Below are 67,654 nucleotides of genomic sequence, written 5' to 3' on the forward strand. Positions count from 1 at the left end.
AACGGCTGTGTAAGTTAATAGGCATGACAATGTTGGGGGTTTTGGTGAGTTTCGTTCTCATGATTGGTCATAGTGCTTAGAATATTGTGCTGAAAACATGACATACCTTTATTTGCTTGTCTGAGTTACAGCTAACACAGAGCTCTTGCTTTTCCTTTTAAATTGTGCATTAATTTTGTAGCATGTGTCCAGTCAGAGTCTGGTATCAGGCTGTGAATGACTAGGGGGTATCACTTGTGGTGTTGAGACTTACTGTGGCACCTGATCCATGGTGAGGCTGTGAGAGCTTACCTAGTGTCTGATAGAAGCAGCTGTCAAGAAGGATCTTAAATTCTGTGTGTGTTTTGAAACTGATTTGTATTTAAGTAGGAAACGGTGTGAAGGAACTATTTCTGCTCCAAGTTTACTTGCTAGCACCATGCTCAGTACTGCCCTACAGAATGCTTTCAGGTCCCTCGTAGACTTGATCTATGTGTGTTTCAGTTTGTTTCTTGTGGCACAGTTTAGGAAAACCCTTTGTGGTATTAAAATCTGCAGTTTCTGCTAATCACCTTCTCAGATGGTTCTCTGGACAAAATACTGTTTGTTTGTTGTGTGGTGGGGGTTTTTTGTTTGTTTTTGGAATTATTTTTAAAAGGCATTAACGGGTTTGTGCAGAGTTAAAGTAAAGCTGAGTACCAAAAGAATGCCTTTAAATAATACAAGCTCCAAAAAGAGACTGTTTAACAGAAAAGTATAATTGCAAATAAAGCTTGTAAAATTGTGTGGCATGTCTTGTGCATGGTATATTTGGCTTGCTTTGAAGTTGCATATTGGGCTGAAAAGCTTTTAAACAAAAAATCAAAACCTTTATGTGACTGATCAAAATGAATATGGGGATGGGTTGTGATATATAATTTTAAATCTTGTGTTTGGACTTAGGCATTCCAGCACATCCTTTATTGTCTGTTAATATAGCTTTTACTTTATGTTTAGTAAGTCTACCTGTCTTTGTCTAAAACTTTCCTATGACTTACGCTTTTTTCCTTAGGGAGTGTATTAGACTGCTTTGCACCAGTGCAACAGCAAGCTATGACAGATGTATACATACATGTATGTGTTCATACAACATAGTCTACAAGTGAATTCAACTTGTAAAGTAGTCCTAAGGTGGCATATATACCTTTAAGTACTATGTATCAATTGACATTGAAAAGTAATTCCTCGGATTCTCTGTCCCACCTCACTTTGAAATTCTTTGTCAGCATTGGTACATTGAGGAGAATTTAGATTAAAAAAGATCATCAGATGAGGAGAGGACTCTTAGGGCAGTTAGAGATTTTGTTAGTTCCTGCATTCAGATGATATGACTGTTCAAGGTAGCTAGTTTGGATCCTGGTGAAGGAGATGCTGCAGTGTTAAGGCTTCCCTTGGGCTGTGAAACTTACAGCTTGAATTGATCTGTTACTGGTTCTTTAGAATCACGGTCTAGTAGTTCTGGTGTTGATAGAATGAACAAGTAAAACACATGCTTACAACAGGAGCAGATGCTACTTGTGCTAACTTGATTATCAAAGGTGTGGTTGGCTGTTTCATTGTGTATTTTTAAAAGCAATATGTCACCTGGAGAACAAGTTTACAAGAGCTTTGATTTTACTTGCAGGCTTCACCAAAATGTTAGAACTGAGGAGTTACTGTAGGACAGAAACTAGTCTACAGTTGCTTGATTGTATGGTGCTTGGGGTGGGGGAGGGTGGGGAGATGAAGGGGGGGGCGTGGTGGGTGTTAGTAACAGAAGGATAGATGTAACTAGGAAAACTTTGGAGTTGCCAAACTGTCATTTTCCTAAACTCCACAAATTTTAAAAGTAAACTTTTCTTTTTTCTTTAATCAAAGATGAATTTTATTTACAATAGCTCTTTTTATTGTGAGTCTGACAGGTGGACACCAAAAGGTAACATCTTTCAAGTCTTCATCTATTACTACTTTTGATATGTGTCAGAAATCAGATTAATCTAGATGGTTTGAATTGCATGCTATTGCTATTTTATTCTTTCACAGATGGGAAAAGTTGAAGAGACTTTCTATGTAAAATGACATGCATTCAGCAGAAACACATTATCCCTGTTTTTTCACAGGGTTATGTTAGACTGCTGTTTAATATTACTTGTTAATAGTATGCTGTTAGAAGTTAATTGGCAGCTAAACCTAAAGAAACTGATTGTTCCACAGACTATCAAGTGTCAGTACTAGTTGTGCATAAAAATTGCCGTTAGATGTATATATAGTCACATGTTCATCCTTCATAATTGGAACAGAGGTTTTCTGTATGTTCTGCAGGAATTTCAATCATTTATATGTAATTTGGTTTGTAAAGTTTGGCTTTTAGAAAACATTGCTACCAACAGTTGTTTAAATGCAGGTGAGTAGAGAAGAACAGTAGCAAAATGAACAATTCTGGCCTGTCTTCATTGCTGCCAGTGGCAGGGAAGTGAACAGCACTTCAGGCTCTCAGCTGGTTGCTAAATGAAAGTAAAGAATCAAGTTTCAGCTGATCTTTTCCTACTTGGCAGCTGGAGACAAGTTTACTCAAGCGGGACTTAACCAACCTAGACTTTTGTGACAGTGCTAGGAAGCATGTGTCATTTTTGCCTGTGTATGACTGCCTGAATCAATTCTTGGCAATTAGAGCCAAGTCCTCAGGTTGCTCTAGGTGGTCTTCCTCCAGGGAAGTTTGGTTCAGTAGGAGCTGCTGAGTTGCCAAAGGGGTGTTCCTGCAAGTGTGCTGTCAGTATGGCGCTCTGTGTGCCTCCTGCTGTGCTGTCTGCTGCACTTGTGTTGTTACAGAGCCCTGTAGTGGAAGGGGGGTATGACAGAGATAGTGAAAACTTGGGAGTTCTTATCTCTTAAGTAACCAGACAGCTGAACTGTGCCACACTAGTTTGGACCGTGTAATTCCACTAAAATGAGTGAAATCACACTGTTAGAGAATGTGTAGTTTAAGGTAGTTAAGGCCAAGCATGGGTGTTCTGTTAAGTAACATTCCACTTGCAACAAAACAGTAACTCACAATTCCTCTGGCAGCAGCTGTAGCTGTTGTAGCACAGGCCCCTGGCAAGCTGCCTTGCAAGCTTGCCATTGGAAGGAGAAATGCAGCTGTAGAAGCTGTTTGGTGGCCTCCCTCCTGCCTGTGCTGGATCTGGCATGGTGCTGCCTCAGGGGCCCCGCCAGAGGCGGGGTGAGGCTGCTGTTGAGGGTGTTGCTTCTTGCAGCTTTACCAGGAACTGTCACTAGCTGTGAGTAAACAGAACTGGAATCTGGGGCGATAGTGAGGAATTCTTTAAACTCATCTTAAAACCTGGGTGTGATTCAGTCGCCTGCAGTGTGAACCAAGGCGAGCTTGCCAGTGCCAGGAGCAGGCTGCGGGCACACGCGCAAGGCGGAGCAGGAGTGTGGGAGTGCCCCCGGTTTGACATTGCCCCTGGCTGTAGCGCAGCTGCCCGGAGGCTAGGGGGAAGCGCGCGGGCTGGGTGGCAAGCGCCTAGGTACGGGGCAGTACGAAGGAAGGCTCGGAAGTTCAGGCACAGGGTTTAACCTCCCGCCTGAGCTACTCACCAGCTCGCAGCCTTCCTCAGGCCTGTCGCAGCTGCGGTGCCTGCCTGACCTAGACAAGGGCAGGGGGCAGCCGAGCGGCAGCTGTGGGGCGCACTCAGCGCCCCGTCCCCGGCGGCTCCTCGGGGCGCGGCCCAGCAGCCCCGGGCACGGGGTGACCCGACCCCTCCCCCGGCGCGGGGCGCAGGCGTGAGGGGGAATGGGGGGGCCGAAGGGCGTTGGTCGCGGCTGCGCGTGCGCGGTACTGCCGGTTGACAGCGCGCCTCCGCCAATCGCTCTGCAGCTTCTTGAGCTGTGACTCCGCCCCTTGCGCCGGCGAAGGACAAAGTGACGGAGCCGGGCCCGCGGTGAGCCTCTGCGCGAGCTGCCGCCATCTTAGGAGGTGAGTTAGGACGGCGCGGGGCTGCGCGCTCGCTGGGACCCGCTGTTCGCCCTGGGGCGACGGGCTGCATCGCGGGTGCGGGGCCAGCCGGCCGGGCCCGTGGCGGGGCCCGCAGACCCACGCCGCTCTGCTCTTTTCGCCCGCCTCAGGTCGCCATGTTCTCCTCCATCGCGCCGCTCGCCCGGCTCAACCCCTTCTACGCGCCGCACTTCCAGCCGGTCCAGGATGGGGTGAGGAAGCGCGCGGAGCCCACCGAGGCGCCCACCACGCGGCGGAGGTTGGCGGCCGCATCCGCTAGTGAAGGTGAGAGCGGGTGGAGGCCGAGGTGAGGTCCGCGGGCGGTGCAGGCGCCGGTGCCAGCCCGACCTTCGCTCGCGCGGGCTTTCGCCGGCTGGGGTGGCGGAAGAAGGGTCAGCGGTTACGGGACTCGGCCGGGCCAGGGAGGAGCGGCTCTGTAGCGGGCGCTGGGCCTACGCGCCCGCTTGGAGGACGAGAAAGGGCACGGGCGGGGGAGGCGCTGGCACCTTCTTCCGCTCCCCTTGGGGTGTGTGCTGAGCGGTAGCGAGGATCTGGCGTCACCGGGGAAGGGCACGGGAAGGTGCTAGTTTGGAATAATTAGTGAGACCGCTGATGGAGCCTGTTTCGGGGGCAAGAGTGCGTTTTCTGTCTCCTGTGGGCCTGCAGCCTCGAGGACTGGGGCTGTAGGCCTGCACTTCTTTATTCCGTGGAGAAGAGCAGCATGTGAATCTGGATGGATTTGAAAGACGCTCATTCTTTCTTGCTTTTCCTGTTATTTTTTCCCCTTGTTTATTCAAAGCTGGACATCTGAACATCTAGACACATTAGAGGTGCCCTTTGTAGTTGTGAATCATGCAGCACATGGCTCTGCTGTCTAAGATAGAGCAATGCATTTTAGATTTTAAGCGCGAGTGTTTCCTTACTGCTTTTGTGACTTCCAGAAGTCAAACCTTGATGATACTGCTAATAGTGGAGGTAGATATTAAAGTTCTAATTATTTTAAGCTGTCGGGAACATAAAAGCATTCCTCTGCTCTTAATTAAAAAAAGAAAAAAAAAAAAACAAACGAAAAAATAGTACTTTCGGTAAGATACTCTTATGGTTACTGATGTATGTTAATGCTCTTGCATTATATTTTATATATCACATTCATGTGATATATGAAAGAGAGACAGAACTTGTTGGATTTTATTAAATTTTCAAGAAAGTACTTCTGGCTTTTAGTGTAGTAATCTTGTTGCTTGCTAACTAAAGCACTAAATTGCTCTTTGGTATGCTAAATATATTCAGTGGGTGCACTTATTTCTTAAAAGCATTAAGCTTAATCTTCATCCTGTTTGAAAGCATATGTGGTCAAAGGTGACCAGAGTTTCTTATTCTTTATAGTCTTTTCTGCTGTGTTCATTCTTTCACATACCTGTTGGTTCTCTGGCCTTTGTGTTGGAGGTTAACATGTTTCGGAAGATATCCGAGCTTACACAAGGTCATACAAAGTCAGTACAAACCACAAGGCCTTTTGGGTTCAGGTCAGGGCATTAAGTATAACACAGTTCAGAGACAAAGTGTTTTATGATCAGCTCTTGGAATTTGCCCTTGTTAATGTGTCAGATCAGAAGCAGAGAAATGAAATAGTTATGATGTAGCTATCTTAACAGCTAGACATGTTTTCATGCTGTAGGTTTATATTTGAGTAGCATCAGGGTGTTTGTCTTAAGTCAGCATCTAGGTATGTTGGAATAATTTTCTTGCCCTCTGTACTACATGTTTAGCCAGTTCTCTTTTCACGTAACAGTCTTCAGGAAATTTGATTCTTCGAAGATAGTCTGGTATCTAGTATGGCTTTTTTTCCCTAATACTGCTATACCGCTACAAACTTAGGTACCTGTAAAGAGATGAAGTCTAATCAATACTGTCTTGCTTTTCCTAATTGCCTGTTTTTGAACACCAAGCCAACAGGTCAGTCTGAATAGCATTGTGATAAAGCAGATACGTAAAGCTCTAGTTTTCTGTGGCTTCTGCAGTTGTCTGTCAGTTGAGGAGTGTGACTTGTAACAGTAAATTGTTGTGAAAACGGGAATGCGAACAAACGCTTCTGGTATCTGGGCAGGATGGTAACTGCTGCAGTACTGTTGTGCTGCAGGCCAAAGATTCACCTAGACAGAGCTGCTCTGAAATACAGACGCAAGAGTCTGTTCTCTGATTACACTTGCATAGAAAACCATGTTTGTGTTTAATGTTATTCTAGCAAGTTGTAAGCGGAATATTACTGCTGTCTGCAAATCTGCTAGCATAACCAAGCTATTTTAGAGGTACATGTGGTTCCTGGACCAACATATTTACAGTCTTGAGCAGTATCTCAATTAAAAAATTCTCATAGGTTATGCATTTTTCTGATTGTTAACTAGTTTCATCCTTCAAGTATAGGCTTAATATGGTGTCTGTGTTTCAGTATTTGTTATTCTAAAGTCGAGGAAAAGTGGTGTTTTTATTGCCTTGGTGATTATGAAGAGTAACGTGAGAAATATGAATGTAAAAGGCAGTATAAAACCTGGAATAGTTGGGAGAAGCAGCTCCCTTATAATAGCAAAGTTAAAAGCTGGATAAGCCTGCTAGTGTTAACTGGTGTTCTGTTGATGCTGTTGAATGTAGTTGTAAATTTTTGTTGATGTTTATAAAGGAATTTATTGCAGAAGCAAAAAAAGCCCAAAGAAGTTCTGAGAAACTCTGAATAAGATGGGGTTTTGCTGTCTTTTTATTTTCATTAGTGTTTTTGTGAAGATCTTAATAAGTTGCTGTAACACTAATGTCTGTTCCATTATATTGAAGTAACACCACTAGATCTAACAGCAAAAGAACCTAGATTGTCTGTTTCTACTCTGGGGATTATTTTCTACATGATGTATTTTTTATATGCTTATTCAGTATATTAATTTTGGTTTTGCTTATATATTTAAAATGCTAAGTATAATAGCAGAATGGTGTTGCTACCTTGTACTTATTTCATACTGTTAGTTGTAAAACTTGCCAAAAAAATTGTGAAGTTCCTGGTTGCACCTAATCATACCCTTCTGTAACTTCTTTGAAAATGGAAGAGGGAAACTGATTCTTTTTTTCTAGCTCAAGTAACTTCGTTTTATTGGAATTTATGAAAATTCATAACCTATTATTTTAAGACTGGATGGTTTCATGCATAGTACTGTATGGAACAATGCAAATGAAGTATCCCTGATTAAACATGATGGGGAAGATTCTTTCATGAACCTTGTTTATAGGCATTGAATGTGATAATTAATAATCTGCACTTTCACCAAACAAAAGCTGTATAAATCTGAGATTCTGTTTTAGAATGAAAATAAATAAAATCTGTATAAAGAATCTGAGAAATACTTGAAAATGTATCTGCATAAGGAAAAAATCCAGTGCTGATCTTGTAGATCTGTATGGTTTCTACTTAAATACAGAAGTTGCACTATCGTGGAATATTTAACCAAAGAAGCTATAATACCAGAGAAATACTATTCTTGCTTGATTCCTTGATGTAAGAAAATTTTGGACATTGCAGCTATGAGTCATAATTTCTGTTAGCAGCTTCTGGGATTCATTTCTATGGTTTAAGTGTGCTGAGCGCTAAAACTTGACTGTTTCTTCCATTGCGCTTTTTTTTTTTTTTTTTTTTTTAAGGAACAAACTCAATTTCAAAGACTTAGAATCAAATCTTGTCAGTCCAAGAGGTGCTAATTTAAAGCAAGGGAATTATTTTTTGAGTGTAACACTACAGTTGAATAATACAGCATGGGAGATTATTTCAGCATAATACTTTTAAGAAGGTTGCACTCAGTTAATTTTATTTCATTTTTGAGCTTTGTTACCATTTATGATTGATCCTATATATGTAATTTCTTTTTTTAATTAACTAGAATACAGCTGTGCATATGGCTCAAACAGATTCTTTTTGCTTTGTGGCCTTGGTGGGATTATTAGCTGTGGAACAACACATACAGCACTCGTTCCTCTAGACCTGGTTAAATGCAGAATGCAGGTTTGTGCTGCATGTCAGTATGTGGTAGCATTGACAAAGTGTGTTTAGTGTGATATATTTAATCTACTAATGAACTGGAGGCATAAGCTATCCCCTGGACATCATCGTCTAACAGTGCATGGAGTTTATATAAAAGCATGGTGTGTCTTTATTTTTTGCTGCAGAATACAGTTGTGAATATGGCTCGCTCAAGTTTTATGCTCTCTGTGGTGTTGGTGGGGTCCTAAGTTGTGGCCTGACGCACACTGCTGTTGTACCTCTGGATTTAGTGAAATGTCGTATGCAGGTTTGTATTAACTTAAACATTTCTTAAACTTTATGTAGCCAGCACATTAAGAGTTTACAGACACTGTAAATTTCTCTGGAGAATAGGAAGTGAGTAAACTTGAATGGTGCTTTATTAACTCTGCTGCTGTGATTCTAACAAAGTACCACTTTCAAGAGAAGCAGAAGCATTTAAGATAATCTGGGTGAGTTACTTTTGACTGCACTGAAGGCACGTTTGACTGACTTTGTTGAAGGGCACCTACCATGATGTTACTCTTTGCTGGCTAGTAGGCTGTCTAGCACTGTCTGTGCTACTGGAGAAAGAAAATAGTATCTTTGATGTTCTGAAGATCTGTGGGTTTTTAGCTTGGCATGACATGTATGTATAATTTGATCCATTAACATTGTGGATATCAATGCATGGCTTACGGATTGGATACTTTATGATGATGCCACTTTGAATAGAATGGGCAAAACTTGATATGGTATTGTGAAGGCCATCAGTGCTTGTGGCTACTCTTGAAGTGGTTCTTGATAGAATTGAAAGGAGTATCATCACATCACACTTAATTTACAATACCACTTTCCACATTAAAATCATCTAGTGAACAGGCGTGGAGAGAAACATATAACTGGATTTATTCAGGCAAATATGTGCCTTGCAAATGAAACAAAGCAAACTTCTGAATTTCTGGAAATAGAGTAGTCGATGGCTTCCTTTTTGCATAGGCTGACGCTGATTATTAAAGTGGCAATTTTGTAATGATAAAACTCCTGAAATAAGGAGGGAACTGTGAATTTAGTGAGACCTACTAGTGACATTAGAAATACTGCATATTGTGTTCTTTAAAATTGTGTTATTCTGGAAGGCCTTTACTTAGCATTCTTTACAAGAGAGGCATTTTCACGTACTTGGGAGCACGTGAAGTTCTGGTCTCAAACTAGTAATTCTGTAAAACAGGGTACTTCAGTTGAGGGCAGTGTGCTGCTTTCTACAAAATTTGCATCGAGACCAGGCTAACTGTAGGAATTCCCCATTTCTGCTAGTGGGGAATAGCTGTAGTTTAGCTTGGTGTGCGTTTTATTATTGAAAATTTAGCTTAATTGCAGTCTTATTGTTATGGACTTCAAAATCCAAGATTGGTACCTTGACCTACCCATGCCTAAGGATGAGTTTCCTGAGGAGACTGATCATGTGTAAAGAGGATGTAGCATCTCAAACAGTTGTTAATCTGACTCCAAATTGGGTTAACAGGCAGAAGACTTGAGAGATATGCAGTGCTGTATATACAACTGGAAGCAAGGCCTCATGGTTTCCAGGCTTCAGCTGCATGGTGGTGTGTTCAGTTTGGGCTGCTAGTCCTGGGCTCCTCTATGTGGCAAGGGTAGTGACACTTCCCCTTTCTTCTCCATCACTTAGAGGAAGGTGCAAGAGGAGATTTCCATGTGGATTCCAGGTGTTACTTTGTAAAATCTGTCAGCATGTATCTCTATACAGATCCAGTACAGAGCACATTACTAATCCTTCCTAGGTGCTCCAGGCAGAAACCCGTTGCCTGCCCTCTCGTGTTTTTTTTTTTTTTGTTTTTTTTTTTTTTTTTTTTTTTTTAAGAAGAGGTCACCTTTTGCATAGACAATAATTAAGCGTGGTTATGACACAAACATAGTCTCATTTTACAGTGCCCAGTTAAATACCTAATATTATCAAATCCCAGATGTTTAGGTGAACGAGTTCTCAAGTAGGTTGTTGCCAGACTGCAAGACAAAATAACAGTCCTTACAGGTTGGCTTTGACTTCTTATTTGATACCTTCCTTATTCTCTGAGGAAATGTTAGATGATGTCAAATACGAAAATTAACATTGTGATGGGACTTAAAATTTGTCAGAATGACATCTTATTCAAATTGGTCCTCTTTTAAAATTTCTAATGAGTTATTAATGAAATCTCACTCAAAAATTTTGTGTGCAGAAAATAATTTGTATGTAGCCTTTACTACGAATTTGAACTGCAAGTATAGAAGAAGTTCTTGAGTACTCTTTGATCTGCTTTGCTCCACCTGTCTTGTCTTAGTCCGACTATGTGGAGGGATCAAACTAACCTTTTCTGATTAAGAATCAGGTGAATTGTCAGGCTTGGTTTGTGGCAACACCTGGGTGTTTACAGCTGTGATGTGTAGAGTGGATGAGGTTGATGACAGAAGCTATCAAATTTTGAAAAAATCTGATCTAAACAGAATTATATCACTATACTACTGAAAGGGGTTAGAACAGTGATTTCAGTAAATCTCTTTTGTTACAGAAAGTCATATTGTTGGTTTGGAGAATAAATGTAAAGCAAAATTCAGATGGTTTGGTTGCTCCCAAGTATTGACGAACATATTGGCTGTTAAAGTAAGGGTTTGAGGCTAGCAAATAACCATTACAGTTACATTAGTGTAACGTTGTGGTGAGTACGTCATTTGTCCAGGGACCTTAGGAAGCCAGCTGTATGAGGATTTTAAGAATTTTGTGTTTCAAATGCTGGGGGTCTGAGAGGGAAATGGTAAGCTATATCAAGCAGTTAACTGCGTATTCTGTTTAGGTTGATCCACAAAAATACAAGAGCATCTTCAATGGATTTTCAGTGACAGTCAAGGAAGATGGTGTTCGTGGCTTGGCTAAAGGATGGGCTCCAACCTTTATTGGATATTCCATGCAGGGGCTTTGTAAATTTGGTTTTTATGAAGTTTTCAAAATTCTGTATGGCAACATTCTGGGAGAGGTAAGCCTTAAGTGGTTTACATGAGAGTATGTATACTGTAGTATTATTAACGCAGAGTAATCACAAAAGCATGATTCATTGATGAAACTGTGTGTTTAACTTCACTTCAGGAGAATGCATACTTGTGGCGTACTTCGCTATATTTAGCTGCATCTGCCAGTGCGGAGTTTTTTGCTGACATTGCTCTGGCTCCAATGGAAGCTGCTAAAGTTCGAATTCAGACACAGCCTGGATATGCTAACACTCTGCGGGAGGCTGTACCTAAAATGTTTGGAGAAGAAGGCATCTGGGCGTAAGTATCTCTTGAGTGTAATTTTTATTTTTATTCAGGATCATGAGTATTTTTTTCCTAATGAAGAACTGTTACTAAAACTAACTGTGGCTTTAGCATGTAATACTTTTTGTTCTTTGTATTTCAAGAAAATAACAGGGAATCTGTGCTGAACTGGCTGTTAATTCCACATGCTCCTTAGATCCATCTTTGTGAGTATCTTTGTGCTGAGTTCTGCTGGATAACTTCAGTTTCTAGCAGTTCCAGTCAGAGATACTCAGCAACTTTTTGGTTGTATAGTCGAAGATGCTTGAGTCATTGGCATGTAAGAGTAATATAACTGCATGTTAGCTTTCTGTTCTGATAGAAGTGGCTGTGAATATACAAGTCATTTATTGCTATCGGGACTTGGCTGGCATGCAGACATAAGCCTTACTGCACTTGTAGTATCAGTACTGCATTAGTGCAGTGCTTTGGGGTCTCAGGTGACTACAAAAACAGCCATGCAGCATAGGGATCAGGTAAATCCTAATTCATGTTGCTGTTGTAAGTCAGTACTCGGGAACTAATAAAACTTAAATTTCTGTTCTGTATGTATTGAGACACTTAAGCCTTACAGTGTCAATATTTAGAAGTTATATTTTTGAGCAACAGTAAGCTAACACACACACATGCCCAAGTTAGAAATATACCTCAAATGCTGGAGAAAATCAAACTGAGTTTCTCTCTTCTCTGGTGAAGTTTCTATAAAGGTGTTGCTCCACTATGGATGAGACAGATTCCATACACAATGATGAAATTCGCCTGCTTTGAACGTACTGTTGAAGCTCTCTACAAGTATGTCGTTCCCAAGCCACGAAGCGAATGTACAAAAGGAGAACAACTGGTAGTCACATTTGTGGCAGGCTATATTGGTAAGGAATCTTTAAGTCCTACACTTCATTAATGGACTACTGCAATTCTGGAAGCCTGTCTCTTTTCAGAATATTGAATAGGTGTGACTAGAATGAGAGAATTCACATGTAACTTTACAATGTGCAGGGGAAAAAACTAATCTGTAAGAGGAAAATGGATCTGTACTAGGACAATACTCTTAATTGTTCCTATATATTACTAATATTAATGTCCAAATTTAGAAACTGCTGTTTTAGGATACTGGGAGGCTTGACATAACTTCTGTGCAATTTATTAGCAATTTATTAGAGGGTATTTCAGCTAGTTGTACTTTGCGTACGCAGTAATGGTACAGGTAAAACACCACAGAACTAATGTCAAATTATTCTTTCAGCTGGTGTGTTCTGTGCAATTGTTTCCCATCCTGCTGACTCTGTAGTGTCTGTGTTGAACAAAGAAAAGGGCAGTTCTGCTTCACAGGTTCTTCAGAGGCTTGGATTCAAAGGTACATCCTTCCTTTCATGTATTTTGGATCAAGTGTTTGTAGTATCTTGTGTTTTGGGGAGGATTTCTTTTTTCCTGTCGTCTTAACACCTCTCATGCTTTCTGTTTTGCTCTGCAGGTGTATGGAAAGGTCTGTTTGCCCGTATCATTATGATTGGTACCCTGACTGCACTACAGTGGTTCATCTACGATTCTGTGAAGGTTTATTTCAGACTTCCTCGTCCACCTCCACCCGAAATGCCAGAATCTCTGAAGAAGAAGCTTGGTCTAGCTGAATAGACAACTCATGGACTGACTGTGCTGGCTGTCCCAGTGATGAGTTTCATGAAACTTTTATATATTTGACTATGTAGAAAACAAACTCTATATGATATTATTATTGGCTGTGCCCTCATCCCACATGAGGGCTTAAATTCTACCACTGTCATTGCCTGAAATAAATGAGAAAGAGAGTGCTTAGTGTCTCTTTACTACTGCATCTGTAAGCTTCATTTCATAGTAGCAAATACCTCAAATACTCCTTCCCACCCCAACCCCCCAAATAATAATAAAAAAAAAAAAAATCTACACTTCAGGAACTAGAGAATCATGAAACAATTGTAACAGAAATAGGCTTTCACTGTTTCTAGAGAAGTGCCAAGAACCTCTCCTTGCAGAACTGCAGAAACTAACTGCAGTTCTGTGCACTTGAGTCTGACGTTGGATTTGCCTGTTACAAGCTGCTGCTGTAGAAAAGCTGAATGGTTGAGATGCGACTGAGTCTGACATGGCCTCCTGGTCATGGTACAGGCGTTCTCCATAGAGATAAAAGGAACCTTGTACATAATGGAGCTGTTTCTGCTGTGGGGTGGTCATCCCAATATAACTAACCTAGGCTAACTTTAATTTCTGCTTCTGTTGGCTTTGAACCACACCAAAGAACTCAGTGCTTTTGGTTGTACTGTGGTATTAAACTGTAGCTGCTACCTTAATAAAAGCTGATGTTAATAAAGATTCTCAAAGATATGTGACCACTAAAAGCTTACTACAGCTTTACAGGAAAATAAAAATGACTTGCCTCTTAGTGTAGAGTTTGACAAACTTGCCAGCTTTTCCCTACACTTGGTACTCCTATAGTTTGATACTTTTTTTTTTAATATTTTTTCCCCTCAGTTTAATGTGAAGTTGTGTTTGAACCATGCCCTAATGCAGTGCAAGAAGCCATAACAATTTTTTTTAACCCTAACGAGGAAATCTAGGGTCCAGGGCATGAAGAGGAAACACTCATGCAGTGTTATGTTAAGGCAGTGAATTTTTTTCCAGTATTTTACAAAAAGGTGAGCATGCTGCCTTGTGACTGACTATTCAAGAACACACAGTTGATAATCACATTGAGAAAAATCCAGGAAATGCCTAATAGTGTGTAAAGGGTTCACCATATCCAGTACTACTATGTTCGCTTAAGTAGAGCTGGAGCTTAAGTGTCTTTTTTGCAGAACTGTTTGGATATGCTGCTTTTCAGCATGTGAGCTGACAATACTGAACTTGGCTTGGCGTTCACGTATGTTGCACTGCTGCTGCTTGTGTCCTTCAGAATCAAAAGAGTGATTAAAGCAGGTGATGCTGCAGTAGCATAACTACTGACCACTGCATCTAGCTGGAGTCTGGTGTTCCTGCTACTGTTTACATAGCGCTGAGCTGCTGGGAAGACCCTCCAACTTCCAAGATTTTGGGTGGTTAATGCTAAACAAGCAAGTTGAGCTTTATTTTGAATTGCTACCTTTCAAAATGTGGAATAAAGCCTAAAACTGCTCTATTTCCTTGTCACCGTAACACTAGACACATTATTAGAGTGGTTGGTATCTAACTGCATTAAACAGCGAAGTCAAATACTGTAAGTCTAGATTAACCGTTTGTACAAGAACTTTGGTGCTGAATTAAATGTGTTTCAGGATGCAAGTGCGCACATCTTGTAGCCCTGGTGAGAGTGGGAAGCTTTGAAGTTAGGAGCATTTAATAATTGGTTACATAAAAGCTTCCTTGGAGAAAAGTGTTAACTATGACTTGACCTTGTCTCAATCAAGCCCGTTGATATTAAAATAGCTTTTGAGGTTAACTTTTGTATGTGATTCAACTTGGTAGAAAAAACAGTATTGCTTTCGTGTGCCGAATATCACAGTTTCTTTAGAGGCGTGTTTTTAAAGCCAGGAGGCTTTTCTTTGCTGGAAAACATCTCAAGTTTCTTCTAATCCTGGGAAAGTGAAGTACTTTTGTCAAATTTTAAGGCTGGCAGAGGAGTGAGATTAACTTGGCTTGTGCAGTGAGGTAGTTTGATCGTCAGGTAATTCAGCGATAATCTACATTTCTCAAGACTTGTCATTCTGGAGAAAAATTGCACAATTTTGCTCCAGAATGGGGTGTCTTTTGTGCAGCCATTTTAAATTTTTGCAGTAATGGGAGAATCTTAAATCTATTTTCTCATTGCTTAAGGGTAGGCCTGAGATTGTATCTTCAAAGATGCTCTGATAATTTTATCAAGGTAAATCTGAGATAAGAGTACAAGGGGCAGCTGGCTGTTCCCCTTTTCTTCTGTAACTGAGAAAGGGAAAATAGTGCTACTTCTAATGTTGGGTTTCATGGAAACCCCAAGAGGGAGAGAGAATTTCCTTGCACCTGCTGCCTTCATTGATGATGTTCAGCCATGGGCTTGTTTGGATGCTTGAGATGAAGGGGTTTAACATACAAATTGTTACCACCTAGAAGGTCACCCACCGGTATTTTAAATAAGCTTCAGTGGGAAAACTGCAGTATTAAAATGCATTTAAAAGGTCAACTTTATAACTGCTTTATACAAAATGTGTGATGTGTCTTCTGAAAGTTGAGCAGGTGGGGTGGGGGAGCGGTGGTGCTTTTGATGGATGTTGCAGGGGAAGTTCTGTATTTAGAAGGAGCACTTCATTTTGAGCTTGGGAAACTCCAGCCCAGTCACTACACCCCAAAGTGCTTTGTAAAACATGGGTTATGTATATGCTGCTTGTGTATATTGTTTTATGAAGGAGAAAACATCAAAACATCCTTTCTTGCTATTACTGGAGCTGAGATCAGCTTTCTGGTGTAAAGCACACTGTCTATATAAATTTGGAATAACAACTCCCCTCCCGTGTCTGTATCAGGTTGTATTACAGATCAAATGTGCTGATACCTGCTGAAATGTTTGTTGCATATCATTTTAAAACAGGCTGTAATAATACAAATGGTTGTAATTCATTTACATTTCTACACAAAAATGATGTAGTTCACAGTGAAAACAATAAACATCCTGCTTTTTTATAGCAAATATGAGTACCTTGAGTAGCTGAGTTTAGTAGCTACATAGCCTTGTTACAGAGTATGATTTCTGTAACTGTGAGTAATGTGGGAGGACAATGTTCCTAGCAGAAACTTCTTGGCTAAGCTGATGTTCTGGTGTTTAAAAGTAGATTTGAATGTGTTTGGATTACTTTGCTCATGTCCTTTTTCAGCACTGATCACCTAATTGCTGTTGCTGGGGTGGTTGGTTGGTTTGTTCCCCTTGTGAGTTGCTGGCCAGGCTATTATTGGCCAGTTCTCTACCTGCATACCAAGTTAAAAGCAAAGACATCCTGAGCATCACAACAAGTTGGGCTGCATGGGATGATACATTTTAAGTGTCATAGCTGATAATTTTCATTATTGCCTGAATCTCTTAATCATTTAATAAAAGTTTATTAATCACTTAATAATATTGTGCCCCAGAAGTGAACTAAGGGGTTGCAGCTTTACTGACCTGATAGTCTCCCCACTGCTGACAATACTAAACCAAGGAGGCAAGGTGAGCAGCTTGCTTTAAATATAAAATACGTCACACTCTGCCTCATCTTTTCTGCTGTAGAAAGAGCTTTGCCTTTGTCCTTAGACCAATATAATTACGAAGCTATTCTGAAACTTTTCTTTTTTAGTACAGTGTGCTTGAAGGGCAAGTGGAGTTTTGTAATACCTGTGCAGATTATGGGAAATTACTAATCACATGTATTACTTCTGAGAATAGTAGTGAGGGAGAGGAATGATTGTAGCTTCCGTATAATTAGGAGTCTATTAGCTGCGAGATGTTCAGGTATGACCAACTAGTGAGAAGTTACAAAGGCTGTACTGTATTCTTGTACTTAATATAATTTCATCGATAGGGATTTTCTGAATTGCTGTACCTCTCCTAATTGGTTTTTATAATTACTTTTATTCCTGTTTAACGCACGTTCTCCCTTTTCTCTGCCCAATCCATTCCCATTCTCTTGTTACTTCAGTCTACAGCCTACCACATTTTCAAATGTCTCAGATCTCTTAACTTCTTGCTCTTTGCCGCAAGAACACTGCCCGTGGCTCAGATTGGTCTAACCTTTTGGGACTTAAGTAGCCTCTCTTTGCTAATTCTGCTGCTCGCTATAGTATTTCTCAGGCTAAGAAACAATGAATCATTAACGCTATTAGGCTTCCTGAACAGAATCTGTAACAGTGAGGAAAAAGCCATTAGTGGGTTTCAAAGCATCCTCCCCATAGAGTTGCATTTTAAAGGTGTAACAGTGCTGCACAGTAATTACGATTTACAATTATAAAAAAGCCTCACAAACCCTTATACAAATTACTCTAAATGTGTGACAAACTTTTTGCAAGGCATCAGCAATACTTTTGGGCATTGCTTGCTTTCACTGCATTTACCTCTTTAAATATTGGAAGCACTAGGGTTCACAAAAATCATAGTGTGAATATATTGAGACAATATTAAATTGCTACTGCAGTTTGACTAGTTTAACTCCATCTGGAAACCACAATTTTATTCCTTCCTTTGGAGCAGGAAAGAAAAGCTGAAGATTTGTTAGTCTTGCGTCCTGCTTGCTTCATGAAAGCAAACTCTTAAGAACAAGATTTTTTGCTTTTACACTTTTATTGTACAAAACAAGCATTTTATTAAATATAGCACCTGACGCCCTTCCAAAAGACAAATACATGTACAGAGACATGTGGTTTTGCTCACATTATATTTTATCCCTTGAAATCAGTATGACTGTCCTTTTCAAAGGAAGAGGACAAATCTCTAGTTCAGTTTTGGTGTGCTCCTAAATGAAGCCTTTAAACATTGCCTTCCTTCTGAGTACTACACATGATGGAGCTAACACTCCTCAAACACTACTATTCTTTAGGCAGCGGCATTTCAGAGTGATCAATTCATGTCTGAAATCTTGGTTATTTCATCTTTTATATCTTTGATCTCTGTTTGAACTCCTGTTAGATTGACCAATCTCTCATTCAGTAACACAATTTCCTTCTCCCGTTGTAATACATCCTCCACTAACCTTCCTATTCTCAGGGTTAGGTCACTTATGAACTGCTCCAAGATGGGAAAATCCTTTGTAAGTTTGTGCATCTTGGGTTTTAAATCATTTGCAAATGTAACAGTCTTCAGAACTTTTGCTCTGTCACCTTCAAGATTCAGAAGTCTATTCGAATGCTTGTTAAAATCACTTCTTAACTCAGACAACGCTGTCTGAATTTGCTCAATTTTTCGTGCATTACTGGATGCCAAGCTTTGTAGTTTTGTACTTCGGTCGATGCTACTGCTAAGCAGGTCACCTATATTTTTTACTGTCTTCTTTTCACCTTTTTCTACTTTATCTTCTAGTGTTTGTAAAGAATCTGTCAGTGCAGTCGTATCAGAGACTAGGCCTGAAATGCGCCTTATGTCAGTTTTTACTGTCGCAATGGTCAAAGTTAGGTTTTTTGCTACAGAAGCTGCATTCTGTTCAACACTCGAAATGGCATGAAAAAGGGCTGTTAAATTCTTCTGCAGTTCTTCTTGTTTTTTAATTATGCTGCTAGACCATGTTTTCATTGTATAAATATCTTCCTGCAGACGTTTGATGTGAGAAATTACTTGACGATCTTCCAGGTGTTCCATTAGGTTCCAAGTCTTTTCACACTAAAGGGATACAAACAAAAATATTTTACAAGATTTATAGCTTAACAACTCACATCAAAATTAAAGCTGTATCTAATGAAATATCTTACTATTCTGATATTGAAACTGAATGCAAATCCTCTCTGTGGGAAAGAAACTTCTGTTGCAACACAAAAAAAGTTGTTTTCACTATACATATATTCAAATGTTATTACTTTTTCTATTACAACAAACATTACAGGAAGGTTCTGTATGACTTTCCAGCATGACCACCGAAAACACAAATCATGAAATGCAATCTTCTGATTTTGTATTCTTTATATCTTTTGTATTAAGCCTGTGACATCTGTGATCTAAAAAGACACAGATAAAAAGATAGTTCAGAAACATATTAGAAAGATGACTACTTTAAAATCCTCTTATCCAAAAATCATGGACCATAATTAACTGATGTGTTTTTATTTTGCTAATCATTATATGTATTTTGAACCTGGTGTTCACAGAAGTAAAAGCTGAAGAAATTAGGCATAGTTCCTTTTTGTCTAAAATAGACAAAAAAATACTTCATAGAAAAACCCTCTGTAAAAGCTGTGATGACAAGGGGATACTCATGCTACAGTTAGTTTTAGCTACAGTTTGTTTTAGATGCATTTGCTATTTCACTTATTTGTGATTTTTTAACAGTTGGTGCTTGGGCTTCAAGTTTGAGAGGAAGAAAGGAAAATATCCAAGTGATGCTATCCTGTTCACTCCCCAGTAAGTCAGTGTAGAACTTGGAAAAGGAAAAAAACCAGTTTATTTTGAATTAGATTACGCAGAAGGACGGGGTGATCCACTACAACATATTTTAATTGAATATGACTGTAAACACATACAAATCTGTACAAAAGTAATAAATATGTGAAATTGATAGCCTTTCTAACATTGAGAAGTGCTGGCTTCATAGTCTCTTGAGTGGGCAACATTAACTGTAGTGAAGATTTCAGTAGAGTTCTAGATAAATGAATGTACAAAGCCAGAATAATTTGAATGTACAAAGCCAGAATAATTTAACTTTAGCCTGATTAAGTCACGAATGTTGTAGGTTCATACTGTCTACTAAGCAATCTACTTTCCTGAGTTCAGAAATAGGAAATTATCAAGACAGAAGTCTGCAGACACAAGTTTAGGGTGGTCCTGAGATCCAAATTTCAGTAGAACAACTATGAGGCACATTAGGTAGTACTACATCCTGTGTAAGCAGATCTATTAGATCTATGGATAAATTAGATATTCCGTGCCCCCAAATACATAACTCCACGGCTTTCATTAACTGCTTCTGCAGCTCTTGGTTCACCAAACTTTGGGAACCAATGTCAGCGACACTGTTCAGGTTTTTTTTCCCCTTTGAAATGCAAAGCAATACCAGACATGTCACGTAATGTCTAACAGAGAACATTCTGCAAAAGTTAAAACTTATTTCTAACAGCACCAGAAAAACCAAACTAACTCACAAAACCCAACCAAACAGAAAAACCCCCAACAAACTAATAGTGACTGATCACACCAAAATTGCAAATTAAATGTAGGAAGAACCACCTAACAGGAATATCTGTAAATAAGAACTTCAGTCTACGTGTAGTCCAATGGCAGAACAAAAAACTATGCCAGTGATTTCAGGAAGTCTGAAAATGCTGGAATGAGGCCTGAGGAGGGCACTTGCACAGGGTGAAAGAAATGAATGATAACACCAGCTGCTATGTAACCCCCTGCTTATAAATACCAGTACAAGACAAGTTTCTCCATAAGGGGTACTTTACTAATGTTTTCTGTCATGCTGCTGTATCTAAGCTGCAGGTGGTAGAAACGTACTTAGTGTGTTTCTCCACATAATAAAAATATGTGGATCCCAGTAAAAACTCTGACATTGAGAAGTCTGTATTGTAAGCACAAAAACATTATGGCATATAATACGTTAAAAGCAAAGTACGTGTATATCTGACTAGAAATAAGAACTTAATTGTTCATGGTAATATAATTGTCCATGGAATATAATACAAAAAGTAACAATATAAAAAAAAGTAGTGAAAACTAAATGTAAATTGTAATCTGATGTCTTCAGTTTTGACTTCTTTTCCCCTTTTATCTCTAAATACTTTGCTTCAAATTCCTAATAAAAATGAACTTTTAATAAATAAGCTAAAATAATCCTTAAGATGATACTCCTTCCTCCTTCAACACAGTATTTCTTGCTCTCTAGCCTCTTTATAATAAGTTTGCCTTTCGATCTAATCTAATGCCTATTTAAATTAATGACAATATTTCAGCTACCCTTAACATATGTTGGAGTCACATTATTTATTATAAAGTGCTCTTTCAACAATGAAGGCCTTAAGTCCCAATTCACTTATCCCCATTCTGGTCATTTTCTAAGTTACAGCTTTCCAAAGTTATTTCTTTTGAAGATACTTTCATGTCATGCATGACTTCTTCTAAAACCACTATTTCACCCTGCACTTTCAATATGCTGCCATTGTACTGTATGCCTTCAAGAACCTTTTGCATGGCCATTGTATCAGAAACAGATTTCAACATATCCTTTTCCACAGTATATATCTGTGTTGTCAAGTCCTCTATCTTTTTCTCCATACTTAGTAATTCACTTGATAATCTAAGAATAGAGTGAATAGTATTTTCAATTGTTGGCAAATGGGTCTTGCAGTCCTCAATTTTAGGTTCATAGTTCACAAGTTTCTGATGCAGGTCTGTGTCCTTAGCTGCCAGATTATTCTGTTGTTCTTCTAGCTTTTCAACTGCCTTTGCATGCAAGTCCAACTTCTGCTCAACTCTAGAGAATTCATCATCTTCTTGCCTTTTTAGTGTTTTAATATTTCTGGCTGTACTGTCTTCCAAATCTCTTACTCTTTCGGAAAGGGATTTAATTCTTTGGTCAACTTCATTAATTTGGGAAGTAACTCCTGTATGTATGGATTTCACTTCTGATTTTAAGCCATTGGTGTTTGCTTTCATTTCATCCAAGCTGCTTCTCCAGGAATTTGTAACATTGTGGAACTTCTCCTTAATGTTCTGCAGCTTTAGAGAGAGAGTCTGCTCATTGTTTTGAATATCATTTATGATGTTATGAAGAGAAGATATTTCCTGCTCAAACTCAGTCACCACAGAGACAGGCGAGGCAGCTGCTTGTAGGATACTTTCAGAAGACTCAAGCTGCATTTATAACATAAAACAATGTCCATGTCTACTTCATGAAAGTAAGACAGAAAACCATTTGCATTTATTTAACAGAGAATAAACACCCTTAGGAGCCACTTTACTTGTTACAAAGCTCCTATGTGATTCGTTTTCATGCTTCATCTTTAAAATATTGTTGATTAACCTGGCATCAAAAAGTCACAGAAAAGGGTATGTTTGTTGTTGAATTTCTACAGAATACATGCCATTTTCTTTGTTGTCAATCCCTTATTTTCCATGGTGGGTTTTTTTTTTGTTATTATGGTCTACTACATAAAAATGCCCGTACATTTTCTTCAAAACTATGTATATTAGAATGATACACAGAAGAGTACTGTCAGAATGAAGTATATGCATAAATGAAGTTTTTAAAAATAGTTTAGCGTTTAAAAAATAATACTGAGATACCACCACTATATATACATACTTGAACAATTGTATGGATTGACACATTTAGTCACATGAAATACTCTCCAAAGGTCTATTCACAGGTAAGTAGAATACATTATGAAAATTTATGTAAAGACAGTTAAATTTACCTAAATGACAAAAAAGTAAAACAATGGCAAATGATCTCCAGCGATTATCCAATTAAGATGTTAATGCTTACCTTTTCAGAAATAAAGTTGACTTTATTTTCCACATCCAAGAATTTTTCAGATTCTTGCTGTAAGAAATTGAACTTTTTTTCCATATCAGCAAATTGACCTGACTGCTGAAATAGGAACCTGCAAAGTGCAAGTAAATAAATAGTAAACAGAATTACACAAGTAGCATATATTAAGTGTTCTAGGACCTGATCCACAGCAATCTGTTACTGCATGGATTTGTGTTCACAGAATTTGCTAGACCAATACATTAGAGAAAAAAAACAAACATAAAAATTAGGATTTAATGAAGTTGATCTGTCTTCATACTGAAGTTATCTTCCAGTAGAGGTAGAAAAACAAGGCAACATGCATAGATGTGCTTTGTTCTTACATTGTACGCCATTCAAACGGGAAAAATGTCCAGTAAGACCGTTGACATAGGGAGGCCATTACATGCTCATAATGCATCACCTCACAATACATGTTATTGATAAAGTATTATTTAACTGGTGGAAATAAATAATAATAATAATGTTAATTTGGACTTTCTTGCAAAGCATCATAAAATCAGGCACAGAAGCCTTTGGATTTAGAAAGGCTGGTTAACTCTAATGTTGTTTAGCTACAACCATCCAAGACTATAAGGTGCATTGCAGCAAAGCTTGTATAGCTACTGTTACGATGATGCTAGCTTTGAAGACAGCAAAGATCTCAATCCTGTACTTTATATACATTCTAGATACAGCTTAGAAAGCTCCCAAGTTCACAGTAAATGAAAGCACCTCGTCCAGTTAAAAAAAATAGTGAGACAAACAAGCAAAAACCCCTGAATTTTGCTGGATGGTTGTTACTCCCAAAACAAGGTTTATTGTAGACTACAGAGGGGTCCTCTCAGTAGTAAGAACAATTTTATCTAGAACAATAGAGTTTATTTAAAATACTTGTGCTTTCATAAATTGATATTTATTAGTATATTGAATAGCAATTAGAAGTTTCAACAGATGTACAATATTCTATACAGATTTAGTTAGGCAGTAAAAGCTAAAATGCTACAGAGAGAGAGATGCATGCAAACCAGGCGTAAACAGATATACATAAAACAGTAAGCAGAAGCATCACTAATAATTTTATTCTACTATGTAATTCTGTTTCTCAAAGATTTAGATAATGAAATCTGGGAGATGTTAAAATAAGAGCAAATTTTATCTTAATTTTCAGATAGACATCTAAAGTGTAATAATCTGGACTAATTTCTTGCACTAGAGTTCTGAGAATTTCATCATTTCTGCATGAAGCTCAGTTTCTAATGGAACTAAGGTACTGATGCTGCTAAGATCTTCTAAAACATCCTTTACAAAGATGTTGGACCTTTATTTGAAGACTCCCACCTGATGAACAATTTACCACACTGCTGAGCAAATTTTTTACATAAAACCCTACTTCACTTCTACTGTTGAATTATTTCCTACCTGCCAAGTGAGCCTTGTTGTACTTATTGTCAGATGAAGTTGCTCTTCACAGTCACAGGTAGTCTCCAAAGCAGGTATTTACAATTCATGAGCAAGGCACGTTTTAAACTTTCAACATGATGGAACAGATCGAGCTTCTGTAACGTCCCCACTGTACACTGATGTTTCCACACTTGGCAATACTGCCATTCCTTCCTTGATCTGTCTAACTTTAAGAAATTTAACTAATCATACTGCCAGTGACTTAACAGTATGGAATACAAAAGAAAACATTAAAATCCAGTTTAGAGGGTTACCTACCAGGTCAGCACCAGGCAGACAGCAAAGAAAATTATGCTCAAGCTTGTCCGTGAGTCCATCCGAAAGGAACTCTGATTATTGCTGGTCCTGGGACTTACCAGCTTCCCACAGTTACTTTGTGTCTCAACCTTTTGTGACCCTTCATTTGTCTTGGATGAAGAAATACTTTTTTTCCTCTGCTTAACTTCAGACATTTTGTGTTTTTAAACAAGCAGAAGCAAAAGAGAGATCTAGGGAAAAAATAAAACCAAGGAGGACTACTTACTTCTAAATATCCTCAAATATAACCTTTTGCCCTTTAGTTACAGAAATATGCCCCAAAAAATGTTTCCTGCAGTGTTTACTATGTTTTCTAGTTATGTGAACTTTTGTGAAGTGTCATAATACTTTCACAAGACACTGTGGAAATTTGTTTTCTATACTACAGAGCACCACTTTCACATTTTCTCAAACTGAGCTGACTTCTCAAACTTCAGCTCTTTTCACCCTTCCAGAAATATTTCATCTGTTGTACAGTAAGCCATTTTCAAGATATATTTAAAATCACAAGGACCGAAAGCATGATATTTCTTTTTATAGTTGATTACTGTCACAATTTCATCACTATTTCATCAGCAATTTCACCATCCTGTTTTACTTATAGATTTTTTTTTGAATTATTACCTACTCCACTTTAAATGGGAAAATGAACTTTCTCATTTAAAAAAATGGGATTGCAAATCAAGCTTTAACTCAGAAAAAGTTCTGTTGTAATGATTTCATGTCATCCATAAACCCCCAGACATCAGTTAACAGAAAAATACAGAAGATTAATTAAACACTGCATCTAGGTAAAAGAAAAGCTATAATTTCATCTCTGTTAAAATTAAGGTCTGAATAGATTCAAGCAATATGAATCCCCAGTTTCAAAGAGTACAAAATCTCATATTCTAATCAACCAAGTGGAAGTAGAGAGTGGAATTTTTAAGTCTAAATCTTCTACCATGCTGCTCAAAATAGACCAGAGCCTTGGTGGATCCGGTTTAGCACAATTTGAGACAAAAATGTGGTTCTTTGTCACTTGTCAAAATACGAATATTTGAACATTAGAGATACTTACATAGTCACACACACGCGTAAAAGGCATTGTTTAAAACCCAATCTGTGCGAGGAGCACGAAGCTTAGAGCTGTTTGTAAGTCACAGTGCTAGGAAGCGTGCTCCGAGTTTGAAGCGTGTAGAAAAAAAACCACCTCTGGCTTCCCCCCCCCCCACAAAAAAAAGACAAACCAAAAATGTTGTTTTATAACTTTTAAAACACCTTCGATTGAGAGCACGTATTATGAAAGTAAGATTAAAAAAAGGGATCTGAATAGTAGGTAGGGAAATAGTTTAAAAGAGCGCAGCCCCGCGCAGTGGAGAGGGACAAGCTCCCCAGAGACCCCACCCCGAGCCTCCCATACCCTTCCTGCCCTGCCTGCGCCCGGCCCAGGGCACCGAGCGGGACCGACTGCCGCCTCCTCTCCACCCCCAGGGCTCCCAGGAAACTCCCGCAGCCCAGGAGCCGGCCTGCAAGACACCACCCAGCCCCGGTGACACCCTTCTTCCCGCGGCGCCACCGCCTCCCAGCGCTTCGGGCCGCCGTTCTCCCTCTCTCAGCAGCCGGGCACCCCGGCCGACCGCGGCCACTCTCCGTACCCTCGACGCTTCCTCTGGCCTCAGCTGCGGGGCGAGCAGGCCGTCCTGCCCCGCCGTGACCACGTTTGCACTCCCCGGAGCTACACCTTTGGTCTGGGCCAGCGCCTGGCGCTTCGCCCGTCGCAGCCGCTCCCGCCACGTCAGGCACGCTCCCGCTGCCGGCCGAGGCAGACGAACCTCCGCGGCTCTGCGCCGGCGCGCCGGGCTTTGTTCCGCGCGGGGCCGGGGCCGCGCTGCTGGCGACCGCCGCGGAGGGCAGCGAGCCAGACCCGCCCTTCTCCCACCCCCGGGCCCGGAAGGAGGAAGTACTCGGGGCGCGCCGCTTCCCCGCTGCGGGGCAGCGGGTTGGTCTCAGGGCGAGGCGAGAACTTGTTGGCGGCGGCTCCCGACGGCCGCGCTGCCCACCAGGTGAGGCGGGCGGGCGGGTTTCGCCCCGAGGCTGACTCCGTCCCGCGGTGCTGAGCTGCGTGCCTTAGAGGCGGCTTGCTCTTCTGGCCCGGGGGCAGGTTGTGGCGGTGGCCGGGCAGACCCCCCGGGCCCGGCAGGGGCTGGTTTGGGCGCTCCGGTTTCTGTTTCGTTCTCCCTGCGGGTGGTAATAGCGAGATGTGTCTGGGTGTGAGGTAAGCCTTTGTTTTCTGTGTTTGCGAGGTGCTTTCGTTTTGCATTTGCCTCACGAGTGGCTTAATTATTATTTATTTGTTTATCTTTAACCTGGGCGTTTTTTCGACTGGGGAGCGTTCCCGTCCCCGCTCCTGAGCGGTGCGGTGGGGTCAAGGCAGGGTATAAGACTTTCCCAACCCCATCATTTTCAGTGAAAATAGGAAATTCTGTGAGTACGGCAGAAGAGCCGCTTCGGCGCGGGCTTGTCCAAAGGCAGCTGTTCTGCATCTACCCGGCTCCTGAAGTAAGGGGTGAAGGAGAAGGTGAGCGCTTCTGCAGGCAGCTTTGTAGTTGCTCCATGGAGTTTGCAATTGTCTATGGAGCCTTCGGTCACTGTGCAGGATTGCGTGATCGGGGAGATCATTTGGGACTCACATTGATCACTTCTGGAAAACCTTTGTGTAGTAGAAAATAGTTTTCTTCTCTTGTTTTCAGGCACTTTTTTTAATGACGTAGAGGAAGAATGCAAGTTTATAGTTGCGTATCAAATGCTGACGAAGGTATAGCACAGTCATTGGCAGTGTTGAATGCTCCATCTTCCATCATGTGTGGAGATCTGAGTGTGCCTGTATGAAGTCCTGAACTTGGAGACAACATCGAGTTTATTTCATGGGATTTGGTACACTGGAATTTTGTTTTCTATTGCAGTTCTGCCCAGTGCTGTCACCTATGAGACCAGTCCTCTTTCCCATCCTGTTGTCTCAGTCACATGATCCAAGGACTTCAAAAATTTGAGGGATGTAGTGGGTGAAGAGAAGACTTTTTCATGGAGACATTTAGGAAGATCCTAGAATACTAGACTGCACAGACTGTGATTCTTTAGTTTTGCAAGTGTTCATGAACATATATTCGTAGAAATGTGGAAAAGGACTCAGATTTTTTTCTTTTTTCTCAGAATTAGTGGTACATATCTGCTTTTTTAATGAAAACTTCCATTCATGTAGTGAGCACAAATGTTTTACTATGGGTCTAATAATTGTTAAAGATTGAAATTCTTTTTATACCCGCTTTATATGCCTCCAAGTGGAGCAATTGGAGAAATAATTAAGCCAGACTAATTATAACACTTAGCTGTATGGTTTTATTAAGCATGATAGCATATGGCATCTAAACAATGTTTCAAGAATACTGTAGCTTGTGAACTATTGCAATTTAACTATTAATACACCGTTTTTTATTCTGTTGAAAAGGAATATTAGATTTCCCCAGTGGTTTTCTTTGATGCTACTGTACTGTCTAGCTGAACTAGACTAATGAGTCATAAACAGTATAATTAAATTCATATAACAGTAGTATGAAAGTCTATCAAGGCAGAAAGTAAAAAAACAGGTAAATCTTTTAGCTTTCTGTGGTTTGTAATATGAGCTTGCCTGAAGATTCACGCTATTTTCCACTAATGCAAATGCTCTGCTACTTTTTCTGAGTTTAAAACAAAAATTTGTAAGCTATTTTAAAACTTTTTTCCTTGTATTTGTAAGTTATGTTCTGATTCTGACTTGACTTTCTTCCACCCCCACCTCCCCCTCTTTTTCACGCTGAAGAAATATGGATGTCAAGAGTAGAAATTATTTACTTATGAATCGCCAAGCATTGGAAAAAGACATCAAGACTTCCTATATTATGGATCATATGATTTCTGATGAAGTGCTAACATTACAGGAGGAGGAGATAGTAAAACAACAGGTAGAACCGTCTCTCCCTGTCATTTATCTTCCTAGACTACTCATGTGTTATATCATTGTTTTAAAAATAGTAATTTCTGTCTGTCTCATTCCTGGATTCAGGAAATTCTTAAGCATATGCTTGGCATGCAGTTTTTATTGCACTTTGTAGTATTGAGTTAAGGGCTTGGTAAGTTGTTTCTGTAACTATAAACAATCTATAATTGACAGTGTTAGATTAGACAAGTTCTAAGGTCTCTTAGTTCTATATATGACGTCTCTTTTAATGTTTTGTGGGTTTGTTTTTTTCTATTCCCTAGAATACACAAAAGGAGCGAGCAGCAATGCTAATAAACATTATTCTTACAAAAGATAATAATTCATATAGATCCTTCTATAATGCACTACTTCATGAAGGATACAGTGATCTTGCTGCACTTCTTCAGGACGGCATCCCTGCTGTCTACTCTGGTAACAGAAAGAGTTCGATGGATGGAATGACTTCGTACGGTCAGTGTAACTACAGCAATCCCTGTGCTTGAAAGTAAAGATGCCTTTTTTATTTCTTACTAAGTGACTATCTGTAATACCTCTTCCAGTGAAAAAGGAGTAGTTGGTGCATTCACTTGTTTTGGTAGTGTAGTAGTCATAGTGGTAGTAGTATGTCTGTATTTCGTATATTTAATATGGCAGGTGAGTTAACAATTATGACTTTTGTAGGTTATCTGGAAAATGTTCACAATAATGTCTATTTTAAAAGAGGGAAACCTGAAGTTCTCTCAGTCTTCTCTAAATTGTAACATTCTTGTGGTATGTGAAAGACTTACTGTATGTATTAAAGTTGAATCTAACATAAAAAGTTGTAGCCTCAAAAATTTCGACATTTATCGTGAAGAGTTGTCTGTAGTCTCTCAACCTACATTCCAACAGCTGATCTAGTTACTAGGATTCTAATTCTCTCCACCAGGTGTTGTAGTTACCCTACATAAATTCCTAACTTTTACCTACTTTGTCATCAGTATCATCTTTGACTGACATGAAATAAATTGGTAGTTTCTAATGGGAAGAGCTGTCTAACAGCATATGATTAACTGCCATATTTACTGGCACACTGCATTTTAAGAAGTGTCATAGGCATGTGAAATTTTGATTACCCAAGTAAGAATTCCCAGAGTTTATCAGGATAATACGGCACTGCATATGGCTACTTTGTGATAAAGTGCACATTTTCTTTCCTGCTGTGCTTTACCTGCTCCATTGCAAGTCATGCTATCTTAGCTTAAGTGAAAGAAAGTCTTGCTTGAACCATAGTGCTGTGCTGTTGTTAATTACTAAGTGAAAGCCTTACAAAGCATGCTTTCTTTTCTGCTGCATCCATGCGTCAGTAACTTCTGGCTGAGAAAGTGACTTGATTGTTGGGTATAGCTGAGCTCTTGTGTTTGCCACAGTTTCTACTGGAGCTGTTAATTATCTTTTCACTTCTATGGATTGATGTAACTAGCTCGCCTCGCATGTAGTTATTAATTGGAACACTATTGTAGGTGGGAGGCTGGTTGTCTGTTAAGTAGTTTATTTCTAAAAAGCAATATTTTTTCAGTATTTGGTGCTGTGAGTCGAGTAGTTTTTAGAGCGTTTGTATGGGACATGAGGTGGGGGTAGAGCCTGCTAGTTGTTTGGGGTGGAGAGTTGTTCATTTTGTAGAGGCATCACAGTTAGAAGTTACTTCTTATTTTCATGTTTCTCCTTTTTTTTTTTTTTTTTTTTTTTTTAAACTTCAGTTAAGACAGTTCTCTGCGAAGGAGGTGTACCACAGAGACCTGTTGTGTTTGTCACTCGGCCAGAACTGGTAGATGCTATTAAACAGAAACTGTGCTGCTTGGGAAGTGATCCGGGCTGGGTCACAGTTTACGGAATGGCAGGTTGTGGGAAGACTGTCTTAACAGCAGAAGCTTTAAGGGATCATCATCTCTTGGAAGGTACTTTTAGAAAAACATGTATATTTTTTATAAAAATGACTATAGGTATATGTGTATTGGACATACATGGTGAAGTATCGTATGTAATCTTTAAAATAATTTAGGAATTAGGTTTCTAAATTCCTCAGGTGCTTCTGAAGTGTTTGCTTGCAACTTACAGCTTTCATAACCATTCGGTGCTCCAGGATCACTAAGTATTTTATTAATTTGTGGGAAAAGATTGTGAATAGCTTTTTACCTTGGAATCTGCTTTGGCTTATGAGAGTAGAAGCATCCTTAATTAACTTGAAGTTGGTATTTCTGTTAGTGCAGAATAATTGTATCTAGTTTATATTCCTTTTGGGCATTGCTTGTTAAGTCCTTAGTTTCTTCTTCTTATGTGAGTTTAAAAGATCTTGCTCTACCTTTTGCATATATTTTAATAATGGCAAGCATTTGTGGATTGATTACACTGGTATCACTTTAGCTTAAAGCGGATAAGAAATGAAACCATTTAATGATTATTCCTCCCCCCCACTGTAGGACACTTGGAGGAGAAAGAGGGACTTGGGTACTAGAAAACATGATGTAGGGATAGAGACTACAGCATCCTCTGCTACAGCTGACTCTTCTAGATGCCTTCTTGTTCGCTGTTTTGGGATAATTTTCACATCCCAAACTCTGAATTCCTGCCGTAGTAGAGAGTTATAAAAGTAAATGCTAAGTCAGACTAATAGGAAGGTGGATACAGCAGGGATTGTAAAGGGATAGGCAGGAAGGCATATAGAGAGGAGGGGTGACAGCATCAGTGGTGGTGTGAATTCTCTGTGGGAACTTGCCCTGTAGAACCTGTTCTTTAAAAAATAGTGGTCTTGTAGAACCATCCTTCTGTGTTAATGGTAAAGTTATAAGGTTGGTTTTCAACAGGCTATAAACTTTTATATTTTAATTGAAATTGAGTTACTGATTGCTATTGTAAGGTGCTATTAAATATTTCTGATATTAAATGTATAGCATGATTAATATTGCTTTGCTTGTTAGGTTATTTTCCAGGAGGAGTTCACTGGATCTCTGTTGGAAAACAGGACAAAGCAGGACTCCTGATAAAACTTCAGAATCTCTGTAGTAGATTAGAACATGACTCCACTCTTTCACAAAGGCCACCACTTAACATTGAGGAGGCTAAAGATCGTCTTCGTTTGTTGATGCTACGCAAATATCCCAGGTGATGTCAGTAAAATGAAGCACTATTCTTTTAACTGATAGAACTTTGCAGAGTAACTTTGATCTAATCATCTAAGGTGTCCGTGTTGTGGTTACATGTCTCTCTGGTGTGTATTTTTTTTTTTTAATACCAACTTCCTAACTCTTTTCACTTCCCCTCTTCCTGTTTACTATAAATAATTAGGAAGTGTTATTCAGGGTGAAGCTCTGAATAGTTCTAGAATTTTAATCCTTGTATAGGGGTTACAGTTAAAACTTTTTAAATTACTGACTTACATATGATAAAAGAATAAGTAAGTTCAGATAAGTGTACAAAAATTGAAAGGTAAATAAATGCTAGTGGCAGATGTATAATATGGTACTGTATTTGTGTATCACAAAATGAGTAATTTATGGCTATGATAGTATTCTTGTAAACTCTCTGATTTATCAAAAGAGCGTCAATAGAGAAACTGTATAAAAATGAGATATGGGTGTTCAAGACATATGCAACTTTGAAAGCATGGCATAATGTATATACACTTGCTTATGAAGGATAAAAGCCTTATTTATAATCATTGATGGCGTGTCATTTAGCTGAAGAAAAATGGCCAAGTCTTGGCATGCTTCAGTGGCAATTGGACAATTTAACCAATGACTAGTGTAGCTGAAAATTCATCCCTTAACACCAAAAAAGGGCAGTACATGTAAATGAGTTGTAGGATTTGGTTTCAATAACTTTTATTTCCCCCACAAAACACACAGAATGCAAATAACTGCTATTTCTTTTCATAAATTTACTTGCTAGCCAATCCTTTTGACATCTTGCTCTCTTGTAACATTTTAAAAACAGTTTTGAGTAACTTCTTTGTCAGATAGAGGCAGGTACATTATTCTGGTGAGATTCTATATAGTAACCTAGAAACGTGACTAGCCATAGGATTTGAATAGATAGTCACTGTAAAATATTGTTTATGTAAAAAGAACCTCAGCATCCAATTCCTTGTACCTAGTACAAGGTACAAGGTACCTGTACTAGGTACAATTGTACCTAGTCAGGTACAATTCCTTCACAGGAGGATTAGTCTTACAGCTTTCCGAAGATACCAGAACAAAACTGAAAACTCTCAAGACAAAAGGAAACTGAAATGGTTTCTTCCACAAAGCTTATCATTAGCCTGTGTCAAGCAGAGTTGTTACCTAGTCTGTACAACTTTTTTCTTCATTTATGATGTCTGATGACTTGAAAACAAAGTAAATATTTCTGGTTTTCCTGGCATCTATTAGTGGAAATATTTCTCAGAACTTTATTGTTTATGCTTCAGTTGTAGCTATAAAGCAGGGTTTTTTTGTTTTTTGTTTTTGAGATGCTTGCATTCAGCTTTCTAGTGCAGTCTTTAATGCCCACTTAAGATCATAGAATCATAGAATGGTTTGTGTTGGAAGGGATCTTAAAGATCATCTAGTTCCAACCCCCCCACACCTTCCACAAGATAATTTACTTATTTATATAAAAAATTTATGCAGTGATACATTGTAAATTCTGAAAATTTTCTTTCATTATTAAAATGCAATACTGTATTGTAGCACTAATGGTTGATCTGAAATCTGCAATATTTGTTCTTGCATTAGATCTCTTCTGATCCTGGATGACATTTGGGATTCCTGGGTATTAAAAGCATTTGATAATCAATGTCAGGTTCTTATCACCAGCAGGGACAGGAGTGTAACAGATGCTGTGGCAGGTAAGGAGCGGTTTCCTCTGCTGCAGATACTGCAGGTTTTGTGTGTGTATGTATGCAATTTTTTCTTGTGATTTTTTTAAAGAATCTGATAGAATCTGTCTATCAACTTGTGCACAAGTTTAAAATTCTGCTCTATAAGACTTTATGCTCTTTGTGAAATAAATGTTATATGTTATCCTGAAAGTTATCTGTCTACACTGAAGACTGCAAAGATTCTCAACAGGATACATTAACCTCTGTGACACTGCTGCTGTAGACTGATTATCTCTATACTATTAAATAGTCACTGCTACAATATGCCCATAATGTATTTCTAATTATTAGATTATAGTCTAAATTTTTTGTCTCTCTAATGCAAACTTGATTCTGGTAGTGGAATTTATAGTCTTCTTAGTACGAAGCATATAAAATACTATGCAAAAAATCATGAGCTAGGTCCTTTGCTCCAGATTTTGCTTGGAAAATACTCTCAATTTCATAGGATTTTTTATGTTTTAAAATTTTTCCATGTTTCTATGTCTAGGCAATAAATATGAGGTTCATGTGGAAAGTGGATTAGCACATGAGAAAGGACTGGAGATTTTATCCCTATTTGTGAATATGAAAATATCAGAACTGCCAGAACAAGCTAACTGCCTTGTAAGAGAATGCAAAGGTATACTTACCACTCTTTAACGTACCATTTAGCACTGAATATATGTTTTTCTTCTAGGTTTTGACTTAAACATAGAGGAGCAAACATGCTTTAATACTGTGTACCTTAAGTAAAACAGAAGTGCTTTGTTTTTTTGGTTTTTTTTTTTTTTTTTTTTTTTTTTTTTTAACTAAATAGAAGTGTCTCATGTTGATTTTTGAGTAGTTTTCTTCAGCTGATCCCCTATTACACTAAAACTTGGCAAGTTTGCAGATATCATGTTTTGTTCTCCACACCTCAAGAATTTAATCAATGTATTGGGAAAATTATCTAATTTATTTAACCTCTTGAATGTGTTCCTGAAAATCTCTAAGATTAATTTAATCTTTTCCTTCAGGTTCTCCTCTTGTGATATCCTTGATAGGTGCATTGTTAAGAGACTTCCCTAGTCGCTGGGAATACTATCTCAAGCAGCTGCAGAATAAGCAGTTTAAAAGAATAAGAAAATCTTCTTCTTATGATTATGAAGCCCTTGATGAAGCAATGTCCATAAGTGTCGAGCAACTGAATGACAATTATAAGGACTACTATAAAGACCTCTCTATCCTCCCAAAAGATGTTAAAGTACCTACTAAGGTAATAGCAGCAATGCAGAAATCTCATCATTTTTAGTCAGGTACAAAAAATAACTTTAAAGAATTCATGTAATTTGTAATTGTTGTGTATAGCTTATGCTGTATGTAACTTAACAGTAATTGCTAGATTGGGTAGGTCAGGTCCATTATCGCATCATGACTTTTATTGTTGGTAGTGAAACAAAATTGTAACTGAACAAATGTATTAATAATGTTTAAGTATAATGTGCATTCCATATACAGCTTTTAAATTAAATTGTGTTTGAGCTCTCTAAAGGCTTAAAAACTGCTTTGTGAAATTTATCTCATTTAAGAAAAAGATAGGATCACCATAAATCAGCACAAATAGACAAAAGATGGGTTAACTTGTATTATCTGTTCTGTAGTTTGGTATGGAACAATTGGTAACTTACTGAATTTATGACAAATGGTAATATGTCTGTATCTGTTAGCATGTGTTTGTTTGTCAGTTAATTGGTAGCCTGTTATGATATTCATACAAGTCATACTTCCTCTTAGTTCTGATGCTTTTCTGTCTTTATGTGCTTTCTTAGGTTCTCTGTATTCTTTGGGATATGGAAACCGAAGAAGTTGAAGATATACTACAGGAATTTGTTAACAAATCACTGTTGTTCTGTGATCGTAATGGGAAGTCATTCCATTATTATTTACATGATCTTCAGCTTGACTTTCTTACGGAGAAGAATCGCAACCAGCTTCAGGTAGGGTATTGACTAATCTATTAATTTTTACCTTTACTCTCCAAAACTAGGCATTCTTCAATAAATGTTGCTTTGTTAAATGGTATCCAGAGTAGGTTCATAGAATAGGTCCACAATGCAGTTAAACTTGATGCTGGCTAATTAAAACCATTCATTTTCAGCTTGAAACTGTGGAGTGATTTCCTCATGGTTCCATTTCGAGCTAAGAAACTAAACTGAGAGAAGACTCTATATCCATTATTTTTCTGTCAAAGACATTTCCAGCAGGAGATGGAATGGCCCATTGATAATTCCAAAGGCATCAAGACCCTACCAGAATAGCAAGTTTCTTCTTCAATACAGAGAAATTTTTTTTTTAATTTTTTTTTTTTTTTTTCCCCTCTTTTCAATTTAAGGCAATACTTGCAGGGAGAGGACCTATGACTTGCACCAAATAAATACATCAGTTCTCAAGGACAGGGCAAAAAGAGTAGATATGAAGAAAAAGCAAGTTATTACACTTGCTTTAGATCTATATATGTAAGGGTCTTTTCTTGTCAGCTGTCCATATTTAATGTGAAGAGTGATTTGGTAGCTGTTCTCGGCCTGAGAAGGGAAGTTAACAGCTTGCTTTTCTGTCTTTTGATATCCACAGAATGTTTCTAGAGAAGTTTTAACTGATAAATTAGGTAAACTGTACAGTTTGGGAAAGTAAGCTTTTCTTGTTTTATTTGTTGATGTATTACGATTGAGAAATAATATTATTCCTCAAAACTATATACAATATAATATTAATAATACTTTCTTAATAGTGAAACCACTCCATACGTTGGTGTAGTATTAATGGATAGTGTATTTTGATTCACATTGCAGGAGCTACATAAAAACATAGTAAATCAGTACAAGAAATATTACAAACTTAATACACCTGTTCCATCTCAAGAGGATTGCATGTACTGGTATAACTTCCTAGCATATCATATGGCTGGTGCCAACATGCAGAAGGTGAGTTCTGACTAGTGCCCTCTGTTTCCCTCTTGACCCATCTAGCCTTTCCCCTAGGCTTTTTCCCACCTGAACCTCTCTTCTCCCAGGCTTTAGAGCAGATAGGTAGACACTCAACATAAAGTCCTTTCGGCACTCCACTGATATTCACTATCTGTTATGAAAACTACCTTATTTCTTTGAGTCTTACCTTTTCAACCAGTTCTTAAGAAGATTTCCTATTTTGTATCATAATGGCTTGTATTTTTCTTTTCCTTTTTAAGAAGCTTTGCTAATAAATCTTCTCTAAACTTTTTGAAAACCCAGGCTTAACTACAGAGGCTGTAGTTTTATTATGGGTTTTAATAAGGCTTTTGATACTGTCCTCCACAGCATCCTTCTGGACAAGTCATCCAGCTGTGAGATGAGAAGATACACTGGTGTTCCTCATGTTTCAATTTAAGGGCCAGTCCTGTTCAATATAATTATCAATGATCTTGAGTTGAATGCACCATTAGCAAGTTTGATGATGATACCAAACTGGGAGGTGCTGTTGACTCTCTTGAGAGACAAGAGGCCTTTCAGAGGGACCTAGATAGATTGGAGGATTGGACAGTGATTAATGGGATGAAATTTAGGAAGTCCAAATGCCAGATTATACACCCAGGATGGACACAAGTATAAACTGGGAGAGGAGTGGCTGGAGAGCATCCCTGCAGAAAGGGATCTGGTGGTGCTGGTCGACAGCAGGCTCAACAGGAATCGGCAGTGTGTCCTGGCAGCCCAGAGGGCAAACTGCATCCTGGCGTGCATCAAAGACAGTATAACCAGCTGCTAAAGAGAAGTGATTATCTTGCTGTATTCAGCATTGGTGCAGCCTCACTTCAAGTACAGTGTGCAGTTCTGGGCCCCACAATTTAAGATATGAAGGTCCTTGAGTGCATGCAAAGGAGGGCAACAAAGTTGGTGAGGGGGCTGGAAGGAATGTCCTGTGAGGAGCAGCTGAGGGCTGACCTCATTGCTCTCTACAGCTTCCTGAGGAGGGGAAGTGGAGAGGGCGGTTCTGATATTTTTTCCCTGGGATAGGACACATGGAAATGCTTAAAAGCTGCACCAGGGGAGATTTAGGCTGGACATTAGCAAGCATTTCTCTACTGAGAGGGTGGTTGAACACTCGAACAGGCTTCTTAGAGGGATGTTCAATGCCCCAAGCCTGTTTCAAGAAGTATTTGGTCAATGCCCTTAACAACATGCTTTAGCTTTTGGTCAGCCCTGAATTGGTCAGGCAGTCGGACTAGATGGTCACTGTAGGTCCCTTCCAAATGAAATGTTCTATTGTCATAATTCCATTTGCAGTTTCTGATTGCCTTTTAAATAACCTTCTTTTTTTTCCTAAGTTAAATGCAGCTGTAAGAATTTTTTTTTTTGCTTAAATCCAAATTCAGTATCTGTTAGGAAGAACAACAGATCAGTATTAGCAGAGTGTTTTACCTTAAACCAGGTCTTGTGCGCTACAAGTCAAGTTCTGCTTTGTACCCCCATCCCTTTTCTGACTAGCTGTATCAAAGAGAAGTCCTTAAATAACAAGCTTAGCCTTTTATAGCCAGAATTTCCATACCTGGTTGAGTAAGATGCATGAAACAAGGAAATTGCCTAAGTTTTTAACTACAAACAATTGTACCGAAGCATATTAAATACCTAACATATTTCCTGTGCTTTTCTTTTTCCCCTTAAGTAGATTCTGTTGTGAAACTTATGCTCTGAACTTGAATTTTTATTTCTTGTAGGAACTCTGTGATCTTATGTTTTCTTTAGATTGGATTAAAGCTAAAACTGAATTGGTAGGGCCTGCTCATCTGATTCATGAATATGTGGAATATAGTTCAATCCTGGATCAAAAGGTATGATACTAAAAGGTAAATCATCAGTCTGTTACAAATACATCCAACAAAATGCAATTACAAAATAGAAAAATGTATGTGTATATAGCACATATATAGAAAGCTTAAAAAAACGAAACGTAAAACCGGTACTAAGTTAAACTTTAACTTGGAAAAGAGAAAATTTAAGAAAACTTAATTCTGAGTTTTAGCTGTAACTTCAGTGTGTGCCCAAGTAATCGACCATGGAACTCAGTAACTAAGGCGGAGAGCCATACCTAATGGTGGGTACATATGGTACTCTGCTTTTGAGGAGGTGTGGAATATTGTTGGCTGCTTGGAATAGTCTTTCATATTGACTGCTTATTGAGTAAATCACTGTTGCCAGTATTCTTTTTTTGAAAAATAAGGATAATATGCTTTCCTGAACAGGATAGTGAAATATTTCAGTCTGTCATATGTACTTGCGAATAGAACTAAATAGAAAAATAGAATTACGTGTTTCTGTAAGAATCTTAGCTGTATAGAAAATTAAAAAGCAAAGGGGACTTAGGAAATAAATCCTCTTTCTGTGATATCAAATATTATCTGCTCTGTACATAGGATAGCACAGTACGTGAGAACTTCCAGGAATTTCTGTCCTTAAATGGGCACCTTCTTGGACGGCAGCCATTTCCTGACATTATACAGCTGGGTCTTTGCCAAGCAGAGACATCAGAGGTGTATCAACAAGCCAAGCTACAAGCTCAAAGAGAAACAGGAACATTTTATTTGGAATGGATGTAAGTAGCTGCAATCCACCTGCTGATATGCTGATCCTTTGTTGCAAGAAAATCGTTTAATGCACAACACAATGTGTGGCTAATATAAGCACCTTTTTAAGAACTGCTGTGGGGTTTTTTTTCTGGGGAAAGAAATTGAAATAATTTTAAAGAACTTGTTGGAAGAGGAGAATTCTGGATATATATGTAAGGCCACAAATTAGTAATAATTACATAAAAATAGAGGAATATATTTACTTCTGTACTCAATGATTGTTCTTTTTAAATAACTATACAAAGATGAAAGTAAGATACTTTGAAATTTCTCTAAATACTTTTTTTAAAGTTAGAATTGTAGTGCAAGTTTTGTTTATGTTACAGTATGCTTTTAGGTGTTCTAGTAAAATGTACACTTTAAAAAGGAGAGCATTCGTGTTAACTTGCAAAGTTTTTGAAAGTAGTGAGATGGGAAATACTAAAAGGCTTTGTAATCTCTACCCAATCTTGAAATTTCTCCTATTTAAATAATTCTTTAATAATTGAAATAAAAGTAAAATATAATAATACAACAACAATAGTAATAATAGAAAATAGAGAGAGGAGGGAATAAACAGCTGATGTGCAACACAATTGTTCACCACCTGCTGACCGATACCCAGCCCAATCCTATCAGCGATCGGTCCCTTCTGGGACTCGCCCCAGTTTATATACTGGGCATGACATGCTGTGGTATGGAATACCCCTTTGGCTAGTTTGGGTCAGGTGTCCTGTCTCTGCTTCCTCCCAGCTTCCTGTGCCCTTTCTCACTGGCAGGGCACGAGAGACTGAAAAGTCCTTGATCGGGGTAAGCATTACTTAGCAACAACTAAAAACATCAGTGTGTTATCAGCTTTGTTCTCCGACTAACGTCGAAAACACAGCACTGCACCAGCTACTAGGAAGAAAATTAACTCTATCCCAGCTGAAACCAGGACATATGGTAATAACTAGACAGGTTAATCCAGGCATACTTGAATTTTCAGGTCTTCTCTTTGAATATTTGGTTATTTCATTTTTCATAGCTAACAGAATTCTAACAAAAACGCTTGGAAGCTGCACAGTTCAGAGGACTAAATTCCTAGGTAGTTTAGGGTTTTCACCTTGTGTGCAAGAGACTTATGCTGAAGAACATGACTGAAATCAGCAGAACAGAGACAAATGCTTATGTCTCCCATCCTACGGCAAGGTTCCAGAAATGGTTCATAGGATATGTAGGTGAATACCCTGCTCTTTTGACCAGCAATTTTAGGTTTATTTAAATATACAAAAGAAAGAAAGAAGTTGGCTTAGATGAGACAGTATTTTGCAGTGAAAAATTGCTTTCATTCTACAATACAGCTACTTTCTTTGAGATGTTTTATCCAATATTAAAATGCTAAGCCTGAAGTTTGAAACTGGTAATGATAAAAACTTGAAGTAGATTGATTCATTTTGACTCTAGGAAAAAAAAGAATTAATCTTATAACAATCTACTCATCACCAGAATTGTCTTATTACAGTGACAGCTTTCTGTATTAAGATCTGGCTAAACAGGATGATTATGATTGCTACTAATTCTAAATTTTTGTTAAAAGTGAGGCAAGACTCATCTAAAGTATGTTAGATTCTGTACTTGATCTCCGATTGAAATGCAGTTATAGTCATGTATTTTATTTAAATATCTAGTGATAAGAGTTGAGTTATTGATATGAAAATTATGCAAGTTTATTAAGATCTAAACAAATTTACAAATGTTTTTGAATAAGGTTGAAAAGGAGCCTGCAGGAAACAGGAATTCTCAGGAAGAAATTTATATTTGGAAACGGCACATATCAGATCATAAAAATGTCGTTAGAATGGCTGTGTCTTGCAGTGCATCAGCTTTGCCCATGTAGCATGTTTCTTTCTCATGTACATATTATCTTTCTTGACCTCTAAGCTATAACTATTGGAGGGCAATAACAACTCAGATTTTTTTGGTTTTATCCATATTACTTCATCATAAAGGCTGAGAGGTAAGATATAGTGGGGTGGTTGGTTTGTTGTAAAGCTTACTGCTCAAGATGTGAAAAAGTGCATCTTTTTATAGAGGATTTTGAATAACAAAAAGGCACTACTTGTCTAAAATCAACTGTCTTACCCTGTAGAAATAAAAAATCCTTGAAAAACCTCTACCGTTTGGTTGTTCGTCCACATAGAGATGCAGTTTACCATGCCTGCTTTTCTAAAGATAGACAAAGAATAGCATCATGTGGAGCTGATAAAACACTTCAGGTAAGATACCTATGCATGAGTGAAAGGAGATGCTGTGTACCAATTTGGTAACATTTGTTAATAGTCCTGTCACTTTTCTTTTGCTGTTATGTGGAGATATTAGGGATCTAGAACATACTGGAGAGAAATGATTGAAAATCGTATATTACATAAGCATCAAGTTGCATGATTAGAATAGTAAGCATCATCTTCTAGTTTGAAAGCTAAACTCTCTGATTTCAGTGAATATATAAGTGTGAGATGTCTTTTAAGGATACGGAAAAGCTTACAGCCTAAGTAATGCACCCCAGCATATTTAATATTTGCTTGCAAAAATGTTATTTCCAGTCACAGCAGACCTTTACAGAACTGAGAAACACTAAGACTTTTAGTTACAGGTTTGCTATTTCTGTGGGATGGTAATGTACGTATGTAACTTTGGTGCTTAATTAGTAAACTGTCTTATGTAAAATAAATAAATCTGGGGAGAAAAATTAAATCCTGAATTTGAGGACAGTATTAGATTGGAAGCGAGCCCGCAATGCTTAAGAAGTGGATTAAGGGAGACAGAGGGGAAAGTGACTAATACAAATTTGCCAGCAGTCTGCCTGGAGGGGAAGCCAGCTCTCAAGAAAACTAGCAATCAGCCAGTAACCTGGTAAAGCATCCATATTCCAGACAGCCAAAGGTAAGGGAAAAGAACAACTCGTCTGCAAGCCTTTAGTGTTGTTTTGGATGCTTGATAAGTGGAGTACTAAAGTAATAACATTAGTGGTGCTTAGTTGCTGTTCATTTGGCTACTTAATGTATTGTTACTGTGGTTTTGTTTTTTTATTTGCTGGCTTCCACAATATTATGATCATGGCATCCACTTAAGGAGGTGCCTGATGGATGTACTCATTTTATGCAACGCTGAAGTTACTGTGCTGGGCTTCTGTACTAAATGGCCTCATTATTGAGAGCAGATTGCTTATTTTTCTCATTTTCTACCCAAAAAAGTAAAATTTGTGGATTGCAATTGCATTTAAACTAACTTTTGTTGATGAAGTAATAGGAAAATTAGCAATAATTGTTTTTTCATTCTTTAACTTTGAAGTTATTAATGGTTTTTCTAATAGTGGCCTAAGCTTTTCAGTTTTCAAGCTACTCCTAACTTTTCTGTAAAATTAAAAAAAATAAATTGCTAGATTAAGAACAGATGTTCTGCAGAATTTACTGTAAATATACATTTCCTGTTACTTCAGTATTTATGTTCTTATTTGAATAAATACCAATCGTGTAATTATCATTGATATTCCTGTTCAATGAAAAATTAAAGGAAAAAAGCAGGAACTTCACAACTGTGGTATCCTGAAGGCTGCTGTAAAGAACGCCTTGTGATTTGTTTTAATAGTTAAGAATATGTAACTTAAGGAGGAAAGGGAGACCTGATTTCCCCCACCCCTCCACCTCTGTAAAGTCAAATCCAGAATGTTGGGATTTCGATTAATATGTGACACTTTTCTCCAAGTGTCCTTTTATTGCCTATGACTAGCTCAAGACTGAGACTTTTGTCGTCCTGTACAACTTTTCACTACTTTTTTCTTGTTTGTTCCCCAAATCATCAATTTCTGCTGAAATTCTGACTTTCCAGTGAAGGATATTACATATATGTGTCTGGAATTTGTATTTTCAAGAATACAAATGCTTAAAAGAAGAAGGCTTAATGAGTAAGAGCAGGAAAAGTCATTAATGAAGCACATTGCATACACAATCTTTTTAAAAAATAGTTTTTACTTTTTCTCTCTAATAATTTCTATCACCCTTACAAAATTGAAGCTCAAATTACATATTTTTATAATTATGTTCATTTGCCTGAAATTATAAATACTTTGAAAAGTAAACCAAGTTTATAAAAAGCTTTTATAAAAAGAGCTGTTTAAAAGAAAACAGACTTGTATTTGTATTTTACAATTGTATGCAAGTTGTAAGATTTTATTGTTTATTGTTTTAGGTGTTTAAAGCAGAAAGTGGAGAGAGACTTCTGGAGATAAGTGCCCATGATGATGAAATACTTTGCTGCGCTTTCTCTGCAGATGGTGAATTTGTAGCAACTTGTTCTGCTGACAAAAAGGTGAAGGTAAGGAAATGGAGGGCAGATAATTTTTTTTCAAATTAATAATTCTAATTTCAGTTTTAACCAAATTAGGCAGAGCAGATTCTTAAGACCGAAGGGGAAGGTGGAAGACCCGGGGAACTACAGACCAGCCAGTCTCACCTCTGTGCCTGGCAAAATCTTGGAACAGTTTCTCCTGGAAAACATGCTAAGGCACATGAAAAACAACGAGGTGGTTGGTGACAGCCAACATGGCTTCACTAAGGGGAAATCCTGCCTGACCAATTTGGTGGCCTTCTATGATGGAGCCACGGAACTGATGGACAGCGGCAGAGCAGTCGATGTCATCTACCTGGACTTGTGCAAAGCATTCGACACTGTCCCACATGACATCCTTGTCTCTAAATTGGAGAGACATCAATTTGATAGATGGACCACTCGGTGGATAAAAAACTGGCTCGATGGCCGCACGCAAAGAGTTGTGGTAAATGGCTCGATGTCCAGTTGGAAACCTGTAACGAGTGGTGTCCCTCAGGGATCGGTGTTGGGACCGGTCCTGTTCAACATCTTTGTCGGTGACATGGACAGTGGGATTGAGTGCGCCCTCAGCAAGTTTGCCGACGACACCAAGCTGTGTGGTTCGGTTGATAGGCTGGAGGGAAGGGATGCCATCCAGAGGGACCTTGACACGCTTGTGAGGTGGGCCGATGCCAACCTTATGAAGTTTAACCAAGCCAAGTGTAAGGTCCTACACCTGGGTCGGGGCAATCCCAGGCACTGCTACAGGCTGGGCAGAGAAGAGATTCAGAGCAGCCCTGCAGAAAAGGACTTGGGGGTGTTGGTTGATGAGAAGCTTAACATGAGCCGGCAGTGTGCACTTGCAGCCCAGAAAGCCAACCGTATCCTGGGCTGCATCAAAAGAAGCGTGACCAGCAGGTCAAAGGAGGTGATCCTGCCCCTCTACTCTGCTCTTGTGAGACCCCACTTGGAGTACTGCTTACAGTTCTGGTGTCCTCAACATAAAAAGGACATGGAGCTGTTGGAGCGAGTCCAGAGGAGGGCCACGAGGATGATAAGAGGGCTGGAGCACCTCCCATATGAAGACAGGCTGAGAAAGTTGGGGCTGTTCAGCCTGGAGAAGAGAAGGCTGCGTGGAGACCTCATAGCAGCCTTCCAGTATCTGAAGGGGGTCTACAAGGATGCTGGGGAGGGACTCTTCCTTAGGGACTGTAGTGGTAGGACAAGGGGTAATGGGTTCAAACTTAAACAGGGGAAGTTTAGATTAGATATAAGGAAGAAGTTCTTTACAGTGAGGGTGGTGAAGCACTGGAATGGGTTGCCCAGGGAGGTTGTGGATGCTCCATCCCTGGCGGTGTTCAAGGCCAGGTTGGACAGAGCCTTGAGCCACATGGTTTAGGGCAAGGTGTCCCTGCCCATGGCAGGGGGGTTGGAACTAGATGATCTTAAGGTCCTTTCCAACCCTTACGATTCTATGATTCTATGATTCTATGATTTTTTAACTGTCTTAAATCATAGAATCATAGAATAGTTAGGGTTGGAAAGGACCTTAAGATCATCTAGTTCCAAATCCCGTGCCTTGGGCAGGGACACCTCGCACTAAACCATGTCACCAAAGACTCCATCCAGCCTGGCCTTGAACATTGCCAGGGATGGAACATTCGCAACTTCCTTGTGCAACTCATTCCAGTGCCTCACCACCCTCACTGTAAAGAACTTCTTCCTTATACCGAATCTAAACTTCCCCTGTTTAAATTTGAATCTATTACCCCTTGTCCTACCACTACAGTCCCTAAGGAAGAGTCCCTCCTCAGCATCCCTATAGACCCCCTTCAGATACTGGAAGGCTGCTGTGAGGTCTCCACGCAGCCTTCTCTTCTCCAGGCCCAACAGAAAGAGAGATGAAGTAATAGGAAACTTTCTCAGCCTGTCTGCATACGGGAGGTGCTCCAGCCCCCTTATCATCCTCGTGGCCCTCCTCTGGGCTTGTTCCAACAGTTCCATGTCCTTTTTATGTTGAGGACATCAGAACTGTACACAATACTCCAAGTGAGGTCTCATGAGAGCAGAGTAGAGGGGCAGGATCACTTCCTTTGACCTGCTGGTCACGCTTCTTTTGATGGAGCCCAGGATACGGTTGGTTTCTGGGCTGTGAGCACACACTGAAGCCGGCTCATGTTAAGCTTCTCATCAACCAACACCTGCAAGTCCTTCTCTGCAGGTCTGCTCTGAATCTCTTCTCTGCCTAACCTGTAGCAGTACCTGGGATTGCCCCGACCCAGGTGTAGGGCCCTGCGCTTGTCTTGGTTGAACTTCATAAGGTTGGCACCTCACAAGCGTGTCAAGGTCCCTCTGGATGGCATCCCTTCCCTCCAGTGTATCAACTGAACCACACAGCTTGGTGTTCTCGGCAAACTTGCTGAGGGCGCACACAATCCCACTGTCCATGTTGCTGACAAAGATGTTGAACAAGACTGGTCGCAACACTGATCCCTGAGGGACACCACTCCTTACTTGTTTATGACTGGACGTTGAGCCATTGACCACAACTCTGCATGTGGCCATCCAGCCATTTCTTTATCCACCGAGTGGTCCATCCATCAAATTGATGTCTCTCCAATTTAGAGACAAGGATGTGGATGATTCGCCATTAACAAATACAAAAGCCCTATTTGTTACAAAACATAAAAGATGCTTAATGTTTACATCATGCAGCGTTACAACTTATTTTACTTGTATTAGATGATTCTTTTTAAGTAGAACACAATGTGAGTTCAATCCTATCACTAGCATGAGGTGAATGTACCCAAAGTTCTTTTCTCATATTTTTTTTTCCTGTTACACGTGAATTATTTGCAATTTTTAATTCCCATTTGTAGGAATTTTATTTCCTATTGTAGCAAAACCTTGGTGAAATTCCAGTATTTATAAAATTCTAATCTGAATTATGCCCTTTCCCCTTGTAACTTATTATTTCTAAGTGTAAATATATATGCTTTCCCTTTATTTTGAAAACATTTTTGAGGTGTTACTAAGAATAGTTTAGGGCTTCATTTGTATTTCAGCATAGTTTACAGATTTATTTTCTTTTTAAATGATGTACTTTAAATATATTTAAAAGTCTTTTTCATCCTTCAATTTTGTCTAGATCTGGAATTCAAGAACAGGCCAATGTAGGTGTGTTTATGAAGAACACTCAGAGCAGGTCAATTGCTGCCAGTTCAATAACAGAAGTGGTCAGTATCTTTTAGCCACCTGCTCAAATGACACTTTCATCAAAGTAAGTAGAAAAGCTTGAGATTGTTCTCGTGCTGCTTATTATAACAGGATAATTGCTGATGTATAAATATATTTAAACACTATAAATTAATATTTTTTTTTAATCAGCCTGGTAGAAGTGAGATAACAACAGATTGAGAGTACTGACTACAGTTCTATAGTCATATTTCTACGAGGCAGAACAAAAGGAGCGTTTGTGCTCAGCGAAGGAGAATGGGCAATTCCGCTATTGGTAGGGCATGAAGGTGAAGGCTTTGGCAAGACTTTCAGAAGGTGGTATGGGAATGGGAGAATATAGGAGTGAAATACCTGATTAAAAACAGCATAAGAAAAATGAAGGCAGAAATTTAGGCTTGAAAACATGAGTAATGTAAAAAACTGCATGCTGAAAGATGGGGGGGGGGGGAAAGCATTGTGGGAGCATAACAGCTACATTTTTTCTGTTAAATTGATTTGGCATAGTAAAGAAATGAAGGTGGAAGCCAACAAAATAACAGTATCCAAAGCAGGGGGTTTGTCAGGTTAACTACCTGGCACTGTTCAGACTGAAAGGCTGCATCTGAGGGAAGGGGGAAACTGGAATAATGAAGTAAGACCTAGACTGTGGCAATTGAGAGTGCAATTTCACAGTACAACTAAGCAAATCATATGGTTAACTGGCACTGAAGATGCCCTGGCTGTAAATAAAATACTTGGTCTTTGTTGTAGTGCATGTGCTGATCTGCAGTGATATGGTTCAAGGAGCCAGCTCTGCAAATACCTCTGTGTGATGGGAGAAGTTTTCTGCTCATTCAGTTCCCTGTAGTGGCTTGGTTGCCCAGTTCCAGTGCAAGAGAACCGTTGGGAGTAGACAGCAAGGAGTGAGATTGTTAGTGAGGCAACTGTCACTTCCAGCTGTAGCTAGGAGGAATAGAGATTTTAGGATTTTAGACAGTGTTTGACACTTTTCCTGAGTAATGAATATCAGGAGCGACGTACGCACAATAATCAAAAGGGCCTGATTTTTTTTTTTCCCAGAGAACACCATATAAGTGACAGTTCTTGTTTTTAGCTCTCACTTGAACTCTCAAATGTAAGGTCTTTTTTTTTTTTTTTTTTTTTATAATTATTTTTATATATATGGGAAAAAGGGAAGAAATTTGGGAGTGAAGAAAGAAAGCCTGAGCTATAGACTTAGAAAATTGTGTGTGTGAGAGGGGTGGTGAGGAGGAGCCTTAAACAAAAAAAACCCCCACATGGAAGTGTTCAAGGCCATGGATGGGTCTTTGAGCAACCTGGTATAGTGGAAGGTGTCCCTGTCTATGGCAGGAGGGGTTAGAACTAGATGGTCTTTAAGGTTGATTCCAACACAAAGCCATGCTCTGATTCTATGAATCTCCTAACTTTGTTAGTATGGATGCAGCAAGAATGATATTCAGACTGGCGAAGACTAACCTGAGAGATTTAATTTTTGTTATTCCGTGTAAGCTACATAATTCTGCACTTTGAAGTTGAAAGAGAAGAGGCAAGAGGAAGCTTCTTCCTCAGTTTGAGGAAACTTTCAGTAACTTTCTGCTGTTCAAGGGCTTTGCCTGCACTGTACAGGAAGTTTAGCTATTTGTATGTAATTCTGATGTTAATAGTTTCCATGCGCATTAGCAGATGGAATTGAATTGTAGGGTAGCCCAGGGTATAGCATCAAATCCATGAGGATGCGGGTAAAACTAAGAAAAAAAATATTTGAGGTTTTGCTTGTTAGTGGATGATTTTGAGAAGAGCATGAACAGTCTGTCTTTGAATAGTTCATTGATACGATGATATTTATATGTTTATTTCTAATGCAGCTTTGGGATTTGAACAAAAAGTATTGTAGAAATACGATGATGGGTCATGAAAATTCTGTCAATCACTGCAGATTTTCACCAGATGATGAATATGTTGCTAGCTGCTCAACAGATGGAACAGTAAAGGTACAGAGTGTATTTTTAAATCAAGTGTTTGTATTTTGATGATGGCTTTGGGTTTGGTTTTTTGGGGGGGGGGGGTGTTTGGTATAAAATGTATAAAAAAGTATGTATAAGAAAACTTTTTGTCTGCATGATCAGCTTTAATGAATTAAATCCCGAAACAGTTGATTATTGGTCCCATTTTAATGCAACATTTTGAGATGGCTTGTGCAGTACCAGCAAAAAAGTTGGGTGCCCGTAATTGTAAATAAATCCTAGCTAGTCTCAGCTTTAATCCTTTACTTTTCCCCATTTTACTTTTTTTTCCCTAGTGTACTTTGTTAAGAAAACTGAATGTGTGGGTGTGAGCCTTGTTTGTTTGTTTGTTTGCTGAAAGTAGTAAGTTTTTAGGTTAATTGAAAGTTCTGTCATCTCTGACAATGAATCATCAGTAAGCATAAAAATTTAAAGCAATTTCTATGTACCATTTTTCATGTATGTACTAGAAGAGATTTGAGAGGTTTATGTGTTTTTCCTCAGGATGTAAGTATTATTTTTATTGCCTTTGTTTGCAACAGAACTATGCTGTTTCAGAATTGCAATTCTTAAAACACTGTTACTTTTCTATATTGTTGCTAAATCAGGAAAGAAGGTTGCTGTAGCTGTTGTCATTCAGAAGGAAAATTGTAGTGGAGGGAACAGAAATAGTAGATTTTAGACAGGTCTCTCAATGAAATTAAGGTGCAAAGCTAAACATATACCAGATTTCTTATGGTGAGTGGACTTTTAATAAAGAGTTGCAGAGCGGGTATTATTTTTGTGTTTTATTCTTTTGTTAAGTAGATGTTGAGACAGGATTGTAACTGGAATGAGGGAACACAGGGAGGGGGTTCTGCTGCAGTGTAAGCCTTTGTTGTTGGGGTTTTGTTTTTGTTTTGGTTTGGGTTTTTTTTTCAGTTTGTTTGTTTGTGGCGGTTTTTTCTTCTTTTTTTCTAAGCTGTCTGGGTTTGTGAATATTCTAATGCTATTTCTTGACCAGGGAAAGTAGCAAAGGCTTTCTTTTTTGTATTCTACCCCCTGCCCCTCTTCTTTCCTAGAAGTGATTGGGAGTTAGCTCTTTGCTGTTGAATTCTGTATGCACATCAGTGAAAAGAGGTTTTGTGTTTTTCCTTTACTTTTTACTGCAGCTTTGGGGAGTGCGCTCAGCAAATGAACTGAAAAGTATTGAGATAAAAGATTTCTTCAAAAATGCAGATGAGCAACCAGATGATGTAGAGGTTTTAGTAAAATGTTGCTCTTGGTCCAGAAATGGTGACATGATTTTGGTGGTAGCCAAAAATAAGCTTTTGGTAAGTACCTCACTTCAATAATTTTTTTTGAAGTAGTATATTTCAATTAGATAGAAATTATGATTAAAGATAGAATTCTAGTCCATTAATATGTTTCAGATATAAGGTGCATGATTTCAAGTGTGTGTAACGTAAAAATATGTGGGCAACAAACTTGTTAACGGAGGAAAATACCTTCTAAATTCAAGAATGAACACTGTTGAACATACAAGCTATTTGTCTGTAGTGAAGTCATTCAAATTGGGTGCTAACTACTGTGATTCTGTGTTCACAGCTTTTTGGTGTTAAAACATGGGATTTGTTAACGCAAGTCATCATGAGTCATCACAGTACAATCCAATACTGTGACTTTTGTCCTGATGATGAGTTAGTAGCAGTTGCTTTGTCTCACTGTTCTGTTGAGGTAAGCGATTGTCTGCTACAGTATACCAGGAAAGACTACTTGTAACATAAAATGTTACATTTGTCTTCATAGTTTCCTGTATGCAGAGGTAAAACAAACGGTAGCTATTTTAGCAGGCTTTCAATGTACTCTCTAATTTTCATTTGCTTCTGGTATGTAAAATATAAGTTGGGAAATAGTGATTTAAAGTTACATGTCATTTTGGACAACAGAACTCATGTTTATACAAAACCACCAGTCCACTAAATTTATTTAAAGTTACTGTTGTCACTCTAAGGAGTATTGCTTAGAACAAACCAAACTCTCCCATATGCTTCTACAAGAACGTGGCAACTCACTAAAAAGGAATGAAACAGTTAGATTAACTTTGGGACTAGCGTGGCTTGAGCAAGACTTTACAAGTATTAGTTTCGGGGTTGGGGATTTTTTTTGTTGCTTGGGTTTTTTGGGGGTTTGCAATCTATGTGGTCAAGTTGAACTTTCATTTTTTATACTGTGAGTGATGATTTTTTTTTTCTCTTTTTTCTCCTTGTTTTTTAAAATTATAGCAGTCAAAGAGGCTGCTGATTCAATTTACCTGTCCACCGAAATGTGATAAGCAGGCACAATTCATTACATCTGATTTCAGAATGAGAAGTAAGAAGATACTAAAAAAATAGTAATAAAGTATACTGCTTCTTGTTTTGCACTGTTTTCCTGTAAATGCATTCTAAGTCCATTTGAATTCTTCTTTCATATTTTTATTGTAGTTATGGAATATTAAATCTTCATCGAAAGTGGCATATTGCAGGGGACACATGAGCTGGGTTCATTGTGTGACATTTTCGCCAGATGGATCTTTATTTCTGACATCATCTGATGACCAGACAATACGTGTAAGATGTCATCTTTCTATTATGAAAAATGTGAATTTATATTATCAGATTACGCGTTTACAGAGTTGTTTTTTATAAAAATGTCACGTATAATAGATACATAATATATTCATATTATGTATTTAGTATTTATGTTCATTTATAGCCAATATAAATTTAGATATTTGTTATAAAATTATTTAGATATACAGTAAAATGAGCTGGCTTTTTTACTTTATTTACTATTTATCTAAATTTACTGTATATTTATGGGATTTAAGTCCAGTAGCCATTCAAGAGTAATTGTAACCTTCTATTTTGTTTTAGATATTATTTAAATCAGAAATTGCAAAGTTTTTTGAGTATCCTGGCAGACTTGATATTGCTTTCATTGTTAAATGTATTTGCATGTTAATAGTTAGGATAGTTTTCTATAATTGTAATGCTTCATTAAAACCTGTGAAAGCAGAAATATAGTTTACAAAAGTGACCTTTCCTTTTCTCCCAAGTGAACACTTATGTTGTTGAAATTTTGAAAGCAATTGAAATACAGAAATCTGTATTTGGTATTTTTTGTAATTGGATTTTAACACTCTGCTTTGGATTAGAAAATTTTGGACTTTATAGAAATTAGATTAGAAATGGACTTTATAATAGACTGTAAATTCAGGGGAGTCTACTAGTCATCCTGGAAAAAATTACTTCTGTTTCATCTGTTGGAATCACTATAGTAATTGCACAACCTTCCCTAGTAAATGAAAATAGCAGAAGCATAATTTTCACTAATTTTACAAATCAGCATTACTTGTAAGTTTATAAGTCTTTGGTTTACAAGTAGTCTTACTCAGCAAGTTTTGTATCTTGTCCTTTAATAAAATTAATGAAATCATTTTTCTTCAACAGATTTGGGAAACAAAGAAGGTGTGCAAGTCTTCTGATGCTGTGCTAAAAAGTGAACTAGATGTTGTATTTCATAATGATGAAGTGATGATTTTGGCAATTTACAATCAGAAGCATTTACAAGTAAGCTGTATTTCTCAATATGTTAATACGTTTGAATTTTATCTGTGAGTGTCAGTAGGAAATGGAGGAAGCACTGGAAGTACCGCTTGTTTGTGGCTTTCAACACTTGAATTTGTAGCAAATGACTCCTAATGTATGATAACGTTTTTATATCTAGAAACTCTGCCTAGTTTAGTAGGCAAAAAATGAAGTTGGAGGGGAAATTTCCACACAGATGTCAAAACTGAAGCTGGATGCAGAGGAACAGAACTGTTTTCATGACCGGGGAAGCTGTGGACCCTCCAGGTGGCTCAGATGTGCACAGCAATATGTAATGTGTGCAGCATGTATAGACCAGGTGTTACACAGCGCATGTACATAATGCATCAGAACTACTGTGTAATAGCTGAATCAATCATCTCAAACTGGGAGAATGAAAGTTGTGAGCCCAAATCTGCCAGTAGCTTTAGGAGAGCTTGGGGTCCTGAATTGTGAAATCTGTAGCAACTACTACTTAATGTTGTAGTCTGGCTCTCATTTGAATTGGTAGACCTGATCTATTTATTTATGATTAGTATATTTCTGTTGTAACTTTACTTGCACTGTTTCCTAGGGGAAATGGTACTTAGATTTTCTGCCCTAAATACAATATTCTGACATACTGTAGCAATATAGTAATGAGAGAAGACTCCACTGTAGAAATAGATTTTTCACCCTTGGGCAGGAAGAGAAATCGACTGAAAAGACAAATTGCAGTTAAGCATGTGTACTGTAGTTTAACAATATATGTCTGCTATCACATCTCTAAAAGCATTCTTTTCTTGCATTTGTGGTGTTTTACCATTTGTAATTTGTAATCTCTCAGAATCGGAGTTCTGGTCACCTTTTGATTTGCAGTATGTTAGTTTTTAAACGCTTCACACTAGTAGCTTTCTAAACTTAATCTTTGGAAATCATTGTATTCTAAAGACTTCTCTCTTCTCCCTCCTTGCCTCCATTGGGAATTGATTTGAGGGTGATACTGAGTTGAGTTTTGATGTATTATGTGTGCTAGTAAGTTTAAAGTCATGCTTAGAGGATGCACTTAAAAGATTTTAAGCTCCATTTGGCATGTATTTTATAATCTGGCTGGCAAGGTAAATAAATTTGAGCGTGGAGCTCACTATATGGCTTTTGAAATTTAGAGTAGTATTTTGTTTCCTCTAGTCAGATAAACTTTAAAAAGTCTTCTAATATTGAGATGAGTTTCCTCTTGCAAACTTGTCCTGTTCAGAGAGCATTCTGTGAAGATAGTTGCGCTAACCTTCAAAGCAATTGGTTTATGAAAATAACTGGTCTTTATAATTCAAAGTTTGAAACTGGCACACTGTTCTCTTTAACATTCTTAGCTCTATATTTTAATTAAGTTTGAATTTAAAGATATTGTGATAACTTCCTATTTTGCAGCTTATCAATGGAAATACAGACAGTGTTGTTATACAGACAGCAGCTCAAGAATCCCCCATTTCCTGCTGTTGCTTAAGCGAAGATCTGAAATTTGCAGCTTTTGGACAGGAGAGTGGAACAATAAAGGTATTACATCCTAAATTTGAATTTTAAAAAGAGAACACCCTTCTTGGTGCTTTTTTTTTTTAAAAAGAAATGTCACTTGAATAACTTTGTACAAAAATATTCTTCAACATAATACTTCAAAGTTTTTACATTTGTGAGTGATGTCTAAGTGACAGTAATTTAAAGGTAGTGCTAATAATGTAGCTCTGAATTTCATTTTACCAAGGACTAAGCTAATATGAATTTTTTGTTGTTCCAGACCATTGACTGAGAATCAAGTCTTCACAATCCTGTGTTATTTAAAAAATAATTTGATGTTCTTTTCTTCCTTTTCCTCAAGTATGTAAAATTAATATTAATTATTGCATTCTTCATTCTAAAGGTATTACAGTTGCTGGATGGGAAAGTTCTGAAGTCCCGAGAGGCCTACAGGACATCTGTGCAGCATTGTCGATTTACATCTGATTATCAGACTCTCATTTCAAGTGCTCATGATTCAGTTATACAGGTTTGGAAGATACTTAAAAAGATTAAGTTGTAATTTGCAACTTATTTAAAAAGATCTTTTACACTATAGATGATGTAAACTTAGTAAATGACTACTGTATTCTCTATTGCTTCATCTTGGGGCAAAAGATTGTAGAAACTGTAGCCTCTATTTATACCTTATGTGATAATGAATATTACACATTTTATATTTTTAATGCTGTGGATGACAGAAAGGCACCAACTCCTATAAGATGGGGAAAGGAACATTAGTTTTCAAGGTTACTCAACACAGTTCTGATTGCATAAGTAAAGGATCTGAGATGAGACTCAGAACTGGCTATATGTAGTAGGTCTGTTGGTGGGCTTGCTTACGCTGAAGGAGGTAAAAAAACCTGTGTCACACAGGCTAGTGTGTCTACCTAGTCCAGTCCAGTGCTGAATACAGATACTAACTAGAAACGGAATGGTTGCACTAACTCAGTCTCAAATTAATCAGCTCTGCCTCTCAGCAAGGTAGATGATAGGCACTGGAGAAGCATTCTAGTGTGTCTATATTAGTAGCATTTTAGTTCACCTCTGGGATGCACTTCTGAAATGAATGTTCTGGTCGTTCATGGTTACTGTGCTTTAGTTTGCACTGCAGAGCAGTTACAGGCATACTGAAAGGATTTGTAAACCTAGAGCACGTGCTCCAGCTACTAATGAGCATTCAGTGCACACAGCCAAGTTTGAGCTGTTTTAAGTAAAACCTCCAAAATATGTGTGGGTGCTGGTTCTCAGTGCTGTTTTGCTCATAAAATCCGTTCCAACGTCAGTGTTCTACCTACTCGCTGATATACATCCAACCTAAGCAGCACCGAACTGAAGCTAGCATAAGTGCCACCGCTGTGGTCAGTTAAGTACTACAGGCAGCTCATCAGTTTATCGGCTTTGGGATCCTTCTTTCAGGTCTAACGTGGATCGCTTCTCTTCTGGGTCCTCCGCTCCCTCTAGTGGACAGCGCCTCAGTTAAACCTCGAGCATTCTCTGAACACCTCTGCTTTCTGAACTTGGATGCAGAAAACCTATTAATTTGAAAACTATAAAATCATTGTAATTTAAATTAAATTGATGCTTAATAACTTCTGTAAAATAAACTGTAAAAACTTATTCAGTTTTCAGTGAATAGTTGAATTAAAAATGTGTCAATTTATTATAAAAATGCAAAGCAAAATGGCATTTCATTAAAAATGTTTTAAAAATATAGAATAAAGTTAATTTAAGTATGGAGAATATGAGGTTTGTCAGATGATGGAAGTCTGTTGCAATAATCAAAGGTTTAAAACCCCAAACTTCTGGAGTGCCTAGAAAATTGTTGGTTTGCTTTTCATTTTTAAATTGCCAGTAAATTTTAAGCATCATATTCACTTTGAGAATCAGATCATGTGTGTATTATAGGGAACTTTCTCATAGATTGACTGTTAAATATTATGGCATCCTCAATCTTCAGCATCTCTCCTATGGATATCTTTAATATCTAAGCTTTTAATTAGTTGCTGCCTCCATGAGAACTTTTTATTATTCCTGTGACTTAAAAATCAGTTAGTTAATTCTTCTTATGTTTGCCGTTAAAATTTTTTGGTTTTTTTTTTAAAGTATTCCATCTTTATGATTAGGTATGGAATTGGCAGTTGGATGAATGTGTGTTTCTAAGAGGGCACAAGGAAGCAATCAAGGATTTTAGACTTCTGGAAAATTCAAAACTCCTTTCTTGGTCATTTGATGGAACCGTTAAGGTAAATAACAGGCTGTGAATTGACAAATCACATGCAATACATTTCACTGTCTTTTCTAACATTTGGTATTTTTGCACTTTGTGTTGCCACACATGTTACTGAATTGATTCTAAAGTGTAAAGTGACAATTTTGCATTTTCTATTTCTAGTAAGATTTACAGTCTTGTATTTTAACTGTACCAGTAAGTACAATAAAATATTGGCCATATTAGAACTATGTAGCTGAGTTTTATTTCTTATATATTCTTGTGTAAGACGCAGGTGTGTTAACCTTTTTACAGTGTTACAAAAGTAGCCTGTTTTTCCTGTATATTTGTTAGGTTTGGAATATCACTACTGGAAACACTGAAAAAGATTTTGCTTGCCATGGAGGTACTGTTCTTTCCTGTGCTGTTTCACCTGATGGAAGTAAATTTTCATCTACTTCTGCTGACAAAACTGCAAAGGTTGGTTACTTTCTGTACAAAGATAAAAATGATGGTTTATTTGTTCTGAAATGTATGCTATGTTTTCTTTTATTCTGAGGTGACTAGTGGTTATTTAAGCTATCCTGTTGTATTTCTAGTATTAAATTTTCTGCATCTGTGAACATGTTTCTAAAGCTGTTACTGTCATTCACTATTCGTCTTGGATATAACTTGAGGCTGTCCTGGTGATCTATGTGCAAATAAAATGCACATTTAGTGCACAAGTTTGTGTAGAACACTTTGTTTAATTCTCTGTATTGATTTGTCAATAGCCTAACATTCTAAATTTGGAAGCCTAAATTAAGAAAAATTACTGAAACTTCCAGTGAAAGTGCTGTCCATAGGTTTTGGTATTCCTGTTTGGAAGCAAGGTGCAAAAAGTGAACTGTTTAATAATCTGGGGCTGCCCCATTAGTTTTTTAAAGTGTCTTGTTAGATTTCTAAAATCTAGCTTTAAATTGATCGATGAATTCTTTTTCTATGAACAGCTTGAAATTTTCTTGCAAATGACTCAGTTTGATTAAAGAGTATATTCCAAGGTTAAAAAATATCCTTGCATGTGGCTCAGTAATTTGTAGCAAATGCTGTCTTGTGTGATTCAGATGATAAAAAGACTACAATATAATACATACATAAATGCACACACAATATATGCACATATATAAAAAATCTTATGTACATTTGAATACTAATGGTTTTGAACTTACATTTTTCACTTTTATGTAACGTTTTTCTTTTAGATATGGAGCTTTCAAAGTTCATCTGTTCTTCATGAGCTGAAAGGTCACGAAGCCTGTGTGCGGTGCTGTACTTTCTCTCCTAATAACAAATTATTGGCCACTGGAGATGACAAAGGAGAAATAAGGGTACTGCTTCAACCTTGCTCTTTATTTTGCAATTCAATTGATAGTTCACAGACGGAAGAGTTCTCATAATTTGTCTAATTCGTTAGCATTGTGGTGAACATTGGGGAGTCAAAAATAGCAAAGTTTGCCACATGAGACACTCGTTTGTAACTGTATTGATAGATTTATGTTCTGTGAATGCTGAGGAACTGATTCTCATGATTTACCAATAATTCTACTGTCAATTGCATGCACGATCAAATCCTCCATATACAATACAGTTCTAAGAAGAGAATTAATTTCTTTTGATTATTCTGTCACTTCAAGTAGAATGCTTATTTACAAGGTTTTTGTTCTCTAATATAAAAAAACACATTTCAGTTTTCCTTACTTGAGATTTCCTCCCCCCTTAGATTTACTTACGTCCATAATCTTCCCTCTCTTTTAGATCTGGGACATGTTAACAGGTGCATTACTTCACTTCTGTTCTCCAGTTACTGTAGATGAAGGAGAACCAACACATGGTGGTTGGGTAACAGACCTCTCATTTTCTCCTGACAGTAAAATGCTTGTGTCTTCTGGAGGCTATCTTAAGGTAAGCCTTGAAATAATAAAATGTCTTAACATGCCTAATTAAATGGCAATATTCTGATAATTCTAAAGGAAAATGCAGACTAATTCAAAGAAAGAAACCTGAGATGTTTTACTTAACACAAAGCTGCTCCATTTTCATGGCTGTTAAGCTCTTTTCACTTTTCTTCTCAAATCTGAAACTGTCCTGAAAAGGTCTCATATAAATTTAGACTTAGACTTGGAGTTTGGTTTTGAACTCCATATATTCAATTCTAATAAGCATCAGATTTTTATATTATTTTTATATTATTATAGCTGTGTAGTTGTAAATCTGTATTATGCACACAACTATAGTGTTACATGTTTCATGAGATGAGTAAACTAATAAGTAGTAAGACCACCTGCTTTTGTAGATGATCAAAGCTGAAGGTAATCTGTTTCAGTATTTTGCTTCTGCACTTGAATTTTACAAGAGTAGAGGGCATTAGAACAGTCAAGTAAAAGTGTTGTGCTGGATTATGTTTGGTTACGTTTCGCATTGGTTTACAGTTTTTCCAAGAAGTATGACATTTCAGCCTTCATTGATTGTGTAAACTGATGGTGGAAGGTTGCTCTGTATCTTTGTTATTGGTGCTTACTGTACATTCTAAAAAAAAAAAAAATAAAAAAAAAAATCTAATATCACTGAAAAAAGTCTGTCTTGCTAATAAAATTGCACATGGCTTCAAATGTGTGCATGGTTGATCCTCTTGTGAATCTAGCAGAGTTCTTTAATCCAACTGTAGTTTCAGTTATATTGTCGGGCAATGTGTGTCATTTATTCATTTGGTTATATAAAAATGTATAATCTTTTAAATTTTGGACATGTTACAGTTTACGTCGATTGTTTGCATTTTGTGGTGGGGCAAGGGGCAGTACCTGAATTTCTTGGTTTGTATGCTTTCTTGAAATTGAACAGCTTCAGTCTTTTTGAAGTTTATTTTTATCTGAAAGTCTTACACCTCTGCTAACTGGTTCTAAACATTTTCTACTTAAGATTGCTTGGTTTTTATTTCCAATTCTGCCTTTTTGGGGAAAGCAGTCAACTGAGCTTGCCATGCTAAGCCTGTTAATAGAATTTATCCTAAGCATCCTTCAATGAACTGAAAGTGTGTTCTTATTTTTTTAATAGTGGTGGAATGTAAATACTGGAGAATCCTTACAGACCTTCTACACAAATGGAACAAACCTCAAGTCAATACATGTGTCCCCTAATTTCAAAGTGTATGTGACTGTTGATAACCTTGGTATTCTTTATGTATTACAGAAGATGTGATTAATGTGCTGAACACTGCAGAGGTAATTCATTTTTCAAGCTGGAAACAAAAATTCTGGTAAATGTTTGTCTGACACTGATTAAGCTGTGAATTATATTTCATTGTTCTACTCATGATATCTTCATGTATATTTATGTACATTTATGCATGTTTTTTCAAATGAACTTGTATTTAATTGTGGGTTTAATAAGCATTATTATAATCCTTATATCTCGATTTGCATATTAAGTATGTTGCTTCCAATTTTGTAAGGAAATTATATTAAGATTTATTCAAATTAGTTAAAATTAATAACAGTGAAGAAATAATAGGAATTTAATACTTTGAAATGTTGTTTTGTGCTATGGCTAATGGCTAAGCGTTCTCTAGCCATGAACAGAACTGTGTAAGATGCAAAATATATTTTTTTTTACTGTGATACAAGGATTTTCATTTAGTACAGAATGGGAAGAAGCAGGGACATCCTTCATTTGAAAAATGGAGCTAGTTATTTTGGTGCTTGATGTTCAGAACAAATCAAGTAGCTGATTTATAGTGCTTCCCACTTGCAGTAAGAACCTTTATGCTTCTAACCTTGTGGAGATAAAGTGCATTGTAATACATATGAACTATTCCTTCTAAGGGGAACGTCTTGAGTCTTGTTTTCTCAAGGCAAAATCTGAAAGGATTTTGCAATTGAAGTGGAAGAGGTTGTACCGTATTTCCAGTCAAAAGATGAATACAGCTAACCAGCTAAACTAAGAATGGAAATGATTTAAAAGGTATATATTGAAAAATATAAGATTGTGTGAATTTTAGTTATTTTTCCTTTTGGAATTAGTATTCAGTTTATACAGTGGATACATTTTACTGTCATCAGCTTTGTTTACATGGGATTCTAGGCACAGGGATCTCTCGCCTGGTAATATGTGATTTTTTTTTTTCTTAATTTTTTTGTAGTTTTTATAGCCTATTTATAGATTCAGTATGGGGTAGAAATGTTTTGTACTAATTATACTTGATGTATCTTTTGTGAATTATTAGATAACGGTTTTTCTTAGATACCCAATAAGTTTTGTCCTAGCAAATTGCCTCTCAACTGCTATGAGCAACTGCACAAGGATTAATATAATGATTTTCATATTTTTATACTTGGCAGTAGAACACCCCATCTAAGTACTTGATTGTAAAAAGTACATTAGTAAGTGTCTCAACTGATACTAAATAATGAAATTCTCAGTTCTAGGGAGTTTTTTTGTGTGTGCATTTCAGAAGATTTAATATACATTCTTGGTATTTTCCTGGTTTTGACAATTGCGTTTTTCCTCTCCTTTTAACTTGAAATTCCCCCATTTCTAAGGTGCTATTTAATACAGGTCAGTATAATCAAAGTACTGCTGGCAGAAATCTAAAGAGAAGAAATTCAATATGATGTTTTGTATTCTCAGTATGTACAGCATTCAATAAAGATAATCCAGGCAGTACTGGTCAAAGTTGTAAATCTGTGAATTTGAATTCTTGAATGGTTTGTTTGGGTTTTTTTGTTTTGTTTGGGGTTTTTTGTTTACAGGGTAAGAGGGAGGGGAGTGCCACTGTTTTACTGTCTTCCATTGTGGTTTTATTTTCAATTTAAACATAATGCTGCTTTGCAAACTACATCAAAAATACTTTGACAGGTGAGCAACAGTATTAAATATAAGGATGGAAGAAAAACCCAACAAAGGGAAACTGAAGTCTTGGAACATGTCCTGCAGCGTTCAGGACAGAGTTGCTTCTGCTGTCTAATTTGTACAGACCTCATCATCCCCCTCTAAATAGCTGAAGATTCAAGGAGCAGGAATCTCCTCTCAGGCAGTGTCCCTTGATTGCATAGGCTGTGCTGTCCTTACTGCATGGGACCATGTTGGTCTGAACTTAAAGATCCAACTGAGTAAAAACATACAGGATAAATATTTCACATTAGGAACTAGGGCTGAAAGTTGCCTTTTGTGACAATGCTAATCAAACTCTGATGACAGGAAAAACTGATCATGGTTTAATGAAGAAAGTGAATGGTGGATGAGCAGAGTTCGTAGACGTTTTCCATTTTGAAGTGAGTAGGTAGCAAGTAGCACAGAAGCTTGAAGAAGTGTGAGATAAATAGTGCATTTTTCAATTATTCTGCAAGAAAAACAACACAGCAGCACTAATTGCTGAAACTGAGGAGTGCTTCATAGAAGGTGGTGTTAATAGAGTCGGGATGGTTTCATTCATGTGCAAATGTATGGAGCTGGCTGTAGGCCTTTGTAGCTGAGGTGGGAGAAGAGAAATAGTGATGAGAAAGTCTGAAGAGCCAAAGAATAGATTCGATTTGCAAGATATGATGAGGATTTAAATGGAAAATTGTTAAAATAGGGGCCAACTAAGGCCGCCACTTCTTTAACCTAAAATGTTGAAGAAGGTTAAGGCAGTTTTCTGTAATAAAAAACAAAGTCCTGCTGTGTCATCTGATTTAGTTGTTCTCTTTGATGTTAAATGTATTTTAAAGGAAACAAAAGAAAGTTTGACCAGAAGCAATTTTTATGTAGGTGGAACATTAGTGCTTCCATTATCTCTTGTAATGCCAGATCAAATTGAATCAGCCTGCATTCAAATTTAGCTAATGAGCATTGCCAATTTTATCTAGTTTAACTGAAATTACAATATGCTTTTGTGTAAACAATTTTTAGGTACACTTCCTATTAACAATGCCTATCAGCTGCTGTAGAAGTTTTGAGTCTCTTCACTTTGGCAATTAGACCTGCAGTGCCTTCACAAATCTTTTTTCTCATTTGTTTATTAACATGGAGTTGTATCCGTATGTGACACAGCTGCTCAAGAGGATGCTTTATATTGCCTTGAATTGTACTAATCCTTTTAACTACAATATTCCCCATCCCCCTCTCTTATCTTACACAGTCATTTGAAATGGAACTGCAACTGGAAATGCGGTTATTGCCTGAGGTTTTTCCATGTAAAGGTTTATAGATCTCTTGTAGTGATGGAGTGTGTAGATAGAGCTGGAACTGGTTAACCTGTTGCCAGTAGAGGAACATCCTCCACCCCAAAATTATTGTCTCCCCTGGAAAACGATGCCATTAAACTCCATATTACAGAATGCTGTGCAAATTGCTGACCCCCTTCAGTTTTTTTATTTAGTGAAATCTCTGTATGGGACCCAGTTCCCCAGGTTGTATCTAGCTACGGCAGAGTCCGTCCCCTTGTCTCTGCTTTCCCAAGGTGTTTTACAGAAGTTGATTGCTTTGCAGATTTCAGGGGAAAGCCAGGCTGAGAAAGCAGTCTGACTTGGGTGGTTTCTTCTGCCCTCCTGGAACAAAATATTGCAAGGAGGCCACTCTGCCCCACCTTCAGAAAACCAGTGAATCCAGAATACCAGCAGGTCATCGACAATTCAAGTATGTTCTCACATTTGCCAGTAGAACATGAATCCCATACCCAACTGTTTGGTTGCCTTTTCTCCTACATAGCAAGTAGAGATGCCGTGGCAATGACAAGGAGTGCAAAAGTCAGCCTTGCAGCTGAGGGTTGCTTTCTGGTATTTCCAAATACACCTGGGTATATTTGTCCACATTTTGCTTTTCTCCTCCATCTACTATAAAGACACATTTATTTGGGCTCATAGATAGTGATGATGATGCCCAAAAGCTCTGAGTACTTGGGATGCCTTCTGTTGTGATTTCAAGAGCAGAAGCCAAATGAACCTTACTGTTTGGAGAACAGGGAGTGTACCAGATACTCGGAACACTAGTGTGATTTTTTGTGCTTAATTTCACTTTGATCTTTCAAGCTAGGAACCAGGACACAATCACTGGCTTTACCAATATACAATGAGATATTCAGTTGAGACTAGTCATCTTTGTGGCTGTTAGGATGCATCCTAAAAGATCCAGTGAATATAAAGGAGTAGTATTTTCGGTCTGCATGTGTGACTGACAATTTCAGCACTTCCTGTATCATTTGTCTGTGTGATATAGCACAATTGTGTGATAGTTGGACTAGCTGAACTATTTAAATGGCGTGTGTGTTTATTCAGAAAGTATCTTGTGAGTGTTTCAATAGGCAGTTTCTTTCCTCTCTTGGGGCCTGCTGTGTACAGAACAAATTAGGTTCCTGTGCTTGTTTCCATTTAACAAACCACACATTGTACACATGACAAGTGCTCTGAGAATGGTTAGATTCAAGTCCTTCAGGCTACAGCGGATTCTTATTCTGTACTCAAGAGGGATCATCTGAGTACTCAGGATGCCACAATTAGGCTCTGTGTGTTTATGTAGTATTTTTCATCTTGTATCTACTTCTTTCAATTTATTTGTATCCTGTTTTAAATTTTTTAGCTTTGTCCAGGTTCTCTAATAACATATGAACTCAGATGAATTTTGAATATCATGATGTTTAAAATGACTCAAAATGAAGCAGAGACAAATTTACCCAATCCAGCTGCGTAAAAGTAGATACGATGCTACTTAGATAAAGCATGTGTTATTTCTAATGCACAAATTAACACAAAGCATGCTTAACATTTAAAATACCTTTTAAAAATTGTATTTTACAGTTCTTTCTTTTCTAAAGCAGTAGGCCCTTTTAATTGTTCTCTACTATTTGTATAGCAAATTTCATTTATATACTTAGCCAGTACTAGAAAGCACATGAGAGCAGGGATTTCCTGTAGTTCTAAAAATCACATTATTTGTCTCCAAAGACAGCAATAACTGGCCCATACTCCTCTTCCTCACCAGAGTCAATATTCAGGTTTATGTGTGCTAAGCCTTTGTAGCCTGCTGATTGAAACTCCAGTGCTAGGAAATAGTTTTGCAGTGTTTTGAAAGCAAGTTTTCCAGTCCAAAAGACATAATGACAGGGACATTTTTTTTCTGCACTTCCCATTTAAAGCCACTTAAATTCATGTTCTAATACTATGATGAGTATTGGATGTTGTTTGTGAGCCCCTTGGCAGAAGTAGTGTAGGAAGAAAAGATTAAGGGAACACTGAAAAATATGCTTTTGTTTAACAGTGCTGCAACAATGCATGAGAGGAGTGGCATATTTTTAATGTGGGATTTGGAGATGTGTAGAGCTTTGTCTTTTTTAACAGTATTTTGTTTGTGGTGTAGGGTTTTTTCATTTTTTTTTTTTTTTTTGTTTTGTGGGGTTTTTTTTTTTGTTTTGGTTTTTTCAGGTTTTTTTTTGTGGGTTTTGTTTGTTTGTTTGTTTGTTTTGTTTGTGGTTGGGGGTTTTTTTAGTAGAGAATAGATGAATGAAAAGACATAGGTGTAGGCCAGGGGAAATCCATCTCTAAATACAAATCAAACATTTTGATTTAAAGAATCCATTCTGAAGCCAATAGTCATGTCTTGGTGGTTGAGCACTCAGCATCTACACAGTAGTGTAAGATACACAAGCTGGTAGCTCCTAATTTTTGCAGTGTATTTGCATGTTTTCTTACAAGGCACTGTGGAGTTTATTTGTATTCAGTACCAGATAGCAATTATACATTTTATATTTCCAGCTGTACAAATGAGATAATTGAGGAAATGAGTGGAAGGTGTCTCATCAATATGTGACTTGAACTTCAGAACTGAAAAATGTGAGGAGGAACATTATGGTCTATTTTTCAAGGAGTTTGAACAAATTAATTGTTGGTTAAATCTTACCTTGATTTGAGTATATGTTGAACAATAGCATGAAAGAAGGTCACTCGAGTGTGTGTGAATTTTCAAAACATTTCAATAAATATTTTAAGCATCATGCAGATGTTGCACTCTCAGTTTCTCAAAGCCAAACAGTTGAGGTTTTGTCCACTCTAAAAATTATAGAGCAGGTATTAATCTTTTTTCTTTCTACAGTATCAAGGATTCAGCTATTAAATTCCTGTTCTGACCCAGCAGCTGGTTTTTTTCATAGTCTTGAGCACTGGGATTGAGGTGGATCTTCTGAGTACATGTTCATTCAGAAGAAGGATGGTAAGTGGCCAAACTGAATCGGTGGAAGAAGGGTGTGTTTTTTACTGCAAGATTGTAACAGTGAATACCTGCCAGAGACAGGTACAATTCAATTGAACTACATGTGGCCTGTAATTTTCTTCATAGTTTATCTTGAGTATTTAAATTTGGTTAAAAATATATTAAACGCAGTAGATGGCAATATGCTAAAAGCTAATTTGGTTGGTTTATCTCTTTTTTCTAAAAATAACTTTGTTCAAAGGGTTAAAATTTCAGTTGTGGTAGGCATGGAAAAAAAGTCTGTTCCTTGAAGTTATGGTCTATTTTTCCTCTTAAACTTCTACTAGCTCTGCAGCTTTTTACACTTTGCAGTTTCTCAAGCTGCATTACCCCTCATTACATCTCATATTTAGTCCTTTATTACTATTGGTAACTTGCTTTCAAATGAGTTTTCCATTGTTCAGGGTTCTAGTACTGGTAATGTTGGGAGAAGATTTGCTGGAGTTGTACTTCACTATCCTTTCTTTTATCACAAAGTGGCCTTGTGGAATGAAGCATTTTCTCAGTTTGTGTTCTGGATCTCTCTGGTTTCTTCAGTGTGTATTGATGAAAAAATAATGATCTTCAACAAACTGTTGCACAAGTGTATTATGCATTATATTTGCTTTTTTATGCTAAAATGTGAATCTAGGAAATTAAGATCATATCTAAAAATTATTTTCCTACATATATATATTTCAGTTTTCATACACATTAGATCTGCTTTTCAAAAATTAAACCACAGTGCTCACACAGCTTGTACCTCCAGTTTGCATCACTTATTTTGCTCCTTATTTGACTTCTGTCATGGGTTAGAAATCATTTTAAGATGTTATTATGTATCTGTCCATTTGTTCATTTTGTTAAGCAGGAATCTGTCTGGCAAATGAGAATTTGATCACAGTGAATACTTTGAGCATTTAGCAGTAAATACAAGAAGTCTTAACTTTGATATATTATTCTTTCTCACAAAAGCAAAGTTTGGATGTTGAAATTGGTGAGCAGCTTTGAGCTTGGGTGTCTTCAGTTTTTAATGTGTTCTGTGCAACACTTGAGTTCTAAGAAAGTGGTTTTCCCTATTGAAATGACCACACTGAGATATTTTTTTCCTATTTCTAAGCGATTTCATGGCTGCTGAGATTCCTTGAAGGGAAAAATTGGAAGTTCTTAAACACAGTCAAAACTTCAAAATGAGAACAGCTCAATTGGGTGTCGTAACTCAAGGACTTGGTCCAAACAGGGGGACTGCAAGAATTCTTCCCCAGAGGAAGTAAAGACAATTTAAATGACTGCAGCCAGAGATCAGTAGCACAGATAATCCAGTAGCAGTGGCATGTTAAAGGTGTAACTGTAATGGTGGTTGTATAGTGACAGACGGAAACAGTACTTATTTTTAACAGTTAAGCACTTCTGGCTTTCCATTTGAAATACAAATTCTTCTCTTGCAGATTCTTGGACTTTGCTACTTTGCTTTTTCTTCCTTTAAACCAGTTTCAGAGGCTATTTTGAATAGGATATTCAAGTAATTCTGGCATTTTTCCTTGAGAACTGAGTTGAGTTTGAAAACTGGGTACCTTAATCTATCTTTCCCTTTCAGAGTTGTTTTTTCCCCGACAGATTCTTGCTACATTAAACAAGTGAAGCCACATAACAAACATTTCAGTAATCAGGCCAACATAAAGTACTCATAAATTATCACCAGGCAGTTCTAAATCTGTCATAAATTCTTACTGAGTTGTTCACAGGAATGTTTATGTAATTGAAAGAAGCTATAGAAAGGAAGTTAAGTCTCCTTTTTACAAGTTAAATCAACTACAGCAAGATGAAGAACACTCACACATTGGCTTTGGATCAGTGGAGATATTCTTGAAAAGCAAACCTTTATGAAATTTTTATTACGAAATCAAATTCAAGGTGTAAAGGTTATCAGTTTTTTAAGTGTCACTGATTTGTACATTGCTTGCATATTCCTTGTATAACAGGGTATCACCTTGATCAGGGAGTTAAAGATTTGGAATCATTCCAGCAAAGCTATTTTTGGCATAGATGGGAACATAGATGTAATGTAGGATGTGTTAAAGCTGGGAATCTTTGAAAGGGGTCCAAGGAGTCACAGTTCCACAGATGTGAACCCCTCTCCTTCCCCGCCCTCCCCTGGCTCCAAACCTGCTGAATAAGATGCTATCATACATGACATCCGTTAAAAAGAGGTGTAGAAGATGCAGTGAAACACAGATAAATATGTAAGGGGATGTTTATGATATTTTAGATTGAAAATTACAAAGTAAAGCATAAAAGCAACTGGCAGGGGTTTGTACACCAATGAGTGAAGTATCAGTAAGCAAAGTAAATGAGAGATAATTTGTATTAAACTTATGCAGTTAACAAAAAGCAGTTTATTCCATTGATCACAGTGACAGAGTTATGAAATATGATGTTGGAAAGACAAAATATTTGGAATATGTTAATCACAGGGATAGGAAATTTACAATCTTAACAGAACAGGGGCAAGGATGCTGTTTTTCAGACTAAAGAATTTTGAATCGGCAAATCCAAACAATAAATAGCCAAATGTCTAAGATGGGTAAGATGAATTGTCCTTTGAATCACACCTTGAAAAAATGAAAAATTTCTGAAGGATTGTGAATATGATAATTCTGGTGTTTTGAAAGAGGTGGCCAAGGCA

General features: G+C 37.8%; 3 protein-coding genes and 1 non-coding gene across 11 annotated transcripts; 3 read left to right on the top strand and 1 right to left on the bottom strand.

Annotated features, from left to right (window-relative positions):
* Window positions 1–3,866: 3,866 nt before the first annotated feature.
* SLC25A3 (solute carrier family 25 member 3) lies at window positions 3,867–15,441 on the top strand. 3 transcript variants are annotated; one of them, XM_030480731.1, is made up of 8 exons: window positions 3,867–3,973; window positions 4,123–4,276; window positions 8,195–8,316; window positions 10,880–11,059; window positions 11,170–11,351; window positions 12,072–12,244; window positions 12,619–12,729; window positions 12,847–15,441. In XM_030480731.1, exons 2-8 carry the CDS (start codon window positions 4,129–4,131, stop codon window positions 13,005–13,007), a joined length of 1,077 nt encoding a protein of 358 aa, XP_030336591.1. In that variant the 5' UTR covers window positions 3,867–3,973; window positions 4,123–4,128; the 3' UTR covers window positions 13,008–15,441. The 3 variants fall into 3 exon arrangements, with proteins under 3 accessions (XP_030336591.1, XP_030336592.1, XP_030336593.1); XM_030480732.2 differs by lacking the exon at window positions 3,867–3,973 and having other exon boundaries at window positions 3,976–4,276; XM_030480733.1 differs by lacking the exons at window positions 3,867–3,973; window positions 4,123–4,276 and adding an exon at window positions 7,932–8,030 and having other exon boundaries at window positions 12,847–13,729.
* Window positions 11,519–11,758, top strand: LOC115605980. The gene has a single exon (XR_003990780.1). It is a non-coding gene; the product is annotated as a small nucleolar RNA SNORA53 (small nucleolar RNA).
* A 2,211-nt stretch (window positions 15,442–17,652) lies between the features above and the next one.
* Window positions 17,653–26,252, bottom strand: IKBIP (IKBKB interacting protein). 4 transcript variants are annotated; one of them, XM_030480729.1, is made up of 4 exons: window positions 25,942–26,252; window positions 24,266–24,495; window positions 22,517–22,634; window positions 17,653–18,696 (listed from the first exon to the last, which is right to left on the bottom strand). In XM_030480729.1, the coding sequence occupies exons 2-4, from the start codon at window positions 24,457–24,459 to the stop codon at window positions 17,941–17,943; spliced, it is 1,068 nt and encodes a 355-aa protein (XP_030336589.1). In that variant the 5' UTR covers window positions 24,460–24,495; window positions 25,942–26,252; the 3' UTR covers window positions 17,653–17,940. The 4 variants fall into 4 exon arrangements, with proteins under 4 accessions (XP_030336589.1, XP_030336588.1, XP_030336587.1 ...); XM_030480728.1 differs by lacking the exon at window positions 17,653–18,696 and adding an exon at window positions 19,504–21,882 and having other exon boundaries at window positions 25,942–26,182; XM_030480727.1 differs by lacking the exons at window positions 17,653–18,696; window positions 25,942–26,252 and adding an exon at window positions 19,504–21,882 and having other exon boundaries at window positions 24,266–24,547.
* Window positions 26,253–26,256: 4 nt separating this feature from the next.
* Window positions 26,257–60,453, top strand: APAF1 (apoptotic peptidase activating factor 1). 3 transcript variants are annotated; one of them, XM_030480715.1, is made up of 28 exons: window positions 26,257–26,349; window positions 26,754–26,864; window positions 28,143–28,284; window positions 28,583–28,772; window positions 30,041–30,238; window positions 31,259–31,442; window positions 33,053–33,165; window positions 33,689–33,820; window positions 34,197–34,435; window positions 34,989–35,156; window positions 36,009–36,140; window positions 37,907–38,020; window positions 38,603–38,781; window positions 40,926–41,052; window positions 43,025–43,150; window positions 46,293–46,424; window positions 48,247–48,372; window positions 49,536–49,697; window positions 49,972–50,100; window positions 50,850–50,975; window positions 51,858–51,977; window positions 53,403–53,528; window positions 53,890–54,015; window positions 55,652–55,771; window positions 56,092–56,217; window positions 56,979–57,104; window positions 57,532–57,678; window positions 58,828–60,452. In XM_030480715.1, exons 3-28 carry the CDS (start codon window positions 28,147–28,149, stop codon window positions 58,969–58,971), a joined length of 3,750 nt encoding a protein of 1,249 aa, XP_030336575.1. In that variant the 5' UTR covers window positions 26,257–26,349; window positions 26,754–26,864; window positions 28,143–28,146; the 3' UTR covers window positions 58,972–60,452. The 3 variants fall into 3 exon arrangements, with proteins under 3 accessions (XP_030336575.1, XP_030336577.1, XP_030336574.1); XM_030480714.1 differs by lacking the exon at window positions 26,257–26,349 and adding an exon at window positions 26,368–26,561 and having other exon boundaries at window positions 26,754–26,857; window positions 28,139–28,284; window positions 58,828–60,453; XM_030480717.1 differs by lacking the exon at window positions 26,754–26,864 and having other exon boundaries at window positions 26,266–26,349.
* The last annotated feature ends 7,201 nt before the right edge of the window (window positions 60,454–67,654 follow it).

This window comes from Strigops habroptila, chromosome 3 (genome assembly GCF_004027225.2).
Source record: "Strigops habroptila isolate Jane chromosome 3, bStrHab1.2.pri, whole genome shotgun sequence".
NCBI lineage: Eukaryota > Metazoa > Chordata > Aves > Psittaciformes > Psittacidae > Strigops > Strigops habroptila.

Bases quoted from the DNA above. Each gene is read 5' to 3' on its own strand.
- SLC25A3 (XM_030480731.1), top strand. From the start codon at position 4,129: ATGTTCTCCTCCATCGCGCCGCTCGCCCGGCTCAACCCCTTCTACGCG. The intron at 4,277-8,194 runs GTGAGAGCGGGT...TTTTTGCTGCAG, and splicing joins GGCCGCATCCGCTAGTGAAG to AATACAGTTGTGAATATGGC. The intron at 11,352-12,071 runs GTAAGTATCTCT...TCTCTGGTGAAG, and splicing joins GGAGAAGAAGGCATCTGGGC to TTTCTATAAAGGTGTTGCTC.
- IKBIP (XM_030480728.1), bottom strand. From the start codon at position 24,459: ATGTCTGAAGTTAAGCAGAGGAAAAAAAGTATTTCTTCATCCAAGACA. The intron at 22,635-24,265 runs GTAGGTAACCCT...TGCACTTTGCAG, and splicing joins GTCTGCCTGGTGCTGACCTG to GTTCCTATTTCAGCAGTCAG. The intron at 21,883-22,516 runs GTAAGCATTAAC...TTATAAATGCAG, and splicing joins TCAACTTTATTTCTGAAAAG to CTTGAGTCTTCTGAAAGTAT.
- APAF1 (XM_030480715.1), top strand. From the start codon at position 28,147: ATGGATGTCAAGAGTAGAAATTATTTACTTATGAATCGCCAAGCATTG. The intron at 41,053-43,024 runs GTAAGATACCTA...TTATTGTTTTAG, and splicing joins GAGCTGATAAAACACTTCAG to GTGTTTAAAGCAGAAAGTGG. The intron at 50,976-51,857 runs GTAAGATGTCAT...TTTCTTCAACAG, and splicing joins CTGATGACCAGACAATACGT to ATTTGGGAAACAAAGAAGGT.